This window comes from Ambystoma mexicanum, chromosome 5p, assembly GCF_040938575.1.
Source record: "Ambystoma mexicanum isolate Mex_15411 chromosome 5p, UKY_AmexF1_1, whole genome shotgun sequence".
Taxonomy (NCBI): domain Eukaryota; kingdom Metazoa; phylum Chordata; class Amphibia; order Caudata; family Ambystomatidae; genus Ambystoma; species Ambystoma mexicanum.
Genome location: NC_090930.1, coordinates 1,373,041,994 through 1,373,114,082, shown reverse-complemented (window position 1 = coordinate 1,373,114,082; position 72,089 = coordinate 1,373,041,994). Strand labels below are relative to the sequence as shown.

General features: G+C 43.2%; 1 protein-coding gene across 1 annotated transcript; it reads left to right on the top strand.

Annotated features, from left to right (window-relative positions):
- Window positions 1-19,404: 19,404 nt before the first annotated feature.
- Window positions 19,405-54,238, top strand: LOC138481579 (uncharacterized). Its single transcript, XM_069613783.1, has 2 exons — window positions 19,405-19,524; window positions 51,303-54,238. The coding sequence occupies exons 1-2, from the start codon at window positions 19,483-19,485 to the stop codon at window positions 52,677-52,679; spliced, it is 1,419 nt and encodes a 472-aa protein (XP_069469884.1). The 5' UTR covers window positions 19,405-19,482; the 3' UTR covers window positions 52,680-54,238.
- Window positions 54,239-72,089: the final 17,851 nt, after the last annotated feature.

The window sequence follows — 72,089 nt, the reverse complement described above, 5'->3', positions numbered from 1 at the left end:
GGAAAACTATTTCTCAGCCAAATGGATAGAAGCTTTCGATGCTATGCCATATGAGCACAGACTATTCAGCAAAACTGCTTCAGTTTTCACTATTATCTTTATGCCTGGGATCCAGACAACGGCCAATGCCAAATGGTTGCAGATTACCAGATGGGAGCTCCTGCAGACACTTAACACCACCACAAAGGGATTTAATGCTACCAAAGAGGAGCTAAGAGCCATATGCCTGATGACTCTCCAGAACAGATATGTCTTGGATATGATTACATCCATAGATGGAGGTGTTTGTGCCAAAATCGGAGAATCATGTTGCACATTCTAACCTTCTCATGACAACTGGAATGGCACCTTGACAGAGGCCATAACAATGCTGACAAACTTACACATCAAGATAAAAGATGAAGTGGAAGATATTGCTGATAATAGTTGGTTTGCGTCAATCTTTTCATGGGTTCCACAATGGATGGCAAGCATTTTTTAGTTCCTTGGAACCCTGTTGATGATGATCATGTTTGGATTCTGCGTGATTAGGATAATAATCACACAATGCAATAAGACTGCAAAGAAAGCAGTCTGAATGAAGATTGTGATTGATGTTGAGTCTTGGTTCAAACCCAAGGAACTGACAGATGAAGATATTAGAGACTACGTAAAGGCCAGTATTCATGCACCCAAAGGAACAAAGTTCCTACATCCGAAGAACCACAAGAAGTGTGTGGGAAGATGGACCTAATGCAGTTTGAATGGACAATGCAGTTTTATGACCTGGAGTGTTGATAAACATGTGAAATCAGCCGGATGTCTAAAAGGAGTCATAAAGATATGGGGCCTCATTATAAGTTTGCCAGTCCGGGAACTACGGTACCAGTAAGCTCACTGGCACCGTAGTTCCCAGACCTCAAACTACAAGTTGTGCTCTCGGGTGCCTTTCTGCCCGCCAGGTCGGATCTGGCGGGCAGAGCGGCACCCGCGAGCACAGCATGTCAGATGCACCGGCACCGTTCATAACGGTGCCGGTGCATCCGACTTCCAAATTGCCATTGAGCCCTGTAGGGCTCAAATGTGAATGGGGACCAATTTTTTCCGGCACCCAGCAATGGGCAAATACCGGGTCTGGCAAGGCCGTAGTGACCCGGTAATTGCCCATTTCTGGGTGGTGAAACAAATAAAATACCGGCGGCAGCAGTGCCTGTGTTACAGGCACGGCTACCGCCAGCCTCGTAATGAGGCCCACGGACTCCAAAGAAGCACTTCTTCAGACAAGGGTGTCTTGATGTGAAGACTGGTGACAAAGTGTTTGATGAATCGCCCAGAGGGCGGAGTGTAGAGGAGGATCCAAGTACCCCTACCAGAAGCTCCGCCGCCATATTGCCTATATGTTGGGAACCGGAAATTGTGACATGCACAGTACGAGTTAGGATGCCTATACCGCAAAGAATCCTTGAGACAAGGTACCCATTGATAAAACCCTATATACATTCACGAAGAAATAATGGTCTTCTGGAGAAGGTCGCAAAAGAAGTGCGATAATGAACGGGAAAGAAGACTGGTAACATCACATGAAGCAGGAATTGAGGTACCCAGAAAAGACAAAAATGAAGAAAGAATATAGACATTGTATAGGATCTGAGGATGAAGTATCAAAGTATGAATATGCAAGAATATGCAAAGTAAGAATATGCAAAAGTTGTTTTACAATTGTACAGATGCTGTAAAGCAAGTAGACAAGGTAATTCTGAGGCTGGCTACATAGTAAATAGATTGTGGCGATGCGCCAATGTATTCATGTGAACGTATAGAATCTGGATGTTCCACAATGCACTTTATCAAACTTAAACCCCATGAATGGAAAGGGCGTGAAGTGTGACGTAGTTGAAAATTACTGATGGTGAAGGAGAATTCAAGAAAGGCTGGCTGGCCCAGTATCAAGAGTGCCGGGTCACCGTGAGCCTGGTTATCAGCTTAAGAAGCTACATGAATATGAGAAAGAAGCAAACTCCTGTTAAAGGTGTAATGGAAAAACACTGAAAGTGTCAAGGTTTCATCATTAAATAGTTTTTTATGTAGTGAAGAGCTCAAAAACATGGTCTCCAGTCACATGGTCAAGATGGAAATTGACTTTGGGTCGAGCTACACCGAAACCAGAAGATAAGACCATGCCCCAATCCATTTTATTCTCAAACACAGTGAGCCTCTGCAAGGCTGATTTCAAATTGAATGGCAAACCGTAGTAGTGATGATGGATGTTGGGCTAATTGTCTGGGTAGGCATGAACAGGCCAACCCTCCCAGCACGTGGGGTAACCAGCTTGCATGCTGCTAGCGCGTGGAATATTCCAGAAGGGTACACGAGTGCCAACCAATTACAGAGGGCCACGTATTAAAGAGCCCTATAGTTTGTGTAACCAATAGGGTTTTGTGTATTAGACTGACACAGAAGATGACTTGCACTTGGGATGGGCTTAGTTGTCCACCTGATCTTAGAGACCCAATCAAAACACCCGACAGTATGGAACGTATACCTAGATGTTCCCCTTAAGCTTATCACATCCCCTAGTAGGATTTCTTAGTTTGCCATGTAGGATGACGTCAGTAGGAACACATGTTTAGTATAAGAATTCTGTTTTTTCATGTGATGCTTTCAGCGAAATCGAGCAAACGTCCATTGATGTCAATTGTAAGTCCCTGTTTTAGATAATTGTTGATAAAACAGTACAGTGTTTTGCCAACTTCCTGAGTCGATCTGATTGTTGATGTATGAGTAAGTGTCCTGCTCCAAGGATAGTGGGACGAAGCCACAGACCATAGGAGAAAGGTCACTCAGAGGACGTCCAGGATCAGGAAAACTGATGACAAAAAGACTTTCCCCCCAAGAGCGCAGCCTGTAGGATTGCAAAATACCTGCCAGGCTAGGGGCCTGGGTGAAAAGGCAGGAGTAGCAACAGAGCTAAAAAAAGAAACAATCTGCTCAATGGTTTGAGTAGTCTGGAAATCTACTTGATGTCAAAAGGTAGTTCACTGCAGTTGATGATGATAGTGGCAGAAAACCCAAGTCACCAGAAGATTGTCTGTTTGCGTGAAGCCTGACCCAAACGGCACAAGGGCGCAAGCTTAGAGAGTCCAGAAGTCCCGAGAACACAGCAGAGCGTCCCAAAGAAAGTCCAACAAATAATCCAAAAAGTAACGTGTGTTTGAACCCAGCAGAGCGTGCGACAGGTCACTGAAAGGGGAAGTGAAGAGCAGCAGAGCGTCTGTAAAACAAAAGAAAGGCAACGTGTGGATCTAGTGTGGATCTAGTGGTGAACTCGTCCTTGAAGTAAATCCGGTAACGTGAGGAAAAGAGAAAGGTATGGAAAAAAAACTCTTTGTAGGTGTATGTCTGATGTGCTTTTCAGAACAGTGCCCAATGTCGAATATGCAGCGCTGACACTGGAGCAGAACGTGAGGATGCATGCACTGAGGTAAGGCGTTGGAAATGTAGGACAAGGCAAAGGGATAATCGCAGGATTTAGCCAAAGGGTCGAGTAGCCAGGGGGAAGCAGTCAGAGGGAACCGTAAGTCGGAAGCCAAAAAGGGTTGACCAAGGGCAAGGTCAGTGAAAACAATCTGAAGTCTGGTAACCAAGAAAAATGCAGGAAATATGAAATGCAACTTTTCCAAAGTCATAACAGCAACGGTTAAGGAGCACCTGAACCGCGGCTGTCAGCTGTGTAAATAGTTACAAAGCTGGATGTCTCAGAGGGCACGATGGGGGCGTGCCTCGTGATTGGATAGCACCGGCCCTGATGGGACTTGCAGTGCGTTTACACCTGTGGTCAATCCGATGCTGTAAAAGGCGCCAGGGTAGCCTCCAGGAACTGCTGGGAGTTCCCAGAGTGCCCTGGTGTCTATGTAGGGGAACCCGGAGCATGACAGTAAGTTCTACATCCCCATCCATATCTAAGTATTACTACCTCGTCTTAAAGGGCCCTAGGTCCCAGGGTTCTCAGGTGTGCCGCTGAGGAGGATCTCTGTCTTACTGGCATTCAGGCAGAGATCGTTGGCGGCACACCACTTCTGGATTGCAGACAGACAATTCGGGATGGGAGAAGCAGAAGAGGCGGCCGAGGGGAGCCTGAAAGTGAGCTGAGTGTCATGCGCATAGCACCGGAAGTTGGAGCAGACCGCAGCAATGCGGCTATGGAGAGGTGCCAGGTATTCGTTGTACAACCAGGGAAAAAGGTTAGACCCCTGGGGAACACCACAGGCGGAGAGACCGATAGAGGAAAGGAAGAACAAAAGGTGGACCTCGGAGGGTCCATCCGAGAGGAAAGAAGTCAGCCAGGCCAGAGCAGTAATACTCAAGTTATCATGGAGCTGATTGAGCAGGATGGTATGGTTGACTGTGTCAAAGGCAGAAGGGAGATCAAATAGGATGAGGACAGAGGGAAGATTAGCATTAAGGTTAGAGAGCAGGTCTTCACGGATGTTCAGCATAGCAGTTTCCATGCTTCTGGCTGTTCTGAAGTCAGACTGATGGTCTTGGAGACAACCAACAGATTCAGTGTGAAGATTGTCACATTCTGAAACACTTGTGTACGAGTGCAATATAAATAAAATATCATATCATATAATTAATCTGGGAGATGGCTAGTAGTTGGACCTGGGAGGGATGGTCTGAGATATGGACCTGGGAGGGTCGGTCCGATATATTGGTAAAAGAACCCAAAGGCTTGTTTAAGAGCCACCCAGAGAATATTTTAAGTATATTGGGAAAGGAAAATACCTTAGATGCCTTTTTTTTAAAATAGCAGTGGTTACGACAGCAGCCAGTGAAACGTTCTGCTCTGTCAGATGTATTATAACCCCTGCTACCACTAAGCTAATGGGACGTCGTGCATTTTTGGCAGGTTGTAGACGCATCTATGACTATCACCTTAGCTGCAGGTATGGCAACTCCAATTTCTCGGCATTGGTCATGTTATTTCATTGATTTTACACTACACAATGTTACATGTGTTCCTAATTCTATGCCCTCATTTGTACCTTTATGTTGTTTGAATTGTTACACCTTGTTAATATGTCTTTTTGAATCTTTCAAGATGTTATGGGTAGCCACGACTACTGGCGGTTGACTCGATCTTCGGCTTTGAATGCTCCAATTGTACATCATACTTTGTGGTGAACTTTTGGTAGCCGCAGGAATGATCACGCTCATTGTACCAGCGGTTAAGAGTGTTTGTATTTTGGTGCATTGATCATATTATTTCATGGATGTTTTAGCACAGATTTTTACATGTGTTTGTTTGGATGTTTTCACCTCGTGGCATGTGTGATTTAAATTTTAAACCTTTGCAATATGTGTTTTCCAGCCCATTTGAATGTTTTCCAGCCCATTTGAAAAATGTACTTGGACCCGTGTCTGTAGGAGTGTCCTCGCCATGCAACCGGGGTTATAGCCACCATTATGTCATTTGCCAAATTAAGAAAATATTTGTATTTTATTTATTTGTGTTTGTACATGTTCTACAAAGTATTCTTTGGAAGGATTGTCTAAGTGTGTAGGGTCTTGTAGTTTGCATTTCAGCATTTCTGCAGTAATGTATAAAATGTGTCTGACTCTTTCTATATAGGTATGAGTTTGCAAATTCTCTTAATATGTGCATGCTTTATCATGAATCGTAAGGTTATGGAAGAAGTGGGTACTGTGGCGTATAAGATTAGCTTACTTTTTATTTAGGCTTATCATTCAAAACGGTAGTACCCAAACTGATCGTTTCCAAACTATCATATGGTAAATCTGGAAACAAAAGAATGGGTAATCACTACCAAACATGGGGAACAGGGGTTGCAGGGGTGTCTCCTGCTCCCCATATTTGGTAGCGATGGTCTCTGGGGGTATCAGGGGTGTCCCCCATTTCTGGAGGATTGGAGGCAGGGGACAAAAAAAAAGAAAAGCGGACCCTGGGGCATCGGATCCGACCCACGTAGGAGGGACAGATCCGACGCTGCAGGTTCAGAAGATGAGTGTATGCAAAAAAACTAGGTAGGGGGCCTGGGGGAGTGTATGGATGGGGGCTGTAGGAGGTTTAGGTTTGGCTGGCCACATTGTTTACATCCTTGAAAACATGTACTGTGCCAATAACAGATATATCACAACATGACAACCTTAATGCCCACCTAGTAAAACTCTACTTTTCTCAACATATTTATGCTATTTAAGCTGCTCAATAGGTAAGTACTTATTAGGAGAGGTCGACAAGGAGCATTCTTTTATAATGCAGCCCTTCCACTCCCATCTAATTGTTGGTAGTCATTTAGCAATAATAATCAACAACCATATTTGGCAGTTTCACAATTTGCTTGGAAATGGTGTGCTTTGGAAGGGCAGGAACCTATTTGGGTTTCATGCTATGTAATCTCATATGTTGCAACACAACCACTGCATGAATATTATAGTTTACAAATGTTCTCAGATTGGTACACCATGGCATAACCTCAACTTTACAACAGTTTACACAGCTATTGTAAATATTTTGCAAACATAATGTCTTGGAGTTTACAAAACATTTGAATGAGTGTACAATTTATTTGCAAACATTTTACAACTATGTAAACTACGTGCAAAACCTTGCGTTTACAATTGTTTGTTTGCTTGTAAATCATACCTTACCTGTGGTTTGAAAGATTTACAAATATTTTGTAAACCATTAACAAAGGGTTTACAACCGTTTACAGCGATGTTGCATACCTTTTGTTTTAATGGTTCACAAACATGTGTAAACCTTTCAAACCATAATTTTGGTTAGGTTTACAAAAAAGCAGACATTGTAAATGCAAGGTATTGCATGTAGTTTACATTTTTGTAAAACATTGGCAAACAAGTTGTACGTTTATTTAAAACCAAGTAACCACCTGTGCTGGGCCTGTGTTGAGAGGATAGTATTTCAATGGTGATGCCTGCTGCATGTGCCTATGTGGGGGCCCACCCCACAAAGACTCTAAAATGTTAAACTGGGTACAGGGAAAGACCTGAGGCAACTTCACGCATTAAGCAATATTGATAGGTAGTACCAGTGATTTATTGGCCAGTTAATGCTGGAGTAATCAACATATTGGGGTTGCCTATATGGTTCACCTAGATGCGCAGTCCATCCATGAAACCGCTGAATGCTGAAAGGCCCACTGCGCCACTTCACACAGCCCCACACAGATTCTATGGTAGCCTAATTGCCCAGGCTTCTCCAGCACCTATATGGTGCCTTATAATTGACCACAGCACAAGCAATACGAACAAGAGATTGCTTGTTATAGTGTACCTGCAAAGAGGCACATTCCATCAATAATCAGTCATCCAAACTGACCATCGATGGTCTTCTATCTAAGTCAGTAACCATTCTTCTCACAGAAGCACTAATTCTCTATGTGGACCATACACGCCACCCCAAATGCCTTGCCAAAGACCCTTCCTTTGGTTGAAAATCACATGTTGGCTGTTTTATTTAAAGTGCTGCAAATCGTTCAGACATACAGGCTACCCTAGCCCTTGTGCAGAACAAAAATTGAATACTTTGATTACTCCAACATAAACAGGCCAATAGATTACTGTTACTATCTATCAGGATTGCCATATGTGCAAAGTTGCATAATGTCTTTCACTTTACTGAGCTTTGTAAAAGGTTACAAAGCTGAGGTTATTCAATGGTTTACAAATCTGACAACAGTGTCAACCTGTAGGTCTTATTGGAACACAATGTCCTTTTTTGGTTAATTTAACTTAAATCAACTGTCAAAAAGTGACATCATTCACACGCTAACAATATGATGAAGTGTCTGGAAACAGACCTCTCATCCGTGTACTTCGCAGTACTCATAAGACTTCAAAAACATAGAACAAATTCTATTTATATTGAAAAAAGTATTGAATACAAAGGTTATGAGTTTATGGGTTGCAGCATTTTCAGATGTTACCAGATGTGAGGATTCACAGGATGTCGTCACTACTTCCTAAATAGGAGCCCTTCTCTGTGAAGGTGAGGAGGTGAGCCCGCTATGGAGTCTTCCCCCTAGGGCTGGTGGTAATGAGACCTCAAAGAGAGAGTCTCCCCTCTTGGGGATAACCACTTCCAGTGCCCCTCTCTCGACTATATTGCCCTCACTGAAACCTGGATCTCTCCCTCTGATTCTGCTACACTTGCTGCTTTCCACGACCCTCTCTATACCTTCTTCCACTCTGCCCACCGTCGAGGTGGTGGAGTGGCTCTATTTTCATCTTCCAAACTCCCAATCTCTACTTCACCCCAATACCCTACCAATTCTCCCTCATTCGAATACACTACTTATACTATCATTGCACCTTACAATATTCACATCACCTCTCACTACCAGCCTCCTGGTACAGTAGGCCAATTCTTTGACCACCTCTCCAAATTAATAGACTCTCTCTGTTCCGATCACCATCTCATTGTCTTAGACGACTTTAACCTTTCCTCTCACTCCACAGTCACAACCACTGACTTTACCTCTCTTTTCCATCATCACTCTTTCTCTTCCATCCACTCCCTGCCCAAATACACTAACCATGATTCCCTCAACCTTCTTCTGATCACTAATCTTAGGCACCGAAATATCGACTGCCCCCTCTCCATCTGACCACTCAATAGTCTTTGCCTCTATTCTCCACACTCCTCCTCCTCCCTTCTGCCATTCTCTACGACTGTTACTAATCTCAGGTTTCCCACTTCTGAACTGCCCATCTACCTCTCTGACCTACAACACTTGCTTTCCTCATTTGCTGAACCTTGCCTTCCCAACTCCAGAAGAAGCCGTCTCCAATTTCAACACTGTTCTTCAGGCTCCCTTTGCACTAATTTTCCTCTATTCATTTTCAGTCCAAAAACCTCCTCGCCACGACCATGGATCACACCTCTCACCAGCACCCTGAAAACAGACATGCGACAAAACTTTGCACCTGGCAAAAATCTATATTCGCCCCTGATCTTCATATCTACCTCTCTGCTCTTTCAAAGTTCTCCTCTGCTCTTGACGCTGCCAAACATGAATTCTACTGTTCTCTTATTTCTTCTCAATCCTCCCAAACTAGACACCTCAAAAAATCTTTAAACTTTATTCTCTCTCTCTCTCTCTTTCTCCCTAAATTCTCCTCCATCTCTTCCACTCTCTCTGCTAATGATCCTGCTGTCTACTTTGCTTCTAATATATCTACCATTAGAATTATCCTAAAAAATGACCACCTACGTCCCCTGGTCACTACACTCCACCACCCCTACCCTCCACTCTCACCAACATGCCCACCTTCGACCCCACTGACACTTTAGAAACATATGCCCTTCTTCTTGCAGTGAACCCTTTTTGTGCCCCCACTGACCCTCTCTCCCCTCAACTAGTGAAACTTATAAAACCCACTATTTTCCTTTACCTTAAAGCCCTTTTCAATGCCTACCTTAACACAGCCACTGTCCCTTCAACTTACAAAAGTGCCACTGTCATCCCATTCTAAAGAAACACTTCCTTGACCCTAACAATCCTGTCAATTTTCATCCTGTCGTCCTTCTTCCTCAATACTCTAAAATCCTGGAAACATTTGTATTTAACTGATTCTCCAAATTTCTGGATATGCAAAGCTTTTGGGACCCACTGCAATCTGGCTTCACTCTACTAAAACAACTCTTCTCAATGTTAACAAACTTCATTTCCTCCTCTCATCATGCCAACCTGTATTCTATCCTCATCATTCTTGACCTCTCTGTGGCCTTTGATACTGTCAACCTGTTAAGAAAGGGAAAGGAGGATCTGTGGCCTGCGCCGGAGTGGTTTCAAGTTTAGGGAAAAGGAGGCTCCTGCGTGGGGCTTCATAACTCATCCATCTTCGGCTCAACATTGATAAGCAGTTGGCGTGCTTGAGCTGGTGCTTGGGATTGCACCTGGAAGCACGCACGCCATGCTATCACCCAGGATTTAGCAACCTTAGAACGCTGGGCTGGAGTTCTTCATCCAGACCACAGCAGATGACTTAGGCAGTGGCGGTGTGCATTCAGGCTCCCAGGCTGCCGTGGTGATTGTGCCGTGTTGATTGTGCTTGGTAACACTTCTTGAGTTCGCAGGACACAGCAGTGACTGCAGAGCATGAAACTCTGGTTGTGTGATCAGCAGGAGTTGGTGGTACAGCCTCCAGCTGTTGAACACCAGTTCATCCATGCCCCAGTACACACACGTGGGTTGGGGAGCCTCAGTTAAGGGGCATTTCACACCTGGTGCACGTTATAATTTATGAATGTAACAGGGGGAAAATTATAACCACCTTCTGATTTCTTTGGCAGCAAAGGCTTAATGTTTGGACTGTTAGTAACTGTGGATCATACGAGGATGTGGAAATAACAGTGCTAGTAGGGTGGGGGCACATAAGATGTATTTGGCACCAGAGGGGAATGTGGGGTGCAAGTGTTTCAGAAATGAGCTGGACATTGATGGAACAGCAGTGAAAAAAGGTAGTCATTTGTAATCTATTTGGTAGGTCTATGTGAATTTGGCTCAAAGCAGAGCATGTTGGTCAAGGTCAAATGAATCACTGTAGAATGCAAGGACATGCATTGGGTGGCTAGGTGTCAGGAAAGTCTGGAAACAAGTGAGGCAACAGGGCAAATGTGTGAGACAGGTTTTCAACATAATTTCATGTTTGTACTCCATGCATTTACCCTACTTTCCCCCTGCCTATCCATTTACTGATCCTAACTCTCTCACTGGATACCCTAACTCCCCCATACCTATCCACAACCTCTACCTAACCCTCTTCCCCTCAATGAGTGCCTGGAGGTGGCCTGTATATTCAAAGTAGGCATCTCTTATCAACCAAGGTTGGAGGGTTATGTGCATGCAGATTCCATGGTTGGGTTGAGAGTGCAGATACGCAAGTCTGACACAACCAAATCAACCTCCTAGCCAAACTGTCTCTACTTGGCTTCAAAGATAAAGCCCTTGATTGAATATCCTCCTTCCTGGCCCTAGGCACTTCCAAATGCCGTGGAATAAACTTTCCTCCACAGCCACCCCTTTCAATATTGGAGTTCCCCAAGGATCAGTCCTATGTCAGTCCTAGATCAGTCTTAGGTCCTCTTCTCTTCACTCTCTGTACCTCTGTTCTCGGTGCCCTCAACTCATCCTATGGCTTCAAATATCAGCTTTTTGCTGATGACATCCAGATATTCTTAACTTTTCTCTACCTATCTAACAAACTAAGAGACAGCTATGCTCACTGTGTCACTGCCATACAATATTGGAAGGCATCTCACTCGTTCATGATCTACTCCGTGAAAACCAAACTTATCTACTTTACTACCCAACACACAATCCTCCACTGTCCCCCTCCCTTATTTTTCTCTCCGGACTACCGTCCTTACTCTCCTTCTGCTCGCAACTTTGGTGTTGTATTTGACCCACCTCACAATGTTTTGTTCTTTATCTTGAAATCTGCGATGGCTGCCAGACAAAATCTCCTAAATAACTGCAAAATACACCATCTATGTCCTCTCAACACTGCCAAACACCTAATCACACTAGTCCTCTCTAAAACTGATTACTGTGCTAATCTTCTTCCAACTACGCTTTCTGACCACTGGACAACATCCCAAACCTTCCTTGATTTACCTTTACCTCCTTGTCCCACCATCAAATTCGTTTCTGAAACTTAGAGATAAATACAAGCTTCTTCTCATCCTCTTCAAAATGATAAATGACTGTGCCCCTCCTTACCTAACTGCCCACCTCTCCACCTACTCTCCCCCACACACTTTAAGATCATCCTCAGCACACCTCCTGGCCACCACTCCTTCTCTCCCCTGTGCTATTTCACATTTCTGATCTCTATATTTCTTGTCCCTCCCCTACTCAGGAATGGACTTCCTCTGCCGCTCCACTCAATTCATTCTCTACCACTATTTAAATCCAACCTTTAAGTCCTCCTACTGTCAGAAGAGGTATCTTTCTAGCACCCCTTCACTTATTCAGCCTCTCTCCTGACGTATTTACACAATGCCCACTGTACTTTCCCCTGTCCCTTCAACCTCATAATGTTGCACTTTGTCCACTCTCCCTTACCTGAATGTAATGTATTGTATAGGTACAGAAGGAGGATACTGACCCACAGGTGGAATGGTATTGGCTGTACACTTTGATTCATTTAAAAAAAAAAAGAGAAACCCCTATGTGTCCTTAACTTCTAAGAGGGGTTTCCCTACCTCAACTAAACACCAAGGATTCTGTCATAATGTACATGAAATCCATTAGTAGCCTTATCGGCTGGCCTTACTCCCAGCTCCCTCCCTGAGTGCTTTTTTGGGTTCCCTCCTCCCTGCTGGTTCCTTGTGATGTTCCCAAAATGTATTTCAATGAATGAAATATTACAGAAAAATATAAATAACCGTTTCTTTTTTAAATTGGGGACCCCCCCATACACCCTGTTTCCCCATGCTTGTAACTCCACCCTGAACGACCCCCACACCTTTTAACCTTTTACCCCCACCCCCTATGTATTCATTTTTTGGTAGTTTTTCGCTAACATTTAATTTGTTATTTACATTTCAGTAACATCACTGGATATCCTAATCCGCCCTCCTCCCAGCCTGCCCGACCCGTGATTGGTTCACCAAAACTCCATTGAACCTTGTGTTAATTACTTGATACCAAGTAGTAGCCCGCTTTCTATGCTACGACCATTCTCGTGGTAAGGTGTGGAGCTCCTAATCTTTGTGCCAGGATTCTTGATTTTAAATATTCCATTAGTAGCCTTCTCGGCTTGTCTTGGCCCCGGCACACTGCCTGAGCCCTTTTCCGACTTCCCTATACCCCACCCTCCTCAAAGCCCACCTCGACCCGTGATTGGTTCACTGATGCTCCATTAAAACTTGTGTTAATTACTGGATACCGAGGGGTGGCCTGCTTTCTGTGCTGCACCTGTCCTCGTGGTAAGGGACGGAGCTTCAGCTCTTTGTGCCAGGATTCTTGATTTAAAATATTCCATTAGTAGCCTTCTCAGTTTTTCTTTGCCCTGGCTCCCTGTCTGAGCCCTTTTCTGGGTTACGTCCTGCCCGCCCTGACCCCTGATTGGTTGAGTTGCCCCTTAAGTCAAGACCCTAAGGTAGCACCCTGCCCATGAAGCCTCCCTGTGGCCAGGTGCCACAAGGCAAAGGGCAGCTTCCACTGTTGCAGTTCCAGAGGGTGTTTGCCGGTGTTCGCTGTGGAAGCATGCAGCGCAGCTGTCAACCAGCAGCGACTGACAAGGTAAGAAAGGTGCGGGCAGGGGGAACAGTCATTACTGCTCCCTATTTAACTGTCCCTCATCTCTTATTCGTTCTATTATCTAATACTGCAGTCTGCTGCACTTGACAGTTGTATGATATCCTTATCTGGCATCAGTGATTTGTCTTAATTGGCCTGTGGGGCTTTTCATCCCTTCTATGAAAATTGAATATGTGTGTTCTTGCATTTTCTGCTTTGTTTAACAATTAGGCTTTTTCCCTTTTTTCTAGGAAAGTCGAAGCTGTGTGTTCTTGCATTTGCTACTGTGTTTAATAATTAGGCATTTCCCTCTACCCCTCTATCTAGGTTATTTCCTCTGTCCTGATAACTCTCTTATAGCTGTTGTGCTTTCTGCTATATGTTGTAACCTAGGCCTTTATTTCCCCTCCTGGACACTTGACTCTAGATTGTGTCAGTGCTGTTGGTAGCAGCTGGTGTCATGCTCTGCAGTATCTCCCTCTCTTCTTCTCACCCCCTTCCTTCTCTCTGCACTCTCCCTCAATGGTGCTCTCAATCTCCCCTATCTTCTCTAATTGCTTTTCTATCTTCTATCCTATCCCTCTGACGAAGTCTGGAAGGAAAAGGTTAAAGAAGCATATCCTGGTCTCCAATCCAGGCCTGCCAATCGCTGACACCTATGTCAATGCTTTGTCCAGGCATACCTTTACTGACATCCTCTTTGTAGTCCCTTCGCTGTACATTTGGATTCCCCTTATGGTCTCTGTGCTCTCCCCTTTCTCTTCCTCTCCCATTAATGGTAGCACCCGTTGGGAGGAACTCTTGGCATTCTTCCTGTCCTCTGTGTCATCATTAATGTCCACCTAAAGGACACTGTCATGATCTATGGCTCTCAGCCCGCCCTCCTCCTTCCTGATAGGCGTCTTTCCTCTCTCATCAACTTCCTTCCCTCTCCTGCCACTCCTCCTTCTGCCAACGCTCGGCCCCTCTGCCACCTCTGATGGGTGTACCACACTCCTGTACCCCTCCTAGGAAGAACTTCAAAAGTGGCAACATGCTCCACTTAGCTACCCACAACTCTTGCTCTGCCGTAAAACACTCCTCTGACATCTGCCACCTCCTTGAAGACCTCAACCTAGATATCCTCGCTCTCACCGAGACATGCTTCACTGCTAGCTCTGTCACTAGTTTCTACACTCTCCTCCATGCAGGGTGCACGATTCTCTCTAAGCCCAGGCCTACGCGGCCTGGCGCGGAGTTGCCCTGATCTTCCCTGAGTGGCTCCCTGCTACTTTCATACCCACACAGGCCTACTCCTCTTTTGAATGCCTTGTCTGCAGACATGGTATCTCTCCTGGCCTCTCTCTGACTCTGGCCAACATCTACGGGCCCTCTGGCCAGGTTTCCTACTTTCTCTCTGAATAGGCTGACTTCACATCATCTCTCCTTGCCTCCTCCTCAAGGTTCTCCTCCTCAGAGACTTCAATATTCACCTCAACTCCCATGATGCAGCCTCTGGGATCTTCTGCAACCTCTGTGACTCTCTTTCCCTCTGAATTATTCCCCCCAGACCGACACACTCAGCTGATCACACCTTTGATGCTCGCATCTCTTCAGACATCCCCATCTCCTACCCTCACATTACTCCTCTCTCCTGGTTTGATCATGCTCTCCTGTCCTCTCACCGGGACCTCCTGGGTCCCCTCCGGCTAAGCCCCCACCTGTACTGCCAGCCTCATTCTCTGTCATTCAACCTATGAAGCGAGTGTCAGTTGACACTTCCGCTGCCACCTTTACTCCGCCCCCTCACTCCTGCCACAGACTCTCACTCTGACACAGCTATTGCTAACCTTCAACTCTCCTTCTCCAACACTCTGGACATCCTTGCTCCTTTCATGAGGATCCGCATGAAGCCTGCCACCAATTTAAACTCCTGGTATGACTCTAACCTGGCCGCTCTGAAACACAAGTGCAGAGCGGCTGAGTGGAAGTAGCAGGCTTCAAGCACATCTTCTGACAAACTGACCTGCCATCTGCTCCAGAGGCAATACAGAATCTCCATCTACTCAAAGCAGAGGGCCTATATCCAAGCCTGCATCTCTGTGGTCACTAACAACACGGTTGAACAAGGAACTCGCCAAACCTACTGCCTTCCCTGGCTCTCTGCACTTCTCTGGCCTCTCACTACATTTCTAAAACTCATGATATCTTGTCTTCACTCTCATCTACTCCTCACCCGCTCTGAGGCCTCCCTTGGGCCCCCTCTACCTTCACTCTGTTTCTCCCATAACACCTGATGAGGGTTCTAGACTACTCTGCTCTAACAAAGTCTCATCCAAACAGGTGCTCCCCTGCTGCTCCAGAACTATCAAGGACAACCTTGTCTCCCTTGCTCCAGGCTTGGCCAATTTCTGCAATCACTCCTTTGCTACTCGACCCTTCCCCTCACTCCTCAAGCACTCCCTTGTGCATCCTCTTATCAAGATCGCGCCTTACCTTTTGGTCAGTAGGCGGATCAGTGAGTTGCTTGCAGCGTCCGATCCCATGAGAAGCCACCGTGCCCCAGGAGATTGAGCTAGGTGCTTGGCTCTACCCAGAGAATGCAGAGCCAATCGGCAGGAGAAAAAAACCCTGGAAGAAAAAAACCTGTGTGGGGGAAAAAACCTGCGATTTCCTATGAAAAAGGTATATCTATTACCCCAAAATTCTCTTATAAACCTTAAAATGTCTTTTTATTAAACACATAGATAATAGTACTCATAAAATGATCACATTACATAAAACTCCATAAAAACATGAAAACAAATTTTTCACAAAACAAGACACAAGAATAAACACATACTGTAGGTTACTTCTCTTGATCACTAGATCAACATCATGTGAAACTTCACATTGGCGTTGTATTTCTTTTTTTTATCACACACTGATTTTCTGATTGTTTCCTAGACCCTGTCAGATGTGTTCAGTGATTTGTAAATCCTTCCAAACTGTGGTGACGACGTCCCACAGATGGCGAATTACCACCAAATGGTAACCAAAAGGGGAAAAACGAGATTTCCTTTTCTTTGGGAATATCTCTCCAAATGTCTTCTATTCTGCGTTAGATAGAGGTGAAAAAATATATAAGATTCCTTCAATATTTCCACTGTACCCTTCAGATGGGACACGTGGCTCAAAGATGCATCAGAGGACAAATATTAGGCTGCTTATTTAGTCTGTATTTTGTAGCTGGTCTTCTGCAAGTTCTACAGAGCTTGCATCAAAAGGCATAAGTCTGTCCCAGTGTAGATCTCAATTTGAGATCCCTCCATCGATCATAAGTTTCCCTGCTCGCGAAAACGAGCAGGGAAACTTATGAATTGAGATCTACACTGGGACAGACTTATGCCTTTTGATGCAAGCTCTGTAGAACCTGCAGAGGACCAGCTACAAAATACAGACTAAATAAGCAGCCTAATATTTGTCCTCTGATGCATCTTTGAGCCACGTGTCCCATCTGAAGGGTACAGTGGAAATATTGAAGGAATCTTATATATTTTTTCACCTCTATCCAACGCAGAATAGAAGACATTTGGAGAGATATTCCCAAAGAAAAGGAAATCTCGTTTTTCCCCTTTTGGTTACCATTTGGTGGTAATTCGCCGTCTGTGGGACTTCGTCACCACAGTTTGGAAGGATTTACAAATCACTGAACACATCTGACAGGGTCTAGGAAACAATCAGAAAATCAGTGTGTGATAAAAAAAAGAAATACAACGCCAATGTGAAGTTTCACATGATGTTGATCTAGTGATCAAGAGAAGTAACCTACAGTATGTGTTTATTCTTGTGTCTTGTTTTGTGAAAAATGTGTTTTCATGTTTTTATGGAGTTTTATGTAATGTGATCATTTTATGAGTACTATTATCTATGTGTTAAATAAAAAGACATTTTAAGGTTTATAAGAGAATTTTGGGGTAATAGATATACCTTTTTCATAGGAAATCGTGGTTTTCAGACACATATCAGCATACCTTCTTTTTTGGAGAATATATAGCTTAACCGTGTGGTAAGAAGCGTATGATCCCCCTCTACACGGTCCAGGCCGATTGAGAACAGTGGAAAAAACCTGCACCTATGAATCAACAACCAAGTAGGTCCTTGCAGTTCCAGCAGTAGGTAAGCTGACACTGCTCAAGGTGGTGTTTGAAGGAGGATCCAGGAATGGAGGTGGCATATGAGGGGAAAAACAAGCAAGCCAGAAGACGAGGAAAAGTCAAGGAAGGAGGACAAGGCAAGGAAAAGGGAAGAAGAGAGGAATATCGCCAGTAGGGCTAACCAGAGACAACAATCGTTACTGCAACGGAGAGAAGTTGCAACACACTGAACGCTGGACAGGAAGCCTTCATATGAAATTGAATGGAGGTTGTTCTGGATCTGTGATGTCACACTGTCGTGCTACGTGAGCATCGTACTAATTCCTCCATCTTGTAAGGGGCGAACGTGGCGCCAACATTGCCATAGTGACCACTTCCGGACCACCGGGACATAACGAATCATGACACCTCTCCTCAAAAAGCCTTTACCTTCTCTTGCTATTCACCTCATTTTCTGCCTCTTCTCATATATGCTTTCAACTTTCTTTCCTCTTTCACCCCCCTTTCTCATGCATCTCTCAGACTGCCTTTCTCTCCACTAAGCCTCCCCTCTATTTCTTTTTCACTCTAATTTAGAATGAATTTCTCTCCTATTAGTCCAGGTTTCTCTCTGTTCTATCCTTCTCTTTCCTCACATTCAGTCTCACACTCTTTTCCCCAATCTGTGCCCCTCTGCTCATCTTTCATGTTCTCTCCCTCTCATTCTCTCACTTACTCCTTTAGTGTCTCACAGCCTTCTTTCCATTAATGTTCTTTCACCCTTTGTGCTTGCTCTTGCTTTCTCTTCTCCTTTTCCCAGTTCTTCTGTGTCTCTTCCCTTGCCCTCACACCCCGTTTACCCAGTTATATCTAATCTTTTTATCAGATTCTGTCAGCCTTTCTTGCATGTGTCTCACTCACTGTCCTTTTCGCTGACCACCCTTTTTCTCTGTATCCCTGTGTCTTTCATAAGGGGCCTATAGCATGGTAAGGAGGTTTTGAAATTCCATGGGGGGAATTAATGTGTGGGAATGAGTAGATTTAAATTGCATTATTTGACATATATGTTGACTTTTACTGAAAAGGGTGCTTAAAAAGGTTTTGAAAATGTGTTTCCCCTTTGACATGCTTCTCTGTTTCTTGGCTGGCAGCCACAACTACCCTAGTGTTTTAGTATAGACAGAGGCCTGAGCTCCTGTGTCTAACAAGATGAATGCTTCTGAAAACACAAAGAAAAAAAAAGAAACACATCGTGGATTCACTTCCCAGGTGTTTTTCTGAATTTTCCAACTTATCCTCTTCCTCCTATAACAAAGACCATGCCACACTGCAAATAGAAAAGCCCCACCAGGTGAGCCAGCCCCCCAAAAGGTGTCCAGCTACATTAAATGTGGGTGGAGACCTTTTTGCTATGGTAATGAACCCTGGGTTGGGGACTTTCACACATCTCATAGCTCTCAACTCACCCGCTTTTGGCGGGTGTCAGCCGCCTTGCAAAGGGCTGATTCACCCGCCAAGCCTCCTGCACGCCCATTCATTCCAATGGGCGTCTCACCCGCCAAAAACAAAATCGGGTGATTTCACCCGCCTTTGCGAGACAAATGGTTGAGAGCTATGACATCTCATTGACAAAAAGTATAATTATAAGTGTGCACTGCTGATAAGAGAAAGCGATGCAGCAAGTCATTAGAAGGCTGCAGGCCGCCGAGTCCCTGCCAGCGTGTGTCATTGCATGACAATAGCAATCGGCCCCAGCTTCAATGTGTGTGAAAAAGCTGTGAAAGGACGGACGTTAGTTCTGCTGTCATGCTTGTTTTTAAGGCAAGCACACAATCAGGGTGATAAGCTGACCAAAACCGCAACAAGTGAGCTGACAAAATTATATGCGACTTTGGGAAAATAGAAGGCCAAAGCCGCTTACAATAAAAACACAGAGCAACACTGTCTACAAGTATTACAAGCCTCCAATCCATGCCTACAACTCCCGGGATGCCCTGTGTTTGTGATGTGATGCCCCTCATTCCCAGTACCCAGCATACATTGCGCTGAATTTCTTTCATTGGTGTCGAATTGAAACCCGAAGAACAACACAGAGATTTTCTTTTTGGAGCCGTTGAATGGATCGAAATTTCCGAGTCTCAACTTGTGAACAAACACGGGTAAGAGGAGGAGAGGAGAGGAGAGGAGAGGGGAGGGGGAGGTGGAGGTGGAGGTGAGTCGGAGGGGCAGGGGGCAGAGGGGAGGGGAGCCAACGCTTCATTGAAGCAGCAGCTGGGGGCATTGGGGAGACACAGGGCAGTTGGAGAGGGGGCACTTAAGAAGGAGAGACCTGCTGCATGTGGGGAAAGAGAAAGAGTTGGGAAAGAAGGGGCAGTTGGGTAGATTAGTGACTGGTGAAGAGTTTGGTGAGAAGGGGTGGTGGAAGGAAGGGTGGCAGCTGAGGGAGAAGAGGGGTGGGGAATTTGGGAAGAGAGGTGTAGGGTGCTGTTGGAGGAGAAAAGGGGTGGGGGCAGTTGCAGGAAGAAGGGCACAGTTTGAGAAGAGTGGTGGGGTAGTTGTGGGAGAGGCGGGGCACAGTTGGGGAGAAGAGGACTGCAGCAGTTAGGTAGAAGGGGGTGCGAGAGAACAGCAGTGGGGCAGTTCAGGAGGAGAAGAGCATAGTTGAGAGAAGAGAAGGGTGGGGGCAGTTTGAGGCACTTGGGGAGGGGTGGGGAAGTTGGCGGGAGAAGGGGCTGTTATGTTTCCTTGTTCAATAACGATGATCAGGCATGGCAGTAATTCATCAAGTAATTTATTTTAAGGAAGTCCCCGGTAGGCAACTTCCATCATCAGGCCACCATCTCGTTACGTTCTGCTTAGCTTTCCAGGTGAAATCCAGAACAGACAAGCAGAACGTTCTCAATGGAATTGTATAACATTCTACACTATAACACCTCCCTTCCCAAACATTCAAGGAAATGTAATCTCTACAACTATGTACAGATAAAATTGATGTAAACTCTAACTAAGCTAACCAAAGGAAAAAAACTATGTACAGGAATCATTCATTGTGAATAGTCCATCAGACATTTTTGAATTTAACAGTAACTATGTACAGGGTTCATACATTACCAATAGCATGCTAGAACGTTCTCAATGGAATTGTATAACATTCTACACTATAACAGGGGCAGTTTAGAAAATAGTTTGGGGAGAAGGTCATGTGAGGAGAAGTTTGAGGATAAGAGGTGGTGGTGGAAGTTGGGAGGACATTGCGGGGTGAGGGCAGTTTGGGGACAGTGGGGGTGGGGGACGTTGGGAGGACATGGGCGGTAACCTGGGGGGTTGGGACAGTGGGGGCAGTTGAGAGGACATGGGGATTGGGCCAGTTGGAGGTCAGGCGTGTGGGGGCAGTTGAGGGGGAAAGGGGCTGGGGAGAATGGGGTGGGGCAGAAATGTTAGTTTGGGGAAGAAGGGATGGGCTCTTGGAGGAGAAGGGATAGGGCAGCTGGGGAAGAAAGGCAGCTGCTGGGGGAGATGGGGCAGTTGGGGGTGGAACGGCATTTGAGGGAGAAGGATGGTTGGGTGAAGGGAGCTGGTGTGCAGTTGCAGGAGAAGGGGCAGTTGGAGAAAAGTAGTGGGGTAGTTGTGGGAGAGAGGTGGGGCACAGTTGGGGAGAAGAGGACTGCAGCAGTTGGGGAGAAGGGGCAGTTGAGAAGGGGGTTTGGGGAGAAGACCATTTGAGGAAAAGTAGGTAGGGCCAGTTGGTGTGACAAAGGGGGATGGGGCAGTTGGGAGGACATAGGGGTGGGGGCAGTTGGGAGGACATGGAGGGTAGTGGGGGTGGGGCAGTTGGGGGAAAGGGGATGGGGTAGTTGAGGAATTGGGATGTGGGGGCAATTGGGAGAAAGGGGGCAGTGTGGGAGAAGGGGGGTGAGGCAGTTGGAGAGAAAGATGATAGTGGGGAGAAGGGGGAGGGGCAGTTGAGGTAGAAATGTGGAGTGGCCGTTGACTATGATCAATGCCATTATCCCATTGTATTGTATTGTATTTGGTTATTTATATAGCGTTATTTCCCCACTTGTGTGTTCTCAATGCACTTTTTGGGTTGGAAAGCCCTCAGTGACCGTATTCAATGTGGTAGAAAATTCTAAAGAGTTTAGATTAGGAGATGCATGTGTGCATTTTTGCTGGTCTAGGACTTGGGTGGCTGGCTAGGCTTGACTAAGCTGCCCTAAGAGAGGTCAGGCATGTGGGTGGGTGCCATTGGTGGTTTGCAATAGATTTCTAGTGTTGAGAGATTTGCCGTATGCTAGTGGCAGAGGTGTTGAGGTACGTCAGGTGTTTCAGTATGGATGGCTTTATGTACTGCTGGAGTGATCTTTGTCCAGCGTGATCTTGTTATTCATGGTCTCTCTAGTCCAAGGGTCTGAGTCTGCAGTGAGGTCGGTGGGTTTGTAGCGGTGTGCCTTAGTGGGGGCTGTGGGCTTCCCTGGTCTATTGTCTCATTATTCATGGTCTCTCTTGTGCAAGGGTCTGAGGGGCAGTGAGCGTGGGTGAGTTAATTGCGGTGTGCCACAGCGAGGCTGCTGGTTTCGCTGGTGTATTTTTCGCCCCATGTTGTACCGGGACTGGGTGAGGTGAGATGGGTTGGTCTGGCGAGGAGGGGGTGGGCGAGGTGTGAGGGTTGCACATTGAAGGAGTGTTGCAATGTGTTGGATGGGGTATGAAATGACTGCAGTGGATCTCATTGGGCCTACTGGTGCGCCATCGTGGTGGTCTGCTTCGGCCAGTGTGTGGCATGGTACCTGGGATTGAAAGCCTTGTATGGTAGAAGAGTGACCTAGGTTTCACAATACAGTCAGTTTCACACAGTAATAGGCAGAAATGGGGAATACACCTAGAATTGAGAATCCTGTATAGTGGGAGGGATGCCTAGGTTTCACAGTATAATAGTCAGATACGGGGAAAAAACCTAGGGTTGAGAGTCAAGTATAGAGGATGAGAGACCTAGGTTTCAGAATACAGTAGGCTTTGCAGTACAATCGGCAGATATGGAGAACACACCTCGGATTGAGAATCCTGTATAATGGGAGAGAGGCCTAGGTTTCATAATACAGTAGGGCTACGGGAGAAACACATCTAGATTTGACAGTCCTTTATAGTGGGATAGGGGCCTGAGTTTCACATTATAGTAGTTTTCATAGTATGGTAGACAGGTATGGGGAAAACACCTAGATTTGAGAGTCTTCTATATGCACAGTTCTATTTCAGTGTGGCTCAGGCTAATATTCACAACTACATTTCAATGTGGCAGAGGCCAATATTCTCAGTTCTATTTCAGTGTGGTGCAGGCTAATAATCAAAGTTCTGTTTCAATGTGGCGCAGGCTAAATACAGTTCCAAATGCAGTAAGTTTCACAATAAAATATGCAGAGATGAAGGATACAAATAGATTTGAGAGTCCTGTATAGTGGGAGAGAGGCCTAGGTTTACAGTACAGTAGGTTTCACAATATAGTAAAAGCACAGGTTCCAGTCACACTGCACCAAAAGTAATTATTTGTAAACTGCTTAAGTTGCAGAAATCTTTAATTGAACATGTACAGCCTGACATGTGTGTCGAGAGTACCATGCTCTTCCTCTGAGGCTGATTGCATATCAGATAATGTAAATCATTTAACACCAAACAGATAATATAAACAAAATGGTTCAATGATCATAAATCAAAAGAAAAAGAAAAGGGGGGGTTGGTAAGGCGGACAAGCACAATAATTAATCAGCCATATTTGTGACATGGAAATATATACATGAAAATACATCAACCGTCGTCATTATATTGCATTCAAAAATAAGCAAAATACAAATATACTCCCAATGGGTAAGAAAAAAGGAAAAACAAATACTGTAAATGTAATATTTTCCCATCGAAGAAAGAAACACAAAAGAGAGAAAATAAAACAGAATATTCATCAGTGAGTATTCCGTTTTAGGGTGCATGGGTGAAATAAAATAAAGCAGATGCTCACTAGAGCCTATTATATATTCCCAACCAATTCGATGTAAAATACCTTGTCTCTGAGTAGGATCTGATAAGATCAGTGGTTGGACAGTACATGAGAGGTATCCTGATTGCCAGCCAAAATGTATTAAACTGTGGCAGACAAACAAACAATGCCAGTGTTGTTGTTAAATGGAGGGCAAATGTAAGATCTAGTTTAGCAATTTGATTGCAGATAATTAGTACCAAAATTTAAAATAACTTGTCCAAAAAGTTGACGAGGACATACCTCTAATTCTTCGCAATTGCGGAATATTACTGCATTTGCAAAGACCATGTCGGTTTAGGTATGCGGTCGATCATCAATGTAGAAAATGGTTGATGATCGGATGCGAGAACATGTGGGAAGAAAAGGAAAGTAGAGCAAATGTGAGCGGATGTGAGTGAATCATAATCTCATACCATCATTAGGTCCTGAGACGTGCGCTCGACCTATGTCTGAGCGGGGTCTAAGGGACTGTGTTACAATCGTGTTACCTTGGTGGTCGGCTCGTCTGGTGTAGTAGTCCCCACGCAAGTGCCGGGCCGTTCATGCTCAATATGTTGACTATGGCTGACTGGCCCGTTAGTAGCATATACCTGAAGTGGCATGGCTGCGCCGCCATCTTGGGTGTGTATTCATTCTTTGAACGCCCTTACTGAATACAGTGTGGGCAATTCTAATTGCATGTATTTAACATGATGCGTTAATATGCCAGAGCTGGAAGACATTATAAATGCCTCCACCAGATTTCCTAACTATTTACAATCCTATTGGATATTTTAAAATGGCACATAGCGATTTTTCACAAGATCCCTAACTTAAATAACAAGTAACCGTGAGTGTTGCCGACTATAAGAGCGTATATATGCACAGAAAGGAGACTACGCTATGACTTCAATAACACAGACTTGTTATATAATGATATGAGAACGAGAAGTCAAAAAAATTAAAACACCCGAACTACATGACACCTGCTCGATTGAAACACCCATGCTCCTCATATTGAAACATTTGTCATTAAAAATGAGATGTATAGTAGGCAGAGATGTTAATGTTAACGGATATTTGTACTGCACACTATGTAATACTGGTACTGGCTAATATTCATGATCCTGTCTTGAAGTGATACAAGCCAACATTTACAGTCCTGTCTAGATGTGACACAGGCTAATATTCACGATCCTGTCTAGTTGTTAAGCTGGTTAGTGTTAATATCCTGGCCTGCTATCTTCTGAGGGTAGATTGAGTGGCAGAACTTCTGGAGTAGAGTGATTTCTCTACTCCCCACCCAGGCCACACCTACCTTGATGGTTGCTGCTGGTTGACTGCAGGCCTCTGGCCTCCCCTGCTGATATCTGCAGACACTGTCTGGAGCCGCTACTGTAGGAAGCCACCCTTTGCCTTGGGGCCCTTAGCTGACAGGGCTGCCAGCAGAGGGCTGCAGCGATGGAGCCAATCAGGTGAGGGGACGGGAGGGAGAAGGACGGGGGGACCATGGGGGAATCCAGTGCGCATGGCGCGAGTTCAAAAACAATAATGCCCAAAAACATGGCAAACGCATTCAGGAGCCCTAGGTGGCTCTCACTCACCTCCAATTCACCAGCAAATGACGGAGGGCCTTCACCCACCCCATATATTCTTCATTGAATCCCATTCCTGACCTTACGTCCATAGGGACTGCCTGGAGATCGAGTCGAATACCTTCTCGGGATCGACTGATAGGATAGCCATTGGGTACTCAATCACACTGGCCCGCCTATTGCAATGTGCACCCAACAAATGTCCATTCTAGTGGAGCACCCTGGCATGAAACCGCACTAATCCGCATGCACCAGTGCCGGCATCACCTGAGCAGACGATTTGCTAATGCTTTCACAAGGATCTTTGCTTTGGTGTTAATCAGTGATATCGACCTGTAGCATTCCATATATATGGGGGGTTTATCATGCATTTCCATTCTTAATGGGAGACTACAACTCAGGATGACATAATTCCTCACAGACCAAACTAAAACCGTTCAACTTTCCACATCTCTCTCTTGGGTTAAACCAAAATCTCCCTCTTGGATTAAACCCACACCTGAGAAGTAGCACATGGATCACCCCCATCTCCACTTAAATGCCTCCTATACGAAAGCCCATCAGCAAGCATAGAATAACATGCAATTAGGCAGATGACATGCATATAGCACCTCATTACAAGTTTGGTTTTATCTCGGCGTAAATCCGTTAAAATACCACTAAAGGGATTAACGGTTACCTCCACTTGCCCTGGCAGAATTGCCACCAGATTACAAGCGGTGGTATGGTGGTGTCAGTCCCTGTTCATGGAGCCCATAGGGCTACATGGGGATTTCGGCAGAATGGCAGTTTTTGGGTAAGAAAAGTGGCTGCATTAGCTCCAGCTTTTTATTGGCAGTTTTTCCTCCACCTTACCTCCAAACCCATAGTTCAGAGGTGCGGTAATGCGGCTCTGCTGTGGTAGCTTATTACAACTGCATTACCACAGTTGTTGGCCATACCGTCAAACTCATAATGGGGCCCATAGTTCTCAAACTCTTATCAAACAGAAATAAAGCAACCCACTCTTGCCAGATGCCTCATGATGTGGACACATGGATGACACAGAAGAGACTGAAACCTAACAAACACAGTTGCTCCATGAGGTATACAACCACTAATACAAACCCCTGGTCAAATGAAATATGAGACTATGTACACATTTCTATATTGGTCAGAAACTCTACAATATTGATTCTTAATGGATGTTTAACCTTAGAACCTCAAATACACGATCTAGTCAAACAAGGGTTGACAAAATAAAACGTTTAATTTTGTGTAGACCTCAGAACTGTAGTTTCCAAGGACTACCATAATGGTACTGCATGGCCATAAAATGTCAACGACTACCAAAGGGTGTTAGTAGTTGGCAAGGTTTTGTCAGTGCCTGACAAATGTCTATGCAAGGGCCAAGGCTGTTTTAACATGAATTCGGTGTAAGGAACACATGCAAAGAAAGGGGCAGAATTAATCCAAAAGAAGATCCCGTAGGGTTCTACCACCTTTTTCTGGCAATACCACACTCCTGACACTGCCTTGCTACTTCAAGAAACAATATGGAGGCTCCTTGCTCACAATTATGACCACCAAACTAGATCACTCTACTGAAAGACATTGTTAACCTTCAGGACCGCCTCACTTTTCAGAAAACACCCCAGACCTGGCATTTTGCCAGGCCCTAAATTGATGTGCCTTCTCACTTTCTGTTGGGGGTCTGGGATTGGTCCTTCCCTACTTTATCTGGGCCAATGGCCCACTCCTGGCCCTGACAATGCCTCACTTTCCCCAATTCTTCTACTGCGGCGGACCAGAGCGGAGACATGGATGCCTGCACGCTTCCATATGGAGGCTCTGCAATGCAAACTTGCATTTAACTGCAGGTAAGCCCCTCATGGGCTGGACGGAATGGCACGTGATGCCGCCTTGGCAGACTTTAACATTTGCAGTAAATTATTGCGTGACTTTTACAATCTGGTTCATGCAATTTGGTTAACTTATTTTAGCAGATGCGTGGTCTGCTGTTTGTTGTAGGATGTGTTGGCTTCTTCATGCTACACGAGGCAAGGCCATTCCAAGATGGCAGTTTCCTTTGTTTGAGCACCAGTGTGCCTTCTCACTTTCTGCTGGGGGCCTGGGATTGGTCCTGGCCCACTTCATCTGGGCCAATGAGGAGGCCGGCAGGCTTGGCCTTCCCTCCTCACAAGGGCCACTCGTAAGGCCCTGTCTACCCCTGTCCACTACGGTACGCCACTAGCAACCCTTCTCTGTGTCCCATGAGTGTGTCTTTTTGCTCCCCGTCAGTGTCTCCTTGTTCCCCCTTTACCCCCGCTAGTGTCTCCTTGTTCCCCCTTTGCCCCACCAGTGTCTTTGTTCCCCTTTGCCCCCTGCCAGTGTCTCCTCATCCCCCGCCAGTGTCTTTGTCCCCCTTTGCCCTGCCAGTGTTCTCCATTTCCCCCTGTCCATATCCCCCTGCCAGTGTCTAATCCCACCCCCCACTCCCTGCCCCTTTCTAGTGTCCCTTTGCCCTTGTGATGGTCTATTGCCCGTCCCCTTTCTTACCTTTACGCCCTGTGTCCCCCTCCTTTCTCCTCCCTCTCCCCCATTATATCCTCCTTTGCTTCCCATCTTTTCCCTCCTTCTGTCAATTTCCGGCAATACCCCAATTGCCGTCAGGCATAGTAATTCGTAGCTGCCTGTCTTTGCATCCTTCTTGCCCCCTACACCTCCCCCTCCCCACAACTATTAAACTATACCATAGCACTTACTTTTATCATTGGTTTCTTGAACCCTGATAACAGCTTGTCTATCCCCCTTACCCTTCTTGTCTTCTCCTCCCACTCCCCCCCAGCACTATCCCAAACAGTCATTGACCTTAATGGATAGTCACTTGTTTTGTTCCCATCCTTACCCTTTCTCTCCTCCGCCCCCCCTCTCGTCCTCCCCCCTCCTCTTGTCACTCTTGCACTGCAACAATTGTCCTCAGACATAGTAATGTTACTGCTAGTTCTGTCTCCTTTCTTCCTCCCTCTCCTCTCCCTTATTGTTCCATGCACGTGTACTATCTGTTATGATTTGATAGTTATTTTCCACATTCTGAACTGTTTCAAGGACCTGTAAGAATGTACCTGTATTCTCCCATGTTCCCTCCCTCCTTGAAGCACTTTGAAACACATTGTGTATAGGTACTATACAAATATCAATCAATCAACACAAACTTGATGAACAATCTATAGAACTGAACCACCTAAATGTACATTGAGAGCAAACAAGCCAGATGGGATAGGCACGATGTAAGGAGTCTATGGTTGGGTCATGTCTGTGCAAACTGGCTTTATTTCTCCAAACCTCTATCACTTTTGGGGAGAGGGTGGGTGGGGGCATTCTATGTCACAAGGGCACACCAACTAGCTTTTTGTGGGTGGTCTACAGAGGCGTCTGGCTTCTCGTTTATGCTGCAAGGATACAGAAATTAGGTACTCCCCTTCTGAGGCGAGGCAAGGGCTGGCAGGCTTGCTGTTGTGCTCTCAAGCAAAGGGACAGGGTTTGCAGGAGTTGTGGAGGTTGGATGACAGCGAAGGCTAGCTGCTGGTGTGTTTTGGTGGGAAAGGAGAAATACATCAAGGTATTGCAGTGAGTAGGAGGTGAGTGGCGGTGACACGCAAGAGGCAAGTATACTTGTGTTGAGGTAGTTGTATGGCATGACCTTGTAGGGGTTCAGGAGAAGGTGCTGTCGGGGCTGAGTGGTAGTAGGCAAGGACTGGTGTAAACCATTTAGTGGGGAATGGTGGAATGGCATTCCTGTAGCTATCGAATGGTGTTCCTGGTGGTGTAGTTCAATTGGGCCTAGATGTGTGGATGTGATCGTAGTGCATACTGACTGGTGGTGGAGTGGAACAAAGTGGCATGAGTCAGATTCCTACATTTGCTGGGTTTAGAAAGGATTGAGGAGGCAGGACATGAAGGGATAATTGGCTGAAACAAGAACATGTGATCTGATTCCTAGAGATGGCAGATGCTGGCAATGGTTCTTAGCAGAATGGGGCATGGTGAGAGAGCCAACTGCTATATTTATGTTGATTGTGTAAGTAGGTGTTTGGGTAGGAGAAGCCAAGTGTATGGTAGTAGTGTTTGATGACAGTAAGAATTGATGGTAGGGGATGTATTGGTAGGGGGTGGTCTCTATTGTCTTGTGAGTTGGAGGTCATTATGGTGTAAGGAGGCAGGGATCAAAAGTAAGATTGGATAAGAAGGAGCTGAAAGCATCTGCTGGGTATCAAGTGTTACCCAGTGAGCAGGACCTACCACTGGGGAACGAGGAGCTATAACAGTGTTCAACAAGTCAAACTGCCACCTAAGATGCAAACTGGGCATTTTAGTCAATAGTTTGACTCATTATGCTTTAAATGTCTTATAGTTGTGTTCTAATGCATATTTATATAATGTCCCAAAAGCACAAACTTAACATCACATAGGTATGTATGTTCAGCATCAGTTGGCTTGGGCAGCCAAACGTAGCTCCTGGTAGCGTTGTAGTCAAGATAACCAGGTTCTAGGCTAAAAGTAGGAGCTAAAAAGATCCCAACTCCCCTCATTTCCCAACCCAGATGAGGAGGTAGTGTTGTTAGGTATGAAGGTATAAAGTGGCACAAAATAATTTTGCATTCTGCTGCAATATCACAGGACTCATATTATTTATTAAAGGAAGAGCTTCAGCAGTTTAAAAGAGTTGATGACTTATAATACTGAATTGTTAGAAATGTGCAATAAATTCTGCATGCACCTAAGGGCTATTTGCACTAATCAGACTTGCTAGTCCTGCTCTTCCGACCCACCACTTCCTCAAGGAAGACACATGGCCGACTCCCTAGATGACATACCTGTGCAGCTCCTGCTCCATATCTATCGCCATTTCTCTTGTTTAACCCTGATCCTTTAGCTAGGAGGTGGCTCTCTGTGGACCCAATCAATCCTAAAGTAGTTAACCTCCCATATCCTGTCCACCTCACTGTCACTCCCTCCCCCTGTAAAAATAGCATAACACTTTTTCTTTTCCATAACCAAGTGCATAGCTAACCCTAACTAAAGGCAGCTGAAGACAGCTAATACAGTTAGTGCACATTGTTGGGGCCCACGGCTATCCTGATAAACACAGTACTGTTGGGTATTTTGTGTAGATTTGGGGCCTGGCGGTATTTTCTTACCGCCGAAAAATAATTTAGCAACAATCACTCCTTGTATTCAGATTGGGCCATATACAACAATAATACAGTGGACATGCATTATTTCAGCACACAGACATGCGTGGTTGATATGCGTGGTTGGTATGTGTGATTGGTGGTATTTTGGTGAGCATAATTCCTTTGTTTTATTTGTGGCCCCAATATCCAGAACCCCTTATTTTTGTTTAGATTTTTCGTGTAATCACTAGAGAGACCTCAGGCTTGCATTTCAGGAACACCACATTTTCATTTTTAGTGTGCCACCATGGGCAATTTCTCTTGTCTTATCTACGGCAGCGAGCTATCATGTGGTATTCTTCACTATCTTATATACGGTAGTGAACTATGTCCCGGGCCTCCCTTTTTGCCGACTCATAGACCTCCGGCAGACTACAACACACAGTTATTTATAATTGCTCATACTGAATTACATTGTGCACACGGCTGCAGCCAAATCTTATGTTTAGCTACCATGAAAATGACAAATGCACTGTCTAAACATCTCCCCACATCATCAGCACTGTATTGGTAAATATAAAACACACCACCCGTCTGCTTTCAGATATTTTTGTGTATTATAAAAGTTGCATTTAAACATGATCTCACTCTTTACAGAAATAAATGAAATAGCACATTAACAGCATTATCTGTGATACACTGAAAAGAGAGTGGCGAAGACAAGAACTCAATAAACATTAAACACGTGAGTAAAGCACAGGAATCTCCTTTCCTACACTGACTGAATATTCTCGTACACACTCAGCCCCCACACCTCAGCGAGATAATTACCAGGCTTATTTAGCATGTTACTTCTTTGGCTGTTCTCCTTCTGGATGGGTTCACCCAGCAAGGACAAGCATCTGCCATCACTCGAACTAGGACTTGTTGACTGGAAAAGCCAGTCTCTGCAACCAAGTTGAATCTGCTTTAGGAGTCAGGCCTCCCCAGCTGTCAACCCCGTCCTTCTTCGAGCTGTGTCAAGATGTCTCTCCCTTTCTTCCCCCAGATTCTGCAGCAAAGCCCTAGTCACAGCCTCCAACATGATGCTTGATGTAACGTGCTCCAATCAGAATCAATCATGTTCTATCCTCCTACTTTTAACAATGGTTCTTCTTGTACAGTTGCAACTGTAACAAGCTGATTTCCTGCTTATTCGAAGTCTTTGCTTCCTGCAGTTACTGTGGACAGAGCACAGGAAGGCAAAGAAAAAAAAACGTGAATGTGTGTATAAAACTGATTTTCAGAGTCTGCCTCTTTTTGCAGTGAAGATTTTATTAATGAGTTATAATGATTAGTCTTGTTAGTGAGATTAGTTTGTTAATTACCAAATGTGTCTCTTGCAACATAGGCATTCGAGGTGAGAAATGGTGTGCATTTTGAAGGTACAGATGTGTGCTTTTAACTGTGAAAAATGTATTTGCATTTTATATGTAAAAATCGTTTTTGACTGAATAACCTGCCCTTACTTATATGTACATGTTACACTGGCAACACATTAGCTTGAAACAATTGCATCATAGCAATGCACCAAACCCATGCAGTGGTGCTGCATAAAATAAAAACATGCTACACATTGATCCTGTGCAGTAGTGCTGTACTCTGTGCTGTAACACGCCAAATATCCTTACATACCCTCCTTTTTTTTGTTTAATTTGGCTACGATCCAAGCCAATTCCAAAAGAAAAACCTGCTCCTTTTCAGAGGATTTAGCCCTTGTCCAAGCCACAATCGGAAGAAATCTAACTTGCCCCCTTTCTTCTTTTCACATTGTAGCAATCCAACAAAATGAACATTCACGTGCATAAATGAAAAAGTTGCAATCAACACAATATTCATCTGAGTTCATCAGTTTACAAAATGTTCTACATTTGCCTTCCCAATGGAAGTGTCCTTAGTCCACAGTTTCAATTTTATAAGTCAATTGAAAACAATAAAATAAAACAACTAACTAAAACAAATAATTAACATAACAGATTAAAACAATTAATTAAAATAATAAATACGTGGAACTCCATATGTCAGGACTCTTGTCTGCCTCTGATATGTCCCGACCAGCGATGTCACATCATTTGGTTCATTCGAGTACTCTTTCATCTTGGCAATCTTGGAACCATAGGAGTCATCTTTTTTGGCATTCTGGTTATCTTGTCTTCACCTCCACCTGGAGGCAGGCATCTTTTGGTCTTCATCCAGGGGACTCCAGGACTCCATCGTCTCCCGTGACCTCCGGTATAAATAGTTAATGTTCTAAACCAAAATAGAAAAGAAACAGATTAAGTATATAGCACAATACTAACCACCCTTTTGCCAAAAATAAAACATTTCTTTATTCTGAAATTAAACACAGGTTAAAAAGAAAATAATCATACATGAAACAACATTTTAAATTCAATGCATTTTCATTCTGCACACCGACCATGAGCTTCCATTATATATTTTTTTTTTTACTTTTTATATTTATTTATTTACATATATTAGTGTTTATGTGCCATTATAATAATCAACTTTTTAACTTCTCTGTCACTGCCTCCTGACTGTACCCATTTATCTTATCTTTTTGTGTTCAAGGGACTTTCTGTTGTATTGTGTGCATCAGTGGGCAGCAGCCCCATGGCTTTCTGTTTCTACATGCTCAAGCCGCCTGATCTCGTGTCTGGGATGGCATGGCTTGATCTGATTTACATGGACAAACTGCTCTATCGCCGTTTCACCTTCATTTTTCAAAATTTTATAAACCACAGGAGAGACCTTATCTATAATTCCAAATGGCCCCTGCCAGGCTGCTAGAAATTTAGAAGTTTTTTGTTTACTTTTTCCAAAATGAAACTTGTACACCTGATCCCCAACACTGTATTCTCTCACTGATGTTCTTTTATCATAGTATGTTTTAGCACTGTCAGCAGCCCTTTCCAGATTTCTCTGCACAAAAGCAAATGCATGTTGCAAATGCTTCCTCAGTTCATCAATGTACTCATGAACTGTGGATGCACTCACAAGTGTCTGCTCATGTGTTCTGTATAGTAGGTGTTGTGGTAACCCATTTTCCTACCCGTCAAGACCTCAGGGGGCTGACACCTGTTGCTTTGGCAGTAGTTGATCTGATTGCCATCAAAACCAATGGTAAACGTAAATCCCAGCTGGAACCTGCTTCTGCCACGAATTTCTTTAAAATATCCACAACAGACCTATTGCTCCGTTCAACTCCACCTGCAGAGGCTGCCTGATATGCGATATGTAGTTTCCTTTTCACACCCAGTATTTGCCATACCTTACTCATTAGGGTACTTGTGAAATGACTTCCTCTGTCTGACTCTATTCTTTGTGGCAACCCAAACCTTGAGAACACATGGTTCACCAGCAATGTGGCTGCTGTTTGCGCACTACAATCTGGTGCAGGAATACATTCAATCCACTTCAACATCAAACATATCACACTTAAAATGTAACGGTGTCCTCTGCTCGACCTTTTTAAAGGGCCTACATAGTCTATTTTAAAAATCTGACCATGGGAGAGTTAGGCCTCTTTTCATCAATGGTGCTCTATGCATTGGTGAAGCAGGTTTAAATTGTGCGCATACTAGACATCCTCTAGTATATAATTCCACATCTTGGGACATATGTGGCCAGTAAGCATAATCTTTCAGTATTTCCAATGTTTTTTGTGAACCTCTGTGGCCTGCAGTTATTGCATCATGTGCATGTTGTAGCATTAGCCCTCTGAATGACAGGGGTACCACCCACTGTATCTGTCCTGTTATGAACTCTCTAATCATGAGTTCATCTTGTGATCTAATTCATTTTTTATTCTTTAATAGTACCCTCAACTCTTCTTTTCCCATGTAATCATTTTCTGTTAAAGGGTTTTGTTCAGGATCTATTAAATGATTGTAATAGATTCCCAAAATTCGATCATTCTTTTGTGCCTCAATCAAATCTTGGTCTGGCTTATCATGACTCCATTGTACCGCTGGTTGATCTACCTCCTTTGGTGCTTTAGAACGTGTTACTGCATCAATCTGTATTTCACCCAGTAAATCAATAGGTAGCAATTCTCCCATCACAGCCCCAATTTTAGCCAGGTGGTCTGCCTTATCATTTCCCTCCTTATCCTCTCCTGGTGTTTTTAAATGCCCACAAATTTTTCTCCAGTATATTGTTATATCATTCTCCGACACCAATTTGCCCAAGGCTTGTATCATTTTTCCATGTTTAAGTGGCTTTTTGTTGTATGTAATCATTCCTCTTGCTTTCCAGCCAGGTAAATACTCAACAAAACTATTCCGTGCATAGTCAGAATCAGTCACCAGGACAATTTCACTGAACTTTCTATCAACTGCAGTAGTAATTGCTTTATAAATGGCTGCCAATTCCGCCACTTTACTGCTCCTAGCTCCAATCCTCATCCCTATACTGGGCACTCCTTCACATTTCAACCAGACATTTCCTATTCCTGACACTAATTGTTTATTACTGTCATTTTCAATGTGAAAAGCACAACCATCCACATATACAGTTGGGAAATCCTTGCATGTTTTTTCATCAAAAGCTTTGTGTGGTGATTGTTCAAATTCCTGCCAATTAGGTTCCACTTCCATTTCATTTAATATTTGTTCAGCTGCGCAGTCATGTAAGTCAGCTAACCCTTGAGCAATTGGGCTCTTTTTATTTTGTCCATATCTCACTTCTACAGGAAAACCTTGTAATGCCAGCGTCCATGAAGTGATTCTGGACTGCGCTAGATTGCCTGACCTAATTCTTTTACTCTCTAAAAACTGCAAAGGTTGATGATTTGTTTCAATAATCACCTTTTCTCCCTGAACAATGGGGCGAAAATTTTGTAGCGCCCACACAGTGGTTAATAGGGCCTTTTCACATTCATTAAATTTCATTTCAACTTGGGAAAATGCCTTACTTACATAGGCAATTGTTTTGTAATTCAAATCATGTTTTTGTGATAACACTGCTGACATACAATGTTCAGAAAAACCTATTTCTATAAAGAAATCCCTACCTTTTATGGGATATGCTAAACATGGTGCCTTTACCAGACATTCCTTCAGTTTAGCCACTGCCTCAGACTGCTCTTTTTCCCATTTCCAGGGAGTATTCAGTTTAAGCAGTTTAGTCAATGGTTGAGTGATTTCAGCATAATTTTCAATGAATTTTCTGTTATAGCCTGTCATCCCTAATAAACTTTTTACCTCTTTCACATTTTTAGGGTCCTTTAGTTTTTGCATGGCCTCTATTTTTTTCTTTTGTGGATTTAGCCCATGTTCAGTCACTTCATGGCCTAGAAAGTTCACTTTTTTCTTGCACCATTGTGCTTTTTGCAAAACTACTTTGGCGCCTGCTTTCTGCAATTGGCCAAGCACATGTCTTATTTCATCAAAATGGCTTTTCAGGCCTTCATTTTTTATCAAGACATCATCCACGTAAACTATGGTTCCCCTTTCCGCTGCATCAGGCATGGCCTTTCTCAAAAATATGCCAAATTCACTCCCACTATTGATGTACCCAAACGGCGTTCTAAGCCAGGCGTATTGAGTCCTGTCAAATGTAAAGGAAAATAAATTCTGTACCTCCTCTGCCAATGGCACGCACCAATATCCAGAGGTGAGATCTAATGTGGTAAACACTTTTGAACCATGTACTTGAGCTAAGCCCTGATCAATGAATGGCAATGGCCATCTGGACACTGGTACTCTTTTATTTAACTCTCTCAAGTCTGATTCTAAACATGCCAGCGGTAGTCTATACTGGCGTACAAACACTGGACTTCTGCTACACCCTTCTGGTAGTGTGGCCACATGCAAATCAGTTAAACCACAATCATAAGCATCTTTTGCAAATACATCCTTAAACTCCATAAATATCTCCCTCAGATTGTTTCTATCCTCATTGCTGTCACACGCATCTGCTAAGGAGATCTGCTCTTCTACCATTTTGGAAAATTCTAGAAAATCTGGAATTAAGGGAATCTCGGCGCTTTCCTCTAACTGTGTGGCTGTGTCTTTTTGTAAAGCTGCCACTTTTAAATATTTTGGCATATCAGCTTACACTTCAATGGGCTGATTTCCTGTTTCATTTTCATTTAAATTAAATATCATGCAATCCTCTTGATGGCAGCACACTGTCTCATTTGAATCATAAGGATACACAGAATTAATTTTAAATATTCCTTTGGGCTGAGAGTCCAGGTGTTCTGGCAACTCACCCTTGGCATCTACATACTTTTCAGGGATATTTCCAATCACCATGTTATTTAAATCTGCCGTATAATGTGATTTTTGTATGGCCATTCCTAATGGGGAGTTTTCCTCTAAATGAATATCCTGACAACCTTTATTATTTACCATAATTTTTACAGATCCTTCACCAATATCTACCAATGGAGTGTATTCATAATCCAGGCCCTGCTGTTTTATGGATTAATTCAGGCACACACATGCATCAGAGTCTTTCATCTGCTGTCCATTTTTGCATTTCAGTGTTATTGCAAACTGTTTTGTAAATGCAGGAATAATAGTATCTTTCCTCATTTGTAATTCGATTGCATAAAGAACCAGTTGTGCACAATGATAAGCCCTTCTTTTGTATTCAAATTCAGGTGCCGGGCCACCTAGGTGTGACCATATTTTTTGATTAAGGAAATCTAACACCATACACATTCTGTGCATGATGTCATTGCCCATGTAAAATTCATTTTGTGCTCCACTCACTATCCATACATTATGGTAAATTGTTTTCTGCCCAATGCTAATTTTAAGCATGCATCTGCCTGCAATTCGGTTTTCAAAGTCTGGACTGTCCAAACCAGAGACATATTGGTTTTTAATCCTAAATTTCGGGATTTCCTCCCTCTCCATTATTTTTTGCAACAATTTCTCATTAATGAAGCTCCTCTCCTGTTCAAGCGCTAAAGTGGCTTTTATTGTTTTAAAACAGTCATTTATACCAACATGAACCCATGGTTGCTCATCTTCCATGTGTATTCCAGCAAGAGTGGTAATGTGTTTTTCTGAATCTGTTTTAGAAGCAATATTCTGTTTGATTGTTTTCTCTTTTAAATAAAAACGTAATGTGTGCTCATCTATGGCAGTCTGCCAATTTTTCCTTGGGTCCAAGTAGATTTGTACAGGTAATCCTTCATTATCGCTCTGCATTTTGTCTTGACACATTAATATAACAGTGACACTAGGTATGCAACTATTCTGGAGATATACCTCCACAGCATCATTTGTTTTGGCAACGGTGTGACATTCATTTATGTTGCTGTTTTGTGATTTTAGTTTCTTAGGCCTCAATGGTTTTTTGGTTAAGGACCACAGCACTCCATTCACCCCATCTATGAGAGGAGACAATCTTTTCAGGCAATCTGTCCCCATCAAAAATGGAATTTCACTAATAGATGTGATCAATACCTCTTGTTTCATTCTGTGCTTTCCTATTTTTATGTCAACCTCAGTTACACCTATGATGGGCACCTCCTCCCCATTAAAGTTATGCACTGGACCTTGATTTTCCTTCACCGTGATCTGACTCTGTGGGGGTCTCCCTTCATTGATACTCTTTACCAGCTCCTTGGACATAATTGTGGCCTGTGCGCCAGTGTCAATCATAGCAAATGTTTGGCATTTTTCTTCTACAGTTATGGGTGCATAATATCTGTCCTCAACTTCCTCTAATACACATAAGAAGTGTGAATTCTTATTGATTTCAGGGCTCACCTTTCTCAGGCCTTTTTCACTTTTGGCTAAGCACATTGGTAAATGGAAAGACATTTTTCCCTCCTTTTTATCTATTTCTGCGCGAGAGACTTTATTCATTTCTCCATGATCAGAGGTTCTTTTGAGTGTGGCCACTGTTCGCCCATCCATCTGGGTAACATCAGAGACCACATTACAACCTTTCAACTGAACATGTGTAACAACATCATTCAGCAATTTGTCATTGTTTCATTCTGTGCATTTGTGATCATTTAGTGTGATACCAGTCGTGTCATCCTCTTCAAAAATATGTGGCTCAAAGAATTCTTCAGGTGATTGACCCGTACCCTCCTTTTGAGTATTTCCTTTTTCTACCTGTGTTTGGTTATTGTTTTGCTTGCCCTGGGAAGGAGCTATAGCATCCCCACTTACTCCCTGTTCACTGGTATTCCTCATGCATGAGTCATTTTTCTTAAATCTGTCTCTTTGTTCTTTTGGAATTCCAGGTGTTACTTTTTTATTTGCACAAATCTTCAATGTTTGATTTAGTTCTAGGTTAAACCGTACCTCTTTTTTAGAAGTATTTGCATTTTCTGTTACATGTTCATTTATTGGTGCTTTCACTTTTAAATCATTAGGCATCTCAGAGTCATTATGCAATATTACATCAGGGCAATCTGTCTTTTTGGCACTGCAGGTGTCATAAGTACTTAGTCACTTCTCAGAAGCCCCCCGGTCATTGCTAGGGCCATCAGCCCCCTCTTTAGATGGTTGTTTTTGTGCTGTATAGAGCTTTCCTATTTGCTCAGCTAACATTTTCACTTGGGCCTCAAAGCACTGGAACCTTTCCATCTCTCTAGAATCCTCTTTCTGTGGCCTAGGTCGATATTGGTTGTTTTCCCCCTGATTGGATCTATTCTGATGCCTCTCAGGTGATTGATGTCTGTTGGGATGGTTTCTGAACTCTTGATTCATTTGTGGAGGGGAGCGGGGTGCACCCATCCTTTGATTATAGTCCCCTGGTGGGGAATCATTGTACTGACGTGGATTGTAGTTCATGTTTTGCCTCATGCCCTGTCTCTCAGATTGTGGGTACTGGCCTCTATCCTGATTACCATATATCATGGTGTTGGGATCAAATCTGCTCTGTGTCCCCAATGACTGGTAGGGACCATCATTTCTTTGATCTTGATTTTGTCTCTGGTTATTGTTCATACCTGCCATATCAGGCCGATATCCTACCCGGGGTCTGTCCCCTAAATACCTAGGGCTGATGTAGCTCTCCCTATTACTAGGATCATGTGATTGGAACATTGGTACAGGAAAGGGCGATCTTTGTTGATTACCCCTTTGTTCAAGTGTCACATTATTTTTACCTTGGCTTTGAGCAGACTCAAGGGACATTTTGGCTGACCTGATTTCCATTACTGTGGCTGAGGGTTCTTTAGATTTAGGTCTAGTATCTTTCATTTTATCACTTTCTCTACCCTGACAATAGAGTACCTCATATAGTTTTGTGCTTTGATGTACAATCCATTCAAGGGACTTGTCACGGTCAAATTCACGGACCAATTGGGATATGATGTCTTTCTGTAGCCCATAGAAGTATGCAGTTTTAAACTCATTGGAATTTGGGTCAAAAGATACATCAAAGCGAGAAAATGCTCTTTTTAAGTCTTGTAAAAATTGGCGAAGGGATGTATTAGGTCCAGCAGTGATTGTGTAAGCGACTTTCTTTGCCTCCTGCAATGACTGAAAAGGAGAAAAATGATGCCTAATTTCTTTTTCAAACTCCACCCCATATTCTGCTGTTCATTTAATCCCTTATGATGCTGGCTGTCGGGGCATCTAAAGTTAAATGAAAATATTGTCTGTACTGTTCCTTAGGTATCTGGAGTGCTTTAAAAATGTCATGCACCGCTTCTAAGTGATCCTCAATGCAGCATTCAACTCCCTTTTTAAATGGTTTGATCAGGGCTTTAATGGATTTCATTATTTTTATGGGGCTACTTGTTGTAATGCATGGAATTGCACTACTTTGTGATTCAATCCTGTTTTCAGGTGTATGAGATTGGTGGCTGCCCCCAATGGGAGTATCAAATCCCCCAAGGGCGCTGCAACCAAGTTCAGTCACCGGCCCAGTCACTGGAGCACTAGCTCTTTGGGCAGAACTAGAATTCACCTCCACTCCATTGAATGTGGTACCCTGCCGCCTCTCCTGGGACCTGGGAATGCACATTTGCTGTTCTAAGTCCTTACACTTTTTAAGGAGTCTGTTTGCTTAATTTTGCAAATAGTTGTTTTCATCACTCATCTTATTAATCACCTCCTGCATGTCGCACATTTGCATTTGGCATTCATTGAACTCTTTATTTCTCGTCTCTTTCTTGAGTCATTTTAATCATTTCTTGTTCTGCACTCTGGAGATCATATTCTTTTTCACAATGTTCTTTTTGTAAAATCTGCATTTCTGAAACAACCTAATCTTTATCCTCCCTAATGTGATCCACTAAGGCTTTTAAGTGTGCCAATTCTTGCTCCCTATCTTCAAATTGTTTCTTGCTTTTGGATAACTGAGTATCAAAGTCTCTGCATTTTAATTGCATGTCTTTTTGGCATACATCCAATTCTGCTCTCAACATTTCCTGATTTTTACTTGCCCCCTCTAATTCAGTCTTTAACCTGTTAATTAGCTGAGTATCATTCTCTTGCATTCGCAGGGACTTGTTTAAAATAAACCATATTTTGCCGCATAGCCGTATTAAACAGTCTTTCTCTGCACTTTTATCGACTGCATTCAATAATCTGAATTATGCTGCCTTCTGCAAAAATATTGTCTAGTTTTTCTTTCTGCACCTCACCCTGAATGCGGTTACTCCATTCTAACGTGCTATTTAACGACCAATTCCCATGTGCAAACAACTTTGCCTCTAAATATTGCACTAGATCTGAGAATGTGGTTTCCCTTTGTGACATTCTGAAATTCGTTTTTAGTGGCACACTGCTATTATAAAATGGGTTCCCTTTAATGTGCAAATGGCAGTGTGAGACACACTTGCCACGCCCAGTAGGAACTCTATGATCACTTTCCCGGCCTGCAACGCACCATAAATATGTAGGGTATTTTGTGGAGATTTGGGGCCTGACGGTATTTTATTACCGCCGAAAAATAACTTAGCAATAATCACTCCTTCTATTCAGATTTGGCCATGTGCAACAATAATACAGTGGACATGCATTATTTTAGCACCCAGACATGCATATTTGGTATGCGTGGTTGGTATGCGTGGTTGGTGGTATTTTGGTGAGCATAATTCCCTTGTTTCTTTTGTGGCCCCAATGTCCAGAATCCCTTATCTTTGCTTAGATTTTTCGTGTAATCACTAGAGAGACCTCAGACCTACATTTTAGGAATACCACATTTTCAGTGTTGGTGTTAGTGTGCCACCATGTGCGATCTCACTGACTTATTTACGACAGAGAGCTATATGTGGTAATTTTGTGGTAATTTCCACTACCTTATATACGGTAGGGAACTATGTTCAGAGAGTCCCTCTTCCCGTTGGCTCATGTACCTCCAACGAGCTATTCTACAAACAATCACTCTCAACTGTCCATACTGAATATGATCATGCACACATCTGTCTTAAAATGACAATTGCATTGTTTAAAAATCTCCCCTCATCATCAGCACTGTATTGGTAAATAGAAGACACACCACCCGTCTGCTTTCAAATATTTTTCTGTATTATAAAAGTTGCATTTACACACGATCTCACTCTTTACAGAAATAAATAAAACGGCACATTAACAGCATTGTCTGTAATACACTGAAAAAAAAATGGCGGAGAACAGAACACAATTTGCAACATTAACGTGTGATTAAGGCACCGGAATCTCCTTTCCTACTCTGACTGAACATTCTCATACACACTCAGCTCCCACACTTATGTAATTACCTTATCTGTTCAGAGTTTTCTTCAGCTGTTCTCTTTCTGAATGTGGCTCCCTTGAAGATTAACCCCAGTGAAAACGAACGCCTGCCGTTCTCAAACCGGGGTTATTATCTGGAATTCTCAGCTTTTGCAGATAGGAATGTCTCAGCCAGGAAAAAGGTCCTTCTCCCAGCTCTGCCAAATCTTGACTGCCCTTCTCTCCTCAAACTCCCCCCAGCAAAACTCTGATCACTCCCTCTAGCGTGATACTTGCTATGACGCTGCTCCAATCAGAATCAATCATGCCATCTCCTCCTTCTCTACACAATGGCTCATTTTTATAGTAATACTTTGTAACCAACTGATTTCCTGTTCTTTCGAGCTCTTTTGCTTCCTGTAATTATGTGGACAGGGCAGCAGAGAAAAAAAAATGGATGTGCGTTTAAAAGTTCACTTTCAGAATAGGCCTAATTCTGCAGTGGAGACACATTTTTATTAGTGGATTATGTTTCATTAGTCAGGTTAGTTATAAGTAATGTTAGTTATTATTTTCAAATGTGTCTCTCGCACCATAGGCATTTCAGGTGAAAAATAGTGTGCATTTTTGAATGTGCACGTGTGCTTTTAACTGTAAAAATAGATTTGCATCTTATATGTTAAAATCGTTTTTGACTGAATAGCCTGTCTTTCCTTGTTAATCTGGTAACACATATAGCAATGCACCGCACACTTGTGGTGGTGCTGCAAAAAAAAATTGCTACCTGTACAGTAGTGCTGTACTCTGTGCTGTAACACGCCAAATATCCTTACAAGGTCCCCCCTGTTCATAGACAGTGAACTGTCCCTCTATGTGAAGAGGAGAAGGAGCACTAAAAAAAAGGCATTGATGTGTTCTGGGGAAAAAAACAAAAAGAGACATAGTGAGAAGCTGGCGGATATGTTTTCCTGAGGTGCCGTGGCATAAAGCAGCCTCACAGGGCATGGCAGCGGTGTGAGCAACGCGTGAAGAGACAAGTAGAGTTAACTGGACAGATGGGCCACATCAGCAGTGTGGTCCAGGGGAAGGTGTTAAAATGGGCCAGTAAAAGAATGACATCAGAAAGAGGCATGGACAGGGGTGCAAAAGTCTGGGGTGGCTTGGGCGAAGATGGTCTTCATCCATCCTGCTGAGCCAGAGACCGAGCCAGTGCTAAAAGGATCAATAACAGGTCAGTTCATCACAGCACTACCATAGAATGAAGACATGCGAGAGTAGGCCTTAAAGAGGATTGTGCTGTAAGCTGTCAGTCCTCAGAGGCCCAGGCCATGGGGGCATCCTGGGGAAAAGAAGTGCCTCTCGGTGGAAGAGCCAGTTATGGCACAGGCTTCCAGCATCAAAACCACCGAAGGGTGGCCTTGCCCACCCAGGCACTTGTCAATGGGAAGGTGATCACCACCCTCTTAAAATAAACCTATGACCACTGTTAGGCTGGCCTGCACACCCTGAGTGGGATGAGACACTGTGAGCATTCCATGACAAGATTGGAGTATAAAGGGCATGTCTGGCAGAGCACCCATCGGGCTGGAAGGAGTGGGTGGGCCCTGTCCACTGGAGGAGGTGAACAGGTCAGTCAGATACTTTGATGCGAGTGGAAAAGCTCAGCCCCATCAGTGGGTGACTTACTAGCACTATCAGAAGTACAGGTCTAGGAATCAATTGAAGGTACTGTAAGGATATTTGGCGTGTTACAGCACAGAGTACAGCACTACTGCACAGGATCAATGTGTAGCATGTTTTGTTTTATGCAGCACCACTGCATGGGTTTGGTGCATTGCTATGATGCAATTGTCTCAAGCTAATGTGTTGCCAGTGTAACATGGACATATAAGTAAGGGCAGGTTATTCAGTCAAAAACGATTTTTACATATAAAATGCAAATACATTTTTCACAGTTAAAAGCACACATCTGTACCTTCAAAATCCACACCATTTCTCACCTGAAATGCCTATGTTGCAAGAGACACATTTGGTAATTAACAAACTAATCTCACTAACAAGACTAATAATTATAACTCATTAATAAAATAATGTGTCTTCACTGCAAAAAGAGGCAGACTCTGAAAACCAGTTTTAAACACACATTCAAGTTTTTTTTTTTCTTTGCCTTCCTGTGCTCTGTCCACAGTAACTGCAGGAAGCAAAGACTTTGAATAAGCAGGAAATCAGCGTGTTACAGTTGCAACTGTACAAGAAGAACCATTGTTAAAAGTAGGAGGATAGAACATGATTGATTCTGATTGGAGCACGTCACATCAAGCATCATGTTGGAGGCTGTGACTAGGGCTTTGCTGCAGAATCTGGGGGAAGAAAGGGAGAGACATCTTGACACAGCTCGAAGAAGGACGGGGTTGACAGCTGGGCAGGCCTGATTCCTAAAGCAGATTCAACTTGGTTGCAGAGACTGGCTTTTCCAGTCAACAAGTCCCAGTTCGAGTGACGGCAGATGCTTGTCCTTGCTGGGTGAACTCCTCCAGAAGGCGAACAGCCAAAGAAGTTACATGCTGAATAAGCCTGGTAATTATCTCGCTGAGGTGTGGGGGCTGTGTGTGTACGAGAATATTCAGTCAGTGTAGGAAAGGAGATTCATGTGCTTTACTCACGTGTTTAATGTTGCAAATTGAGTTCTTGTCTCCGCCACTCTCTTTTCAGTGTATCACAGATAATGCTGTTACTGTGCTATTTCATTTATTTCTGTAAAGAGTGAGATCGTGTTTAAATGCAACTTTTATAATACACAAAAATATCTGAAAGCAGACGGGTGGTGTGTTTTATATTTACCAATACAGTGCTGATGATGTGGGGAGATGTTTAGACAGTGCAATTGTCATTTTCAAGGTAGCTAAACATAAGATTTGGCTGCAGCCGTGTGCACAATGTAATTCAGTATGAGCAATTATAACTAACTGTGTGTGTTGTAGTCTGCCGGAGGTCTATGAGTCGGCAGAAAGGGAGGCCCGGGACATAGTTCACTATCGTATATAAGATAGTGAAGAATACCACATGATAGCTCGCTGCCGTAGATAAAACAGAGAGAAATTGCCCATGGTGGCACACTAAAAATGAAAATGTGGTGTTCCTGAAATGCAAGCCTGAGGTCTCTCTAGTGATTACACGAACAATCTAAACAAAAATAAGGGGTTCTGGATATTGGGGCCACAAATAAAACAAAGGAATTATGCTCACCAAAATACCACCAATCACGCATACCAACCACGCATGTCTGTGTGCTGAAATAATGCATGTCCACTGTATTATTGTTGTACATGGCCCAATCTGAATACAAGGAGTGATTGTTGCTAAATTATTTTTCGGCGGTAAGAAAATACCGCCAGGCCCCAAATCTACACAAAATACCCAACATATTTATGGTGCGTTGCAGGCCGGGAAAGTGATCACAGAGCACCTACTGGGTGTGGCAAGTGTGTCTCACACTGCTATCGGTACATTAAAGGGGAACCCATTTCATAATAGCAATTTGTTACTAAAAACGAATTTCAGAATGTCACAAAGGGAAACCACATTTTCAGACCTAGTGCAATATTTAGAGGCAAAGTTGTTTGCACATGGGACGTGGTCGTCGAACAGTACCTTAGAATGGCGTGACCGCATTCAGGGTGAGGTGCAGAAAGAAAAACTAGACAATATTTTTGCAGAAGGCAGCATAATTCAGGTCTGCCTTACAAGATTATTGAATGCAGCCGATAAAAGCGCAGGGAAAGCCTGTTTAATACGGCTATGCGGCAAAATATGGTTTATTTTGAATAGGTCTCTGCGAATGCAGGAAAATGATACCCAGCTAATTAACAGGTTAAAGACTGATGTGATGGGACAAGTAAAAATCAGGAAATGTTAAGAGCAGAATTGGATGTATGCCAAAAAGACATTCAATTAAAATGATATATGGTAATCAGGATAGGCCCCGATATGTGGATCGATTTACTGATAATGGAAATCAACATAGGGGCCAGTACCCACAATCTGAGAGACAGGACATGAGGCAAAACGTGAACTACAGTCCACGCCAGTACAATGATTCCCCACCAGGGGACTATAATCAAAGGATGGGTGCAACCCGCTCCCCTCCACAAATGAATCAAGAGTTCAGAAACCATCCCAACCGACATCAATCACCTGAGAGGTATCAGAATAGATCCAATCAGGGGGAAAACAACCAATATCGACCTAGGCCACAGAAAGAGGATCCTAGAGAGATGGAAAGGTTCCAGTGCCTTGAGGCCCAAGTGAAAATGTTAGCTGAGCAAATAGGAAAGCTCTATACAGCGCAAAAACAACCTTCCAAAGAGGGGGCTGATGGCCATAGCAATGACCGGGGGGCTTCCGAAAAGTGACTAAGTACTCATGATAACTGCAGTGCCAAAATGACAGATTGCTCTGATATAATTTTGCATAACGACTCTGAGATGCCTAATGGATTAAAAATGAAAGTACCAGTAAATGAAATTGTGACAGAAAGTGCAAATACTTCTAAAAAAAGAGGTACGGTTTAACTTAGAGCTAAATAAAACAGTAAAGATTTGCACAAATGAAAAAGAAACATTAGGAATTCCAAAAGAACAAAGGAACAGATTTAAGAAAAATGACTCATGCATGGGGAATACCAGTGAACAGGGAGTAAGTGGGGATGCTATAGCTCCTTCCCTGGGCAAGCAAAACAATGACCAAACACAGACAGAAAAAGGAAATACTCACAAGGAGGGTACAAGTCAATCACCTGAAGAATTCTTTGAGCCACATATTTTTGAAGAGGCTGAAAGGGCTGGTATTACACTAAATGATCACAAATGCACAGAATTAAAAAATGACAAATTGCTAAATGATGTTGTTACACATGTTCAGAGGATTGTAATGTGGTCTCTGATGTTACCCAGATGGATGGGCGAACAGTGGCCACACTCCAAAAAACCTCTGATCATGGAGAAATTAATAAAAAATCTCGCGCAGAAATGGGTAAAAAGGAGGGAAAAATGTCTTTCCATTTACCAATGTGCTTAGCCAAAAGTGAAAAAGACCTGAGAAAGGTGAGCCCTGAAATCAGTAAGAATTCACATTTCTTATGTGTATTAGAGGAAGTTGAGGACAGATATTATGCACCCATCACTGTAGAAGAAAAATGCCACACCTTTGCTATGATTGACACTGGCGCACAGGCCACAATTATGTCCAAGGAGCTGGTAAAGAGTATCAATGAAGGGAGACCTCCACAGAGTCAGATCACAGTGAAGGAAAATCAAGGCCCAGTGCATAACTTTAATGGGGAGGAGGTGCCCATCATAGGTTTAACTGAGGTTGATATAAAAATAGGAAAGCACAGAATGAAACAAGAGGTATTGATCACATCTATTTGTGAAATTCCATTTCTGATGGGGACAGATTGCCTGAAAAGATTGTCTCCTCTCATAGATGGGGTGAATGGAGTGCTGTGGTCCTTAACCAAAAAACCATTGAGGCCTAAGAAACTAAAATCACAAAACAGCAATATAAATGAATGTCACACCGTTGCCAAAACAAATGATGCTGTGGAGGTATATCTCCAGAATAGCTGCATACCTAGTGTCACTGTCATATTAATGTGTCAAGACAAAATGCAGAGCGACAATGAAAAACTACCTGTACAAATATACTTGGACCCAAGGAAAGATTGGCAGACTGCCATAGATGAGCACACATTATGTTTTTATCTAAAAGAGAAAACGTGCAAACAGAATATTGCTCCTAAAACAGATTCAGAAAAACACATTACCACTCTGGCAGAAATACACATGGAAGATGAGCAACCATGGGTTCATGTTGGTATAAATGATTATCTTAAAACAATAAAAGCCACTTTAGCGCTTGAACATGAAAGGAGTTTCATTAATGAGAAATTGTTGCAAAAAATAATGGAAAGGGAAGAAATCCCGAGATTTAGGATTAAAAACCAATATGTTTCTGGCTTGGACAGTCCAGACTTAAAAAACTGAATTGCAGGCAGATGCATGCTTAAAATTAGCATTGGGCAGAAAACAATTTACCATAATGTATGGATAGTGAGTGGAGCACAAAATGAATTTTACATGGGAAATGACATCATGCACAGAATGTGTATGGTGTTAGATTTCCTTAATCAAAAAATATGGTCACGCCTAGGTGGTCCGGCACCTGAGTTTGAAGACAAAAGAAGGGCTTATCATTGTGCACAACTGGTTCCTTATGCAATCGAATTACAAATGAGGAAAAATACTATTATTCCTGCATTTACAAAACAGTTTGCAATAACACTGAAATGCAAAAATGGACAGCAGATGAAAGGCTCTGATGCATTTGTATGCCTGAATGAATCCATAAAACAGCAAGGCCTGGATTATGAATACATTCCATTGGTAGACATTGGTGAGGGATCTGTAAAAATCATGGGCTAAATCCACAAAAGAAGAAAATAGAGGCCATACAAAGATTAAAAGATCCTAAAAATGTGAAAGGAGTAAAAAGTTTATTAGGGATGACAGGCTATAACAGAAAGTTCATTGAAAATTATGCAGAAATCACTCAACCATTGACTAAACTGCTTAAACTGAATACTCCCTGGAAATGGGAAAAAGGGCAGTCTGATGCAGTGGCTAAATTAAAGGAATGTCTTGTAAAGGCACCATGTTTAGCATACCCCATAAAGGACAGGGATTTCTTTATAGAAATAGGTTTTTCTGAACATTGTATGTCAGCAGTGTTATCACAAAAACACGATTTGAATCACAAAACCATTGCATATGCAAGTAAGGCATTTTCCCAAGTTGAAATGAAATTTAATGAATGTGAAAAGGCCCTATTAACCACTGTGTGGGCGCTACAACATTTCCGCCCCATTGTTCAGGGAGAAAAGGTAATTATTGAAACAAATCATCAACCTTTGCAATTTTTAGAGAGTAAAAGAATTAGATCAGGTAATCTAGCGCAATCCAGAATCACTTCATGGACGCTGGCATTACAAGGTTTTCCCGTAGAAGTGAGATATGGACAAAATAAAAAGAACCCAATTGCTCAAGGGTTAGCTGACTTACATGACTGTGCAGCTGAACAAATACCAAATGAAATGGAAGTAGAAACTAGTTTACAGGAATTTGAACAATCACCACACAAAGCTTTTGATGAAAAAACATGCAAGGATTTGCCAACTGTATATGTGGATGGTTGTGCTTTTCACATTGAAAATGACAGTAATAAACAGTTAGTGGCAGGAATAGGAAATGTCTGGTTGAAATGTGAAGGTGTCCCCAGTATAGGGATGAGGATTGGAGATAGGAGCAGTCAGGTGGCGGAATTGGCAGCCATTTATAAAGCAATTGCTACTGCAGTTGATAAAAAGTTCAGTGAAGTTGTCCTGGTGACTGATTCTGACTATGCACGGAATAGCTTTGTGGAGTATTTGCCTGGTTGGAAAGCAAGAGGCATGGTTACATATAACAAAAAGCCACTTAAGCATGGAAAAATGATACAAGCCATAGACAAATTGGTGTCAGAGAATGAGTTAACAATATACTGGAGAAAAATTTGTGGGCATTTAAAAACACCAGGAGAGGATAAGGAGGGAAATGATAAGGCAGACCACCTGGCTAAGATTGGGGCGGTGATGGGAGAATTGCTACCTATTGATTATTTAATGGGTGAAATACAAATTGATGCAGTCACACGTTCTAAAGCACCAAAGGAGGTAGATCAACCGGTGGTGCAGTGGAGTCGTGACACGCCAGACCAAGATTTGATTGAGGCACAAAAGAATGATCAAATTTTGGGAATCTATTATAATCATTTGATAGATCCCGAACAAAATCCTTTAACAGAAAATGATTGTATGGGAAAAGAAGAGTTGAGGGTGTTATTAAAGAACAAGACACGAATTAGATTACAGGATGGACGCATGATTAGAGAGTCCATAACAGGACAAATACAGTGGGTAGTACCCCTTTCATTCAGAGGACTAATGCTACACCATGCACATGATGCCATAACCGCAGGCCATAGAGGTTCACAAAAACATTAGAAATACTAAAAGATTATGCTTACTGGCCACATATGTCCCAAGATGTGGAATTATATACTAAAGGATGTCTAGTATGCGCCCAATTTAAACCTGCTTCACCAATGCATAGAGCACCATTGATGAAAAGAGGCCTAACTCTCCCATGGTCAGATTTGCAAATAGACTATGTAGGTCCTTTAAAAAGGTCGAGTAGGGGACACCGTTATATTTTGAGTGTGGTATGTTTGATGTCGAAGTGGATTGAATGCATTCCTGCACCGGATTGTAGTGCGCAAACAGCAGCCACATTGCTGGTGAACCATGTGTTCTCAAGGTTTGGGTTGCCACAAAGAATTGAGTCAGACAGAGGAAGTCATTTCACAAGTACTCTAATGAGTAAGGTATGGCAAATACTAGGTGTGAAAAGGAAACTACATATCGCATATCGGGCGGCGTCTTCAGGTACAGTTGAAAGAAGCAATAGGTCTGTTGTGGATATTTTAAAGAAATTTGTGGCAGAAGCAGGTTCCAGCTGGGATTTACGTTTACCATTGGTTTTGATGGCAATCAGGTCGACTCCTGCCAAAGCAACAGGTGTTAGCCCCCATGAGGTCTTAACAGGTAGGAAAATGGTGTTACCACAACACCTACTATACAGAAAACATGAGCAAACCCTTGTGAGTGCATCCACAGTTCATGAATATATTGATGAACTGGGGAGGCATTTGCAACATGCATTTGCTTTTGTGCAGAGAAATCTGGAAAGAGCTGCTGACAGTGCAAAATCGTATTATGATAAAAAGACATCAGTAAAGGAATACAGTGTAGGGGATCAGGTGTACAAGTTTCATTTTGGAAAAAGTAAACAGAAAAATTCTAAATTTCTAGCAGCCTGGCAGGGGCCATTTCGAATTATAGATAAGGTCTCTCCTGTAGTGTATAAAATTTTGAAAAATGAAGGTGAAACAGCAATAGAGCAGTTTGTCCATGTAAATCAAATCAAACCATGCCATCCCAGACATGAGATCAGGCAGCTTGAGCATGTAGAAACAGATAAAGTCCCTTGAACACAAAAAGAGAAAATAAATGGGTACAATCAGGAGGCAGTGACAAAGGAGTTAAAAAGTTGATTGTTATGATGGCACATAAACACTGTAGCATATGTAAAAATATATAATATAAAATAAATAAATAAATAAATGCACATATAACGGAAGCTCATGGTTGGTGTGCAGAGAGAAAATGTATTAAATATTGAATGCTGTTTATGTGTGCTTGTTTTTTTTAACTTGTGTTTAATTAAAAAAATAAATAAATAAATAAATAAATAATAGAAGGAAAAAAAATGAAATATTTTTACCAAGCATGTTTTATTTTTGGCAAAAGGGTGAAGTTAATATTGTGCTATGTACTTAATTTGTTTATTTTCTATTTTGATTTAGAAAAATAACATTATTTGGTCGGAGGTTTCGGGATCAGAGCCCACGGGAGACGATGGAGTCCTGGAGCCCATGTGGATGGATTCCGAGAAAGCCCAAAGAGGGGTGAAGACCAAGGCTGCAAAGCGATCAGCATTGAAGATGATACCGATGATATGGTTAATGATGATGATATTTGGAGGGATCTTCAAGAATTCAGAAGCACAGGTTGTCATTGAACCTGGACCAGCATCTGGTATTGCGGTGGAAGAGGCACCAGGATTCATCATGAGTGATAGAAGGATGATTTTCCAAAATATATACATACCATTAAATCCTGAGATTTTGATTGAAAAACACTTGAACAATACCGGAATTAAGATTGAACAGACTAAAGAGTGGCTGGAAATAAGAAAAGAGGACACTAAGCAGTCAATAAGAGATATATTAAAGCAATTGGAAAAAACATTTGTGAATTCAGCAGACATTAAGAAGAAGAGAGGAAAGAGAGGTGCGGTGATGCTCGCGATATCAATGGTAATGTCTATAGTTGGAGCAATAATAGGTACCACAATATCAACAGCCAATTCTATTTCGGTAGGAACACTGAGTACTAAAGCACAACAACTGAGTATTGACCTAGAAATAATACAAAAAACATTAGATGGAATTAGAGGGGGACTGGATGAACAAGTAAGATTCATAAATGAAACTGCAATCATTCTAAATGAACAAGCGGATGTAATGCAACGGGCGACTAAAATAATACTTAAGCATGCCAGAACTTTAAATGAAATATTGAACATAATGAGTCCTGTTGATAGACTATTAACGAATTATATGAGAGAAGTTCAAACTGCAGTTTCACAATTGATTCAAGGACATATTCCATTGTATTTTGTTTCGCAGGATATCATTCGTCAAATGATAGAAAGATTGACCAGGAGGGAAATTGACATAATACAGGTAAAAATTGCATTCGAAATGGGGAATGCAATGCCGTTATATGTGGACTTGGAAAGACTAGAGATCGGATTTTTGCTATGCATCCCATATGTAGCCCCTGAACTTATTTATCAAACGAAGTGGGTACACAATGTGGGATTTTGGCAAGAGGACAAATTCATTAAGATTAAGACTCCAGAAGTGGTGGCATTTCAGTCATGGGAACCTGAAGTTTATTTAATACCAAACCTGGAAACATGTGTAACATTTAAAGAACAAAATTATATGTGTCCAGGTAAACCGTTTGTTCCTGATGCCACAGATGCTATTTGTGGTTTGAAATCTGGCCCAAGTATATCAGAGGGATGTGAAGTGATTATTAGTAATATGGGGAGTGAAGAAATGGCACAGGCTAAGATGGTCAGAGGTAAATGGTTGGTCAGCACCTGCTTATAAAACATGACGGTAGTACATTTAAACCATGGAACATACGTGGTTAAACAGGTGAAATATAATGTTTTTTTTATTTACAGGTTCCAAAGGATGCAATTGTGTCAATTGGGGGATTAACATTGTTTCATGTAACAAATGATGTTTGGGAAAGCCAAGTGGAAAATATCGATTTTTTTCCAAAGGGATACTTTTCCAATAGATCCGGATGTGGAATATTTATTGAATCACAAAGAAAGACATGTTATAAAAATGAATTTGAGAAAAAACAATATTACAATTAGTAATCTGGGCATAATAGAAGTGGAAAGATTTAATTGGGGAACCTGGGGGGAACGCTCAATAGTGGGTTTGGCTATCCTGGTGCTAATCATGGGTGGATGGTTGATTGTGCTATCAGTAAAAATGAAAATGTTACTGATTTTACTAGCTACGTCAGGAAGAGAAAGATATCCCAATACACATGCATTTTAAAAGAAAAAGAAAGAACAAGTTGTTTTTAGGAATTGGCTTGGATCGTAGCCAGATTCTAAAAACAAAAGGAGGGTATGTAAGGATATTTGGCGTGTTACAGCACAGAGTATAGCACTACTGCACAGGTAGCAATTTTTTTTTGCAGCACCACCACAAGGGTGCGGTGCATTGCTATATGTGTTACCAGATTAACAAGGAAAGACAGGCTATTCAGTCAAAAACTATTTTAACATATAAGATGCAAATCTATTTTTACAGTTAAAAGAACACGTGCACATTCAAAAATGCACACTATTTTTCACCTGAAATGCCTATGGTGCGAGAGACACATTTGAAAATAATAACTAACATTACTTATAACTAACCTGACTAATGAAACATAATCCACTAATAAAAATGTGTCTCCACTGCAGAATTAGGCCTATTCTGAAAGTGAACTTTTAAACGCACATCCATTTTTTTTTCTCTGCTGCCCTGTCCACATAATTACAGGAAGCAAAAGAGCTCGAAAGAACAGGAAATCAGTTGGTTACAAAGTATTACTATAAAAATGAGCCATTGTGTAGAGGAGGAGATGGCATGATTGATTCTGATTGGAGCAGCGTCATAGCAAGTATCATGCTAGAGGGAGTGATCAGAGTTTTGCTGGGGGGAGTTTGAGGAGAGAAGGGCAGTCAAGATTTGACAGAGCTGGGAGAAGGACCTTTTCCTGGCTGAGACATTCCTATCAGCAAAAGCTGAGAATTCCAGATAATAACCCCGGTTTGAGAACGGCAGGCGTTCGTTTTCACTGGGGTTAATCTTCAAGGGAGCCACATTCAGAAAGAGAACAGCTGAAGAAAACTCTGAACAGATAAGGTAATTACATAAGTGTGGGAGCTGAGTGTGTATGAGAATGTTCAGTCAGAGTAGGAAAGGAGATTCCGGTGCCTTAATCACACGTTAATGTTGCAAATTGTGTTCTGTTCTCCGCCATTTTTTTTTCAGTGTATTACAGACAATGCTGTTAATGTGCTGTTTTATTTATTTCTGTAAAGAGTGAGATCGTGTTTAAATGCAACTTTTATAATACAGAAAAATATTTGAAAGCAGACGGGTGGTGTGTCTTCTATTTACCAATACAGTGCTGATGATGAGGGGAGATTTTTAAACAATGCAATTGTCATTTTAAGACAGATGTGTGCATGATCATATTCAGTATGGACAGTTGAGAGTGATTGTTTGTAGCATAGCTCGTTGGAGGTACATGAGCCAACGGGAAGAGGGACTCTCTGAACATAGTTCCCTACCGTATATAAGGTAGTGGAAATTACCACAAAATTACCACATATAGCTCTCTGTCGTAAATAAGTCAGTGAGATCGCCCATGGTGGCACACTAACACAAACACTGAAAATGTGGTATTCCTAAAATGTAGGTCTGAGGTCTCTCTAGTGATTACACGAAAAATCTAAGCAAAGATAAGGGATTCTGGACATTGGGGCCACAAATAAAACAAGGGAATTATGCTCACCAAAATACCACCAACCACGCATACCAACCACGCATACCAAATATGCATGTCTGGGTGCTGAAATAATGCATGTCCACTGTATTATTGTTGCACATGGCCAAATCTGAATACAAGGAGTGATTATTGCTAAGTTATTTTTCGGCGGTAATAAAATACCGTCAGGCCCCAAATCTCCACAAAATACCCTACAACCTGCCCTTTGTACTTTGTCCTTTACCCTGAAGACTCAAAAAGCGCCCTATGGAAGTGAAGCATTAATGAAGAACCAATACACATTACCTCAGCATTCACCGCAAGTATTGCTCATTGCCCCATGCAGGTGTTAGCCTGCACATAATAGCCAAGCCCTAATTTGGCCAGGGGTTATTTATTGATTGTCAGTTAGAGTTTGGGTAACAAGTGTAATAGATATTGATTGTGCACAGTGCAACTCTAGACAGATTTATAATTACACTTTAAAGTGCACTGTGATGAAGAGAGACCATTGGGTTGCAATGGTCCTGTTTAAGGTTCTTTTATTCTAACGACAGAACACTTTTCAGATATTCAGGTTTTTTTTTAATGCAATTTTGAATACATCTGGCTATAATTCGGTGCACTCTACCTTCTCCTGATTACTTTTCTTACTATGTGAGACATTTACCTCTTGAGACAACCAGCTCCTTAGGTGCAGCCAACATAAGAATAATTTCCCACACCCTTGTTATCCCCACATAATTTGAAACCTGTCTTCCTCCCATAACATCCTGTTTTTACATGAAATGGCCCTTGGCTAATGCAGCATTGACACAACTGCTGTTGCAGGAGCCGGAGGGGGAAGACCAAACTATGTAATAGGAATTTAGGTGGTGGACTGACGGTCATACTGTGGACCAGATGTTTGAGTTTTGAGTGAACATCAACATTGATGTGCATAATTGAATACTTGGCTTAAAATGATCTCATTACAAAATGGGTTTTCTGATGCGGTGAAAAAACACATTCTTGGGTGCATAAATGTGGACTTATTTGCTTCTACTGAATCTGACTGCCAATGAGTGCGGATATGACACCCCTTAGCCCTCGCACGTCGTCTTTATTCAAATAGGTGGCAGAACTTGAGGGAAATAGATTACAGAGGGACTCCAATGCAGGGAAAAACATGGGTGTACAAAGAAAGATTGAGAACAGAGCTTAGAAGTTAGTTGATGCAGTATAAAGGAAACTATGGGCTGGGACGTCATAGAAACATATGATGATTCTACAGGATATTTTTGAAAGGTACAGCAAAAGTGGAGAAACTGCATGCTGGATGAGTGATGCAGGGATCTGAGTAGCAAAATGGTAATTGCACAGCAGAGCCAAGTAAGGATGAAACCGAATGGTGTCATTTTCTGCCTGCACAGTGTTGATTACAGAATGGCTGCTTTGCTATTATCCCTGCTTGCGAGTGAGCCTCGATGTTTGGTGACATAAATGACTTAGCAGGAGATGTTTTGGAGGTTGTTTAGAGCAGCGTGGCTACAGAGACCACTGAATACAGTGGGGGGAGCTACAGTACTGCATGCATGACTAATGACAATGGAGGTCTGTGGTCAACACAGATATTCTGGTACAGTGACACCTCCTGCATCCTATAGCTCCTCTTCAATAATCCCTCTGGACACCATCCTCTGTCATCTACCATGATGAATGCCCATAGCCAAGCCAATGCTTCATGAAAGTGCCATTGCCCTTTGAGCTTTGTTAGAAGATATAAGCATGTTAAGTAAATCATGGAATCCAAGCTAATTTATTCATTTTTACCTCCACAGGTTACAAATCCCACACATGTATTGATCATCAAAGAGATATCAGTGTTACAAATCCAAGCTCCCATCAGATAAGTAAAATGTCTTTCTTACACTTTTCATCGCTTAAATCACTACTTCCGAATGGCCCATGCAGTTGCACAGTGAAAAGCTTTTCTTTATTTGTGTTTCCCATAGGTTAAATAGAAGACCAGCCAACAAAGGACTCTCTTGTTGACCCTGACATCTTTGGTATGTTTAAAATAATGTATCTTTTCCCCTTTGCAAATACCGTGGGCATTACAATTAAACTTGGATTTAGGTACTAAACTTAGCATTCCATCCATATAACCCCATGTAATTCTACCACTGTTATGTGCACTGATAAACACAGTCACTCATCCACACATTCACCCATGGTGTGGCAGGAGAAGTAGATTTGTGCCATGTTGGTATTTTTGTATCTTCATGTGCAATGTGTGGTGTGTGTACATTATTTGGTCATGCATGTATTATCTGTATTTTTAGATATCTGGCAGTCTGTGTGGATATGTTTTAATTTCCACATGCACATGATTTGCTGCCGTCATTGATAATAATGGTGCTTGCTTGGTATGTGCGTCAGGCTGTGCCAATGAGGCTGCAGTTTGGTGTGGCACCAGGAAAAAATAGTGTCAGGCCAACCATAAAATGTGTGGCCTGAGCCTTCTTGGCAACTGGCGAAGATTTGTATATGTGCACGGGTCACATGTAATGTAACGAGTGGGGGAGGGAATGTGCACCAGATAGTCAGGTATTAGCAGCAGAATATAATCCTCATTTGAGATTAAGCGAAGATGGCTGCTTGTTACTTCTGGCGGCCGTCCCAAAATAATGTACCTGATAATCGCAACGGGTTATCAAGGTGAAGTCGCAATCTAGAACCCCTGATATCTTTCCTGTGTGTAGCTCTGCTCAATTGGCTGCCACAATAACGTGGGACCTGGTAAGCAGCAGGGACATTGAGAATGCTGTGTCAGAGTGACCATGATGACTTGGGGGGAGGGGGATCGGGGGAGGTGTCTGAGCCTGATGCAGCAGTACAGCCGGAGTGAAGAGAGGCGCTCAGATCTTTGGTGGTAGGCAGTGAACGCCGAAGGAACAGGGGGAAGGAGCGGCTTGCCACAAGAGCATAGGTGAGAGTGGATGCAGGGACGGCCACCACAGGGGCATCCGCACTGCTCACAATCGGTGTTCTCGACTTGCCTATATGAGCGGATGAGTGCCTTGCCTCAGGGTAAGCACTGGTACCAATCGAAGCTGCTACAGCCTGTATCGGGAGAGACTGCAAGCAGGGCAACCACTCAGAAGTCTCCATGGACCAGTCACACCCGCTATTTCAAATAGTGGCTGCGGCACTGGAGCTTCAGACTTCTTCATAACTGCCTAACTGGACAATGGTGCCTTCGGCAAGGTTTGGAGATGGGTGGCATATGCAGGACAACGTGGTGATTGAGTGTGAAGCCAGGGAGCTCACAGCGGGTATGCAGGTAAGAGGCGCATCAGAGTGTGTAGCTACTGACTGTTATAGCAGTCTGAAACTTGAGCAACAAACGGGAGATCACAGCCAAAAGTGGAATGGCCAAGGGGAGTGCATAGTGTACAACATCCAATACATGCAGTGTTCAGGGGGAGCTGATACTGATGACCCTGGACTCCCAGAAAATCATAAATCATGACAGGGGGACACTGGGGTGGGGGATGTTGTGGAGAAAATGGGCTCCATGGATAGGTACCCTTACCCTTAACTTCTGGGCAAGTTACTTTGGAGCAAATTGAACATCTGCACAAGAGGATCAAGTACCTGAGTGGGAATCGGCCAATTATCTGGCTATTGAGGTGTTTTTTTGAAGTATTCCGACAACAAAGAGTAGTTGTTATATTGTCATTCTTCCAGCAATGAGGCCATCCATCTGAACAGGAGTCCCCTACCTGAAAAAGCATCAGCAGGCAACTGAGTAGGTCAATATTGAGGCCTAATGTCAGGGGCTTTGTAACACTTGCTGGAAACGAATATGACCCCAGCGACACCATAGCAAACAAACAAGAAATTGATGATGTGCTCCCATCTGCTGCATGAGCAGCATGATGACCATGCTGCCTCTCTTGTACCATATGTCACCAGAATCTGGTGATGCTGCCGATCACTCCACCCTCGTGTTTGTGCCTTGAGGTCCCTCTTCTCTGTCCTGGACTTTCCTCTTGTGCACCTGATCTGTCTGCACCTGCCTTGCTGCTAGGCTGCCTGGTGAATGCAATGTGCATTTTCGCTGTGTCTACCCTGCTTCCATCTTTGCCCTCTGCCTCCGTGGTGCTCTCCATCTCCCCTATTTACTCTAACTGCTACTCCATCAGCTGTCTTGCCTCTTTTCCAAAGCCTGGAAGGAAAAAGTTCAAGATCAATCTCCTTGTCTTCAATACAGGCCTGCCCATCGCTGACGCCTACGTCGGCACTACTAGGCAAACTGTCACTGACATCCTCTTTGTCGCTCCATCTCCAGACCTTTGGACTCTTCACCCATTAATGGTGGACACAGATTGGAAATACTCTTGGCACTCTTCACATCCTCTTGGTGCATCATTAATGTCTACCAAAATGGCACTGTTGTGGCCCAGGGCTCTCAGCCCAATGTCCTCCTTCTTGATAGGTGTCTTCCATCTCTTCAACCTCCTTTCTCCTGCCACTCCTCCTTCTGCCGCCCCCCCTGACATCTTTGCCACCACCGACTGGTTTACCGCATCCCTGTACCCCTCCTTAGAAGACCTTCAAAGGTGGCAACCAGCTTCATTTAGCTGCCCTCAATTCTTGCTCTGCTGTTGAACATTCCTCTGATATCTGTCACCTTCTTGAAGACTTTGACCTTGACGTCCTCACTCTCACTGAGACATGGTTCACTGCCAGCTTTGTCACTGCTTTTGACACACTCCTCCCTGCGCGTCCCAAGATCCTCTCTAAGCCCAGGCCTAACCGGGCTGGAAGCAGAGTAGCCCTGATCTTCCCTGAATGAATCCCTGCTACTATCATACATCTCAGTCCTACTCTTCCTTCAAATGCCTCCTTTGCAGGCTTGGTGTCTCTTCTGTCCACTCACTGACTCTCGCCATCATCAGCAGGACCCCAGGCCTGGTTTCCCACTTCCTTTCGGAGTGGTCTGACCGCACCTTTTCTCTGCTGGCCCCTACATCCAAGCTTCTCCTCCTCAGAGACTTCAATATTCACCTTGACTCTCCTGATGCAGTCACTGGACTCTTCCGCAGCCCCTGTGACTCTTTCCCTCACCAGTCAACCCTTCGGTCTGACCCACTCAGCCGGACACACCTTGGATGAATGATGACGATCCGCACCTTGTATGATTCCAACTTAGCCTCTCTCAAGCACATGCACTGCCAGACTGCCCCCTGCTCCAAAGGCAATACAGACTCTTCATTGATTCAAAGAAGAGGGCCCATATCCAAGCCTGCATCTCTGGGGCCACCAACATGTACTGTTCGAAATCTGCAAGGAACTCACCAATCGCAGTCACCACTTCTCCTCTGCCATCCTAGGCCCTCTGCATTGCACAGGCCTCTCACTTCACAACCAAAACTCAGGACATCCTGTGCTCACTCTCCTCTACTCCCCTCACCCACTCTCAGGCCTCCTTTGGCCCCCTTTCACCTTTACTGCTTCTCGCCCATAGCACTGGATGAGGTTTCTAAACAAGTCCTCTCTATGAAAGTCTCTTCCAAACAGGTGCTCCCCTGCTCCTCCAAAACTATCAAGGACAACATTGCCTCCCTTGCTGCAGCCTTGATTGATGTCTGCAGTCACTCTTTTGCCACTGGCTCCTTGCAGCTACCCCTAAAGTACTCACTTGTTCACCCTCTCCTTAAAAAAAGCCCTCTGCCGACCCTTGCTGCCGTACTAATTTCCACCTTATCTCCATTACCCCCATCCTGGGCAAACTCTTGGAGAAGTTGGTCATCTCCCAACTGCTCTAGCACATCAAACCTGTTGGGTGTCTCCACAACCATCAGTCTGACTTCAGAATAGCCAGAGGCATGGAAACTGCTCTCCTGAACACCCATGAAGACTTGCTCTCAAATCTCGATTCCCTCTGTCCTCATCTTTCACGATCTTTCCTCTGCCTTTGACCTGGTCAATCATGCCACCATTAGAAATCAGCCTCCTATCTGACTGACCTTCCCAGGTTCAACTGGGCCCTTTCCCTCTCCTCCACCACACTCTCCACCTTGGGGCTCTATCCTCTTGCCATTGGCTCTTCAACATCTACCTTGCTCCTCTGGCTAACCTGATCTCCACATTCTCTCCTCACTTCCATTGTTATGTGGATGACACACAGCTTGCCTCCAAGCTTCACTCCAGTTCCTACTCTCTCATTTCTGACTGATTGCTATTCAGGTATGGTGCGTTGCTAACAATCTTTGCCTTAATGGCAGTAAGACTAAGATCCATCTAATTGGGCCCCTGCTCCCTCCTTCTCTCTGGCCACCCTCCATGAGTCCCCTCCACTCACCCTCTCGTGAGGCTAAAAACCTTGGCGTCATCTTCGACTCCTCTCCGCCACATCACAGACCTTGCCAAGAAGGCCCACTTTCAGCTGCACCTCCTCAGAGGCATTCTCCCTTTCCTCACCTTTTCCCAGGTCCTCTCTAAACCGGACTATTGCAACAGCCACTTCCTCAGTCTACCTTTATCGTACCTTACCACCTTCAATTTATCGAGAATAGGACTCTGAGACTTATCCTTGGCCTCAAGCCCATGAACCACATCTCTACAGTCCTAAAATCTCTCCACTGGCTCCCTGTGGCAGCAAGGATCAAGTTCAAGACCCTGTGCATTATCCACTAGGGTTTCTAGGGCATGGGACCTCGCTACATCCAAATATCTCTCCCTAAATACCTCCCTGCTAGAGCCCTTTCGTTTTCTAGCTCCAATTCTGTGCAGATCAGATGCTTTTCTAAGCAGATAGCGGGGGGTAGATCTCTCTTCGGCAGGAACCTCCCTGTAGAATGGCCATCCTGGCCCGCACAGGCTTTAGCTGGATCTCCTTAAATTCCAGAAGCTTCTCAAGACCCTCATTTTCTCTTCTTCATTTCCTCTCCCCCTCCCCTGCTAATGCCTCCCTCTGCCTCATGGACTAGCTGTCTAGTCCCTTCTGAGTCTTATAGGGCACCAGGCCCTCTTCGTCTGGTCTTCCCCAGCACTCCTTTCTCCCTAACCTGCACTTGCCGTTCAGGGGCCCCCTTCCCTTCACTAGCCTGATGAGGTGTGCATCCCTACCAAGCCTGGTCCACCCCAGTCTTCACACTTAGCATGTAGTCCTCAATCCCTGCATCCCCTGGCACTTGCCCACCTGCCTCCCCTTGGCACTTGCCTAGTCCAATCAGCCCTCCTATTCCCGTCCTCCCCCCTGTACTTGTATGACACCACTCTAACCTGTACTTCCCTCCCACCCTAGAATGTTCCCTTCCCCCCTACCTGCAGCCCTCCCCACTCTCCCCCCCATGCACTCCTTGTTACTGCACTTGCACGATCCGAATGACATAAGGCAAGGCCTAGTCGAACCAATATTTTTGTTTGCACCCCCCCCATCTCAATTTTTTGTCTTGTTGCACCTTGAAACACCATTTGATGTATAGGCACTATATAGATAAGCAATACATAAATATTATATGTATTTTGCATTGTGGAACGTGCATAGCTTTGAGCCATATGCAAAATGTTGGCACCATGTGCAATGACAGCGTTGTTCTCTTTTGTCGTCCTCAAATGGAATGCTGCAAGTAAAATTACCAAGAGCGGTTTATCTCATGCTTATAGATTCAAAGAGCCCAGTTAGCTTGACACCAAGCAATACCATGAGCTACAGTTGACTCCCTAGTCGAACCGGTGCCATTCAGATATACCTATGTGAAAATAACCTGTTTTGGGAATGTGTATAAAGGAGCATTATGGCACATATAAGACATTTAAAAGTAAAATGCAGCATATTGACTTTCCACAAAACCATCACACCATAACAAATAGAAAAACATTATCAATCATAATTCCAATCACATTACAATGAGCCATATATAATGGACAAAAGTTTGCATCTCAAATGAAAGTTACATTTGTGGCATGCCATGTACTAGCTGCTAGTTCTCCAGATATGTTTCCTGTATAATATGTGATGCCAGATACTCGGAGCTGCTCTTAAGTGCTCCTGCACATCAAATCTTTATTTTGATTAGTAGGAACATGTCCCCACTCACATTCTCATAACCCAATTGTAGGTAATAAAAGGTAGAAGATAGTCTGATGACTTGAGTTACAAGCCAGATTGCCTTTAATCCAGTGTGTGTTCCAAGAGTTACTTCTATGCCATTCCAGCTTCCTGGTAAGAGCTAGACAACTGCTAATGTAAGGAGGGGTACTTGGAAATGGATTAAATATAGTTGCACGCCAGGGTTTTCGCCTGCTGCATTTTCAAGCATGAGTTTGGTTTCTGGAAATCTGATTAGGCCTGAGGGATCAGCAGCACCACACAGACTTATGTTGATGATGGATTTTAATGCTAACCAGGATTGGTAATAAATATTTTGGGATGGCTGTTTGAATTTGGCTATGAGTTTATTCTTAGGTGATTAAAAACACAATATACACATCTTTCACTGAAGAATGTTTAACTTCTTGAAATGAAGGGGCTAAAAGGAATTTGTTTGAAGGGTTAGACATTTTTAGACTTCCCATGCAAAGCAGTAATGAACAGCTATTGTAATGCAAGGCTGCCCAATGTCTGACAATGCATAGGCATTTAGGCTTAGTGATGTAAACTGCACCACTGTCCCAAATTGTGAACATTTAGGTACTTATTAAATGTTTCACAGTAAGCATGACTCTAATAAGAAAGCATTTATAATTTTAGTATTTAACATGGCAAGATTATTAATATTGCATCTTCATCATGTCTGCTGCACACTATGCCTATGTTACTACATGTGTACCTTAGTATATTGGGAAAAAAACGTCATAATGCAATGCTATTTGGATGAATGCATTACTTAATTCACTACGTACCTCCAGATATTTATTTCAATGAACATTACAATAAGAATCCCTTGTACAGAGTGTTCATGAAAAGTAAATGCACATGTGATGTCATCAATGACATGTGTGATGTCATCTTTTATGTCCTGGTTGTTAGTCTTAGCAGTGCACGGTGGTGGCGCGAGTTATAGTTGCTTAGCTTACCATAACTGGCGAATTTCAGGGGTTTTTACTCGGAACCATAACGTCCCTATAACAAAGTTTTTCCACTGAATTTCATAGGTTTTTAGTAGCGCAACTTAACCATAAAGTCCCCTTAACAAAGTTATTTCATTGAATTTCATGGTTTTTTATTAGGGCAACTTAAACATAATGGCCCTCATTACGACCCTGGCGGAGTGGGTTTCCGCCAGCGGTATTCGTGGCGGACCCGTCCGCCCTACTACGAGTTCCCGTAGCGCCATGGGGCTTTTCTCCGCCTGGTTTTTCCGGGCGGAGAAATCCATGGCGCTAAGGGACCTCGTTGTTAATTACGCCACCGTACTTTACGGTGGCGTAATTAACGCCTTCCCCACTCCCATTATACCCTATGGGGCAAGAATGGGAATGGGGAAGGGTAAAATGGGGATTGGGGATTTACCGCTCCGCCAAGGACGGCATGGGGTGGAAAATCCGCCAACCCCCATGGCGCTATCGGCAGCTTTCCGCCGTGCTCCGCGGTGCATTTAGCACCGCGAATTCCGCCAGGGTCGTAATGAGGGCCAATGTCTACGAGCATATGACTTCATTGCAGACCTTCCGGAGAGTGCCACATGACCATATGCTGGCGCGAGGCATAATGACGTGTCCGAGAACCCATACGCACTTCACGATAAGATCTGTGCTTCGCGGACATTTCGGAACTGCATTTTCTACTGATTAAGGAACTTTCAACTTCAACATTTCCCTTGCACAGTTCCAACACCTATTCTTACTCATCCATTAATAATCTAGTACACAGTACATATTTTTAGCAAAACTGCTATTTATCTTAAAATACAATCGGCTAATGCCGTCCCTCCTCCCCAAGAGACGCCACCATTGCTGTAATCAAGAAGCATGAGAAACACTGCCCCCTACCTTACAAATAACACACGCGCAACATTTTCCACTGTCCACCTACCCCTCGATATTAGTGTTTGGTGCCTCGTCCCTCATTTCCCTGCCCACCTTTTTGTTCTAAGCTCTCCTGCCAAAAAAATGCATCCAAAAACAAATTAAATGTTCCTTTAGGAACCACCTTTCACAGTTAAAAAATAGAACTAAAAAAAACATATAGACTCCATCTACTTTATATTTCTCAGTAAAGTACATACACTCAATAAGATTTTCCAACATTTCCATTTGCATTTTGTGTTATGCTAATGGAAATATTGTGGCGTTCATCCTCCATTCCAGGGACTGGAACCGTGGATACTGGGCCAGCAGCCCAAGTTATCAGCCCAAGCAAAGAGAGGGTGGATAACGAGTTCTGTGGACCATTAGTCTCCCATTCCAGCCCTTGAAATGGGGGATGAAGGCCATTAGCAACCCAGGTTCCCAAAGCGGGAACCCGAGGTGCTAAAAAAGAGGATTTTGCTTCCTACACCGGGACGACTGTGGCGTCCCGGTGTAGGAAGGAAAATCCTTTTCCAACATGGCCACCATGGAAAGAGAAGGCGAGGGTTCCAAACAGGGCCCTCTTCGCTTTCCATGGCAGCCTGCAGAAGGCAAAAAGAGAACCCTATGACCATATTACCACAAGCACATTTTTCTTCCCTTCCAGATCTATCCTAATTTTGAATAACTTCACCACAAAGCCAGTCCCATGTGGACATGGCCACTTTAATCCTATGTTTTGTCCTTTGTGGTCATGGCCAGTAGCCAGATTGTCTGTATCATGAACTTATTCCATGAACCGGACAATCTGGCCACTGCCCATGGCCACAGGCTACCCCTCAGTCACTAAAGATATACCGCTATTTTTTGTAACTACATTATGACACTTGTCAAATAATACACTGGCACATTTGCAAAACCATGCTTGTAGATCCTTGCCAATGTGCCTTACGCAAGTTTGCTGGAAATCCACCCACGTTTTATTTTTTCAAAAGTGTCAAGTGAATGCACATACAATCGTCATATAACCTAGGCCCCACTTCACAAAATCCATTCAGACTTTACGAAAACATTTATATCTAGATCTATAATCTTTTTGCAAACCTTTGTGTAGATTTGTCAAATGGCACCACATTTATAAGCCTTTACACTATTTTGGCACCCCCTCTAATTTTGCTCCCTCTTGACAAAATCCAACCAAACTTCGCAAAAACATTTATATCTAGATCTATTATCAGTTTGCCAAATTAAGTGTAGATTCGTCAATTGGCACCTCATATATACACTATTACATTATTTTGGACCCCACCTCTAATTTTCGCCCCTCATGACAGAATCCCACCAAACTTTGTAAACTCATTTGGAATCAGCTCAGAAATATCCCATCCCATCCTCATCACCCTTCATCTCCCCAGAGATTATTTGATAAGTTTGACAAGTGCAATGCTCAGAAAATATTCTTGTCCCGAGGGTTCGGGCATGTATTTGTATACATGCGTTGATCGATCGCACAAACATTTCCAATGCACCTTACCTTAGCTTTCCTCTTTTGTAAACATGTGAAATCTGGCAGCAGGGCGCGGCCATCTTGTGCTAATCTTATCCGTTGCTGCATCGGCCTAAGTTGAACTTCCCTGACGTCACTAAATCATATGCCCCGCCCCTGAGCCTCACATCACCAAACCTAGTAATATTCTCCACCTTTCTCTGTGACGTTCCTCGGCAGCGTAGCCAAACGCGCCCATAATCACCTACGTGATGTGACGCAGAACCCGAAAATCAACACGCGTCATCCCACAACACAGCACGTCACAATTCGGAATATTAAACCGTACTTTAAAAGGAAACAACAAGACTGTACAATTTGTAAAGTACTTTTATTTCACAATAAACGCTCCGAGAACATCTGACTATTGCCATATTCAATCAAATTGGAAATTTGTTTCTTCGCTCGCGATCCAAAATATTTTTCGTGAGTCACACGTTGTTCTTTTTGCGTATACAAGGTGTTCATTTTGGGTAAAAGAAGCGCTTGGGTCGCAAAGTGAATTCCAGGGCGTGTGCATAAACTTGGGGCTAGACCACCGTAAAGGATGTTATGTTGCTACTAATCACTACTACAGCGTAAGGGCATACGCCCTTGGCGATCGTCCCAAAAAAGAGTCAAATATATCCAGTTGTTCACAAGTATCTGCAGCTGCTGGTTAAAGAACCCGTCAGTTGGCATCTGGAATCTATGACAATCGCAGAATGGCAGGATGTACCTGTTTCGAAAACATAACAGAAATGTGTCTCACTAGCCGATCTTTATTACAATTTATCTATTGACTTATTAATTCGGCATAGTTTAAACCAACAATTAGTACAGACATGAAACAATCTCAACAGAGAGAAAACAATGTGAAAAGTGGTACACAATTCGAGTTGCTCATAGATGGCATTTTAATTAAATATTAGCGTTGAACCGAGTGGTGGTCTACATGCACCTCGATGCTGGACTGGCCATGTGCACGTTAGAAAGACCACTACACACAAAGATTGTACTTGCGTTTCATTGCAATATGCCACACAGAACAAACGAGTAGAATGTAACTCAGAAATAATGGTGAGATAATAATAAGTTGATGCTCGTTCAGGTATAAAATCGTCAAAAATCAAACTTACATTATATTCACCATTTCCATTCTCTTGGCGTAACTCAGACCATAACGCAGACTCCGTTCACAGCAACGATTTTTCATAAAGTGAATTTACATGTTCCATAGTCCAGTTTTGGAATGCATAAACTTATAATATCTTACATTATTACAAACCTCCTTTCATTCAATTCCTTTCGGAATAGTCCCTTTCTCTCAAGGTCAAAAAACAATTGAACCTTATACTGTGTGTCCAATGCGTGGGCTTCCTTAGCTCGCAAGCAAAAATTCAAAGCTGGTGACCTTCACTCAGAATCAACATACATTCTTAGTTTGCAACAACTTGCCTCACCGCATCCATGAGAACTGTAATTCTGATGCACGTGCAGGGCCGGTCTTTGCATCAGGCAGTGCAGGTGGCTGCCTGAGTTGCCAGGCTCTAGGGGGCGCCAGTATGACTCCATTATTATTTTAATTACATTTTAACACAGACATGAATAGCCCTTTCTTTGCTGCGCTCTGGGTGTAGCACAAACACATCAATTTATAAACTTCAAGTGTTTTAATTAAAAGTGCAAAATAACCTGAAATTGCTTCTATTTAACATCAATAAATATTGGGCAAAGCAATATAAACAATATAGAGGAACGGGTGTTTGGAATGTTGTATTACTCTGTAATACCACAAGGTAAGCTTGGGTTGCAGACTGCAGAAGAAACAATCTATGTTTAAAAGTCCACCATTTACGTTTCTGCCTCACCATCTGTGTTGTCACTGAAATAATGCAATCAACTTGAAAATTAGTGAAGGTTGCAGGCTAAAAGCACTGTGCAGAGAAGTGATACAGCACCCACATGCGGTTATATATTTTGTAGGTCGTCCTTGCTTCCCTAGCACTCTGCAATCTGTCTTAAATGTGTCCGAAGCCAGGCTTCCCCATGCTGCTTGGTTTTGCTAAGAGACTGCACAGACACACACAGACACAAACCTACACCCATCATTGTGTTGCACCCAGTCACATGCCAAGGCATACACAGGCAATGAAGAAGCACCAGATCTGAAACAAATGAGAGGGTGTGGATAAATGGTGGACACAGCCACCGGTTAGAATGATCACCCATCCACCCATGTGGACCAACCCCTCACCTTGAGTGAATCAAGCAGAGCCCAGGCAAATACCCATGATCAGCTTAGTTATACTCTTCCGTTCATCATGTTTGGTAAAACGAACAGAGCCGTAGAAGGACAAGGCACAGAAAATAAATGGTGGTGGCAGCAACACATTTAACAAATGACCGGCAATTGGCAATGTAAAACATTTTATTGTTAGCACCTGCAATCGCATGTATACATTTTTAGGCAATTGAAATCAGATGAGTGTTCATTCTTGCATGTCAGGGGAGTGATTGTAAGTGTAGGGGCAGGAGGCCGTTCATTTTCACAGCAGAGCTTAAGTGTGTGGTTTCTGAGTGGTTTTATAAGTTAAAGAGAAATATAACTGATTGTAACATTGAAGCTGCACTAGAATAGTCTCAATAGAATGTGTAAAAACGTTAGATGCCCCCACACAAGTAAGTTTTCCCCTCCCTATCGTCTCTGAATTAGCACCTCCGCCAACATTTTGGGGGGGTGCCAATGATGCTTCCTGCCTGGGGTGCAATCTGGTCTAATACCGGCCCTGTGCATGTGCACAGTGGGAAAAATGTTGGGGCTGCCCTTGCTCGATGATCGTGGCGCTGCTAAGGGGTAGGGAAACTTTGCAATGACAGAATGCGCCCTACTCCAACATTGAAGTAGAGGGTACACAAAAAAGAGTCAAAGTTTTTCTAGCAATAGCCCCATCAATGCTTAGGTCACAGACTCCTTCACTTAGGTAGCCTAGGTCTCATCCTTTTTGTGGGATTGTAAGGCAATTGTAAAAGGAATAGTTGAAGAAAAAAATTAACAAAGAGGATACATTTTAACAGATAAATTGAATGCTTTATTTGGAAACTTCTTAAAAACATTGTTGATCAAAAAAACAGATGGTAATCATGTGTAACTGGATTTGAACTGTTCCACAAGCTCTGTTTTAGGTGGACAGGGCACGCTGGCAATGTTTTCTGACAATGGGCCTCATTACGGGTCGGGCGGTCCGGAATTAACAGTGACAGTAAACCCGCTGCCACTGTTAATTCCGGACCTCCCGAGTCCTGCAGGCGGGAGGTGATCTTCCTGCCAGGTCTGACCTGGCGGGTTTAACACCTCCCGCCTGCAGGCGGACGTGGAAACACCAGCACCATCACGAGATGGTGCCGGTGTTTCCACTTCCCCATTCCCATTGAGTCCTATAGGACTCAATGGGAATGGGGATTAACACCATTCCGCCTCCGTGACTCCCGGGACACCGGGGCTGTAATGCCCTGGTAATTCCGGGAGTCACGGAGGCGGAATGGTAATACGAGTCCGGTGGTAACCAGGCGGTTTTACCACCGTGGTTACCGCCGGATTCGTAATGAGGCCCACTGTATGTGTACTCGGAAACAAAATCGCAGGCAATTCCATGATTATACATCTCCATCCCTTGAATGATGAAATGCAGTCTCTTTGTCCTGTACTTTAGGCACATATTGTGGAACACCTCCAAATCTACAGTGTGACAAAATGCTGGGAGTCCCGTCAGATCTCTTGAGATTTTTATCAAACACAATCTTCTCAAGTGCTTTGTGTGGAGGTGAAGATGGAATCAACCATTTCTTCCGTTCCTGCACAGGACTGTTCACGAACATCCTAACTGTTCAGATTTTTGTGACAAAAAAAACCTGTTTTTTGCTTCTTGCACCCATATCCCATCCTCATCACCCCTCAGCTCCCCAGAGATTATTTGATAAGTTTGAGTGCAATGTTGTGTTTTTTAAATTGTTTTTACCGCGATGTCTGCGGACACCAAACAAGGATCCAAGATGGCGGGCGCATCGAAACAATCCGACGCACCTCATGCTTCATCCCAGCCAATCAACGGACATGTTGCATGTCCATGGACATGGCGCAAGCCGATTAACCAATCAGTGTCCTGTCCACGGAGCGAACAGGGAAGTGTGTCTGCGCAGCGGACATAGATATCACTTATATTTTTATGACCTACTCTTTAGTCATTTTAAAAAAATCTACTGGATGGATTTTCACCAAATTTACAAAAGCACGCTTTCGGGACCAAGCCGCTGCTCCTGCCACAAATTTGCTGAAAATCCGTCCAGCGGTTTGGGCTCTAGGCGTGAGCAAACATTTTTCCCCATTCAGTCTATGGGAAAAAATAAATATTGGGACCCCCCTATAACTTTGGCCCCCCTGGACCAAACCTCACCAAACTTTGCAGAGTGGGCCATATACCTTTTTTGCAAAGTTTGGTGAGGATTCATCCAGGGGGAGCGAAGATATAAGCCGCCCAAAAAGTGTTCTTCCTATGGGATTAGCAACTTAACGATAACTACACAGCCACTACCGTGGCTGTGATATATATTTCAGTAAAAAAAACTTTATGGTTAAGTTGCGCTACTAAAAACAATGACATTTGTGATGTCATCTTTGATGTCCTGGGTGTTAGTCTTAGCAGTGCACAGTGGTGGTGCAAGTTATGGTTGCCTAGCTTACCATAACTGGCAAATTTCAAGGGTTTTTCAGTTTTACTTGGAACCATAATGTCCCTATAACAACGTTTTTTTACTGAATTTCATACTTTTTTAGTAGCGCAACTTAACCATAACGTCCCTTTAACAAAGTATTTTTACTGAATATACACTTTCATCATGTGAATTTGGGAGATATTTACTAGGGTTCCCTTACTTAATATACATGTAACATAGAACATACTGAACCCCCTTGCTAGGCACGGACTGAGCATATGTCCGCGGATGGCCGCGGACGAGATCAACACTACCCAAACACTCAGGGTGTATCTGAAATTGTTCTATCATGCCATATAAAAACTGCACAAGTTTAAAAAGCAGCACATAAACACATTATAAGTAGTAATAAATAACCATTGGAACCTACACATCTCACACATAACCCATCCATTTAAATACCATGTATAATGAAATGGATTGTACCATAACAAAAAACTTACTTCACAGAAACTGCACAGCTAGGAGCGACTGTAGACGAACAGAACACAACAAATACACATTACAAGAAATTAGTAAGTGAACTTCATTTTTCTTATGTTTTGTATACTTTTTGTATGAGGTGCAGAACAAATAATGTATTTCTGTTGTTTTCACACAGAAATGTGCAGTACTTTGGAGTGGCTGGAGGAGAATTGTCCGCATGGCGAAATGTCGGAAGATAGCGATAATAATGGTACACACTTCTCTGCATAAGCCAATTAATAGGCAGTACTTTATGTGTACTTAAGATATATATATATTTATTTTTAATAGAAAATTGAAGAAATTCCACCAAAAGACACATTGCAAGACACCTTGAAATGGATAGAAGAGAAAGTGGACATGCTGAAAGAGAATTTCAATGGTTTAAGGCAATTTGTGGAGGACCATGTCAAAGGAAAAATTAGACACTACTGTCCTACCTGTACCTGTCCCCCTTCTCCATTTCCCAGTGAACTATCCCCAAACCCTCAAGAACAACATAAACGTTTCGACGAAACTTCCATTCCTTCATCCCCTCACAACCAGCCTGTGGAAAATATTTTGGGGTGCAACCCTAGCAAAACCAATGCACTTTTCTCTGGGAGTAAGTGGTGGCTCTTGTGTGTTTCAAAAACTGGGAATCGTCAACATGTAATGGAAAATAGATAACAATATATCCAAAAAAGGG

Coding starts and splice junctions, on each gene's coding strand:
- LOC138481579 (XM_069613783.1), top strand. CDS start 19,483: ATGGATCGAAATTTCCGAGTCTCAACTTGTGAACAAACACGG. Junction 19,525..51,302: donor CAACTTGTGAACAAACACGG/GTAAGAGGAGGA, acceptor ATTTTGATTTAG/AAAAATAACATTATTTGGTC.